The 60,948-nt window shown below is 38.3% G+C and overlaps 1 protein-coding gene and 1 non-coding gene across 3 annotated transcripts; both read left to right on the top strand.

The window, feature by feature from the left end:
- The first annotated feature begins 2,895 nt into the window (after positions 1 to 2,895).
- SLC2A2 (solute carrier family 2 member 2) lies at positions 2,896 to 41,508 on the top strand. 2 transcript variants are annotated; one of them, XM_033211710.1, is made up of 11 exons: positions 2,896 to 2,993; positions 10,898 to 10,990; positions 14,833 to 15,095; positions 19,476 to 19,600; positions 22,611 to 22,726; positions 23,711 to 23,873; positions 24,361 to 24,548; positions 27,435 to 27,539; positions 32,176 to 32,277; positions 39,516 to 39,719; positions 39,809 to 41,508. In XM_033211710.1, exons 1-11 carry the CDS (start codon positions 2,979 to 2,981, stop codon positions 40,007 to 40,009), a joined length of 1,575 nt encoding a protein of 524 aa, XP_033067601.1. In that variant the 5' UTR covers positions 2,896 to 2,978; the 3' UTR covers positions 40,010 to 41,508. The 2 variants fall into 2 exon arrangements, with proteins under 2 accessions (XP_033067601.1, XP_033067602.1); XM_033211711.1 differs by lacking the exon at positions 39,516 to 39,719 and having other exon boundaries at positions 39,809 to 40,031.
- A 1,367-nt stretch (positions 41,509 to 42,875) lies between these two features.
- On the top strand, positions 42,876 to 43,039 carry LOC117084751. The gene has a single exon (XR_004437650.1). It is a non-coding gene; the product is annotated as a U1 spliceosomal RNA (small nuclear RNA).
- Positions 43,040 to 60,948: the final 17,909 nt, after the last annotated feature.

The following is a 60,948-nucleotide window of genomic DNA, read 5'->3' as shown; positions in this document are numbered from 1 at the left end:
CATGGAAGGGGAGAAGGTCACAGAGCCACGCAGGGCCTATGTCAAGTCAACCTCTTGGGCTGTGGTGAGAAACATGGATTTCTTGCTGAGGGTGACTGGGAAGCCTTATGGAGACTTTTAAGCAGGAGTGTATTATGATCTAACTTTTAAAATATATCTTAGGTACTGTGTCAAGAAGGTACTGCAGGGTAAGATGGGAGCAGGGAAGCCGGGTAGGAGGCTGTGCAAACATACGTGGAAGAGATGCAGACCACAGAGATATCTATGGAGAGGGTGTGGAGAGGGCGAGAAGAGGATGTAAAGAGATGTAAAGGGTTTGCTCTCTTTTTTGGCAAACTACAATGGGGACAAATTTGGATGAAAAATCTTAAAATACACTGACTGTCCTTCAGGGACTGGGACCTTCCGATATTCTCTTGTACTCCTGGCTTGGCCAAGTTTGATCTCATTTAATTTGTTCCCAGGAGGTGCCTTTGCACTTAACCACACCTGACCCAGCTGGAGAGAAATGCAGCATGCTGGAATAGCTGGTTTTCCTCCCCACTCTCCCCTCCTCATTTATAGAAGAAGAAAAAAACAGAACTATTCTCATTGTACTGAAGGATAACAATGAAAAAAAAGGGGAGGGGGAGGGGGGGGCCTCTGCTCAGTCCTGTCACCACCTAGAACTTTTGGCATCCACTAAGATTACATTAATCTGCGAAGTAATCCGAATGGGAACTAGGGGGTTTAAAAGCATGAAGCCTACAGCTGGTTTTGCCCCGCCCAGTGGAAATCTCCGGGTAATTGCGGGCACTCGTGCACGTTATTGAATAGCGCCTACTCCAATGGCAAAGTGCAAAAAGCCTGACTTCACCACAGCCAGGAGCGCAACGACGCCAGTGAGGGGACATGCAGCTCCTCGGTGGGCGCCAAGACACGCTCTCCTGAAAGTCTGGAATCGGGTATCACTTCTCCGCAGGCAAAAGCAATCAGTGCAATCAATGTAACTGAATCGTACCCCTTCCCCGCACGGAGATAACGTTTTAGCACATCCCAGATGGTGCAGAGATTACTCATTCATTTCTGAGAAAGAGCAGAACCATAGAGGCCTTGGCTGAACCTGAGGAAACTGATCAGGGTGCCCCCGAAGGCTCGCTGGTGAATGGCGAGTCGCGCTCCCAATGGGAGAAGAGAATGGTTTCCTGCCGCCGCGCTCCGCGCCGGCTGAGGCTGAGCACATGATTAAAGGCTCACTGGCCGCCCGCGCGCACTCAAGGCAAATTTCGTTTCTGAAAAGCCAGGTCCAAAAGACAAAGGTTGGTAAACCGCAGCAGGTATCATTTACGACGCGGCACAGAGACGCTTTCCTGCAGAATGTCATGTCACTGGCAAATGCCATGGAACCGCTCCTGACTGTGGACCGCTCTGGCAACTGCGCGTGCCCATCACCAGCCAAAACTGATGCGGAAAGTCAGTGTGGCTACCTGGGCGCTTTAAAGTCTGACTTCAAAGCTGCTCCCCAAAGCTTGGCACTATGACACACAGCACCTCATGTTATGACTAAACGAGTTAATCCATGTCAAGTGCTGAGAGCAGCACCTGGTACCCAGCAAGACCTCAGTAAAGATTAACCATCGTTACTATTAATATTTGCTCATGCTTTTCCACTAAGAAATTATTGTATTGTGTCTGCATTACATATGTCTCATCTTATATGTTATAAACACCTAGCAAGAGGAGGCTGTGACTTATTTATCTCAGTCATCTTAGAGCACGGAACTGTGCAGGGCTCAGTAAAAGTGTGTGGTTTGAATTGAATTCTCTTCTCAAACCAAACATTTCAGGTGTGTCACCTTGCAGAGGTGACAGAAATGAAAACAGGGTGGCAAAATAAAAAGGTGAAATCTGAATCTCCTCTAATCCTTCATTTTCTCACCCTGTTTCTTCATAACACCCCTCATTTTGTTGCTGCTTGTTATATTTTTGTTCTGCTGGTGACTGGCTCCATTTGAGCCTCAGTGGACTCTGTGGCCCGAGTTGCCATGCACACTTAAAGCTCAATAAATTTGATATCTCCTGAACCCCCACGCGGTTTGGATATCATAAGGGATACTTAGAAAGGCCCAAGATCAAGCCATATGAGCAGATTTATTTGAGAACTCTGCATTAAAGCCTCCAGCAAGTGCTTCTTGACATACATGAAGCAATAATAACAGTAATAACAATAACAACCACCATTTGCTAAGTACTTACTATAAGTTAAGACTATGCCAAACACTTTCACATATTATCTCATTTAATCCACTCAACAAAACAAAACGTGTGTTATTTCTCTTCTGTCAGGCAAAAATTAAAAACTAATCAGAGAAAAGTCACAGCGAGCCACTTGCTTAAGGTTATACTCCCCAGTAAAATGTTGAGATTCAAACCCAAGTCCATAACTATCCAAAGCTCATCCAGGTAACCGTTCAAGTCAACAATGGTCTCGGGCCACACAGCCCAGCTCTAAACAGAAACACCACAGCACTAATTCTCTGTGGAGCAGAGTGCAGTGTGCCTCCCATGCTCCACAACACAGCACAGCAGCTCAACATATCTCATCTTCTACAAAAGCCTCCAAAGATTTCTCTTTTCACCTGCTCCCAATTACTGCCACATAACACATGCCTTGAAATGTGATTGCCTCTGGTTTGTAACTCATGCCTAAGGGATCTGCTCCCATTTTCTTTCCTAGTGGAACAAAGGCATTGAAGCCACAGGTTGCTAAAGCAAAGCACTTATTGATTAGATTTCCATCAATATTCAGCTGCTGCTGAGAAGATTAGACTTGGACTCTTAGGTCTGGGTAGCCCAACTCCTCCCTCTCCTTGCTCCTCCTCCTGCAATGCATAACTAGGCCTAGGCAGAGCTGCGAATAAACAGGCAGGAGTTAGTCAGGTGCATGTGCCACACTCACACAAGACCTGGAATTGACAGGAAGACTCCCACCTAGTACAATGACAGAAGATAAGGTAAAGCAGCATTATATTCATTTCAATTCTGGTTTTCAGGAGATAGGGGAATACATTCAAGTTATATAGAGGATTTGGGGGAGGTAGGGTATAGGTATACAGATCAAAATTAATTCTCTTTACTTTGCCAATTGAAAAACTGTTTCTTATTCAGTAATTGGGGTTTTAAGGATTTTTGCTCTGTTAACTGACTAGTCTGCATAAGTTTTTTCAAGTAATTGTGCATAACCATATTACTAAAGAAATATGTCCCCTCCTAACCAAAAAAAAAAAAAGGCAGATTAACCAAAATCTAATCATGAAAACACATCAGGAATCTTAAAAAATGTCAGTGCAGGAGAGATAAAAGAGGTAGAAGGGTTGTTCTAGATTAAAAGGGACTAAGAAAAACTGACAACGAAATGCAACAAATGATTTAGATTGTGGAAGGAAGAAAAAAACAGCAATAAGGGAACTTTGGAGACAGTTGGGAAATTTTAAATACGGGCTGCACCTTAAATGATATTACTGTATCAATGACACACTCTCGGTTATAATAATGGTATCTAATTATGTAGGAGGATGTCTTTGCTCTTTGTACATGCTAAAGTATTTAGGGGTGAAATGACACAAATGTCTACAGCTTATTTGTAAATGGTTCAGCCAAAACAACACACACACAAACACACACAGAGTGAGAGTTAAACAAATGTGGTGAATGTTAACCATTGGTGAATAAAGGCGAAAGTTATGGAACGATCACTGCACTACTGTTTCAACTTCTCTCTAGATATGATACTTTAAAAAAAAACTTAAAAATATAAAGGATATAGTGTCCTTGCTCCCTTATACATGGTTCCTAAATAAACTCACCCACCCCTGTACACACAATAATATAAGTTAATCAATCTGTGCCCTGTAGAGTCTCACCTTTAAGTTCTGATCTGGTGCAACTTACTCTGTTGAACATTCCTTTATGTCATTAGATGGCATGGTTAGCAGCACTGGCTTTGGAGTCAGCCAGACTTGGATCTGGGTTCTAGCAATGCCAGTAACCTGCTGTGAGGCCTGGGTTATGTTATTTAACTGAGCTTTGGGTTTTCTCTATTATGAGAAAACAAGAACATATTGGGATACAATATACCCTTTTTATAGGCAAAGAAACTTGGGCTCAGTGACGTAATATGGGATATTCAGGGATTATACTAGTACTTTAGAGTTTGGGAGTAATTAAATAAGATGATATTAGAGAGGCTTAGACAACAAATATTTTAATGTTAATAGTTATATAATTATTAATAGTGTTAAATATATATTATTTAAATAGTATGTATATTATAAATGATTATAATATAAATTATATTATAAATATATAAACACCTTAAATACATATTATATAAACACTATTTATATGTTTTATGTTTATATATAAAGTTAAATAAACACTATAAAAAACTATTTATATAGTGTTTATATAATGTGTATTTAAAGAATAATTAGCACATCATGATTTCATGAGTATTATAGCCCAGGATAAAGCTAAAGTAGTTACAACTTTAAGGTCACTATAAAGACAAATATTAAGTTAACAGCTACAGAGCTGGCATGTAGATTTGGCAAAATTCATGAAGGTAGTAATCAAATAACTAAAGTTTGAAAGATACTGCGAAAAGGAAGGTAATGTGCTTAACACAGTGTCCGGCACATAGCAGATGTTCAAGCTTCATTCAAAACTATCATTAATTTTTTCAGGGGCTTTTGAAATTGTGTTGTAGATCTTTTCTTGATAACTAAGGAACTGCCTAACAATGGAACCCAGAAAGAATGAGAACTGAGGTAAAGTGCAATGTTTTTCAGCTTTGTGAATCTATCCAGACTTTGAAAGAAGTAGGATAAGCAAGGAACTGGGGTTAAGAGACCTGAGTTGTCACTCTGAATATGCCCAAAATGTTCATAGAAATCAGACAAATAACATAAACAACTTGGCCTGTGAAACCTCAGTTTCTACAACTGAAGAACGGAGGAATCAGACAAGAATCCATTGCTCTCTAAGGTCTCTTTCAACTTAAAAATTCTGTGACTCGATGAGCCCCTGGCATTTTCCAAAGTTGCATGCAAGATCACCTTTGGTTTAGCTTTTGGAGACATGTAGTTTAAAGAAAAGGGTATAAGCTTCTCCTCCCTATCTAGTCAATCAGTAGGTGCTGGAAAAACCTGCTCTGGAGGTTAGCAGTGGGGTTTAAGATCATCAGCTCTGGGTTCCCACCCTAGAGTGTCTGTCACTAGCTGTGTGGTGTTAGGTATGCTCCTTAATCCTCTCTGATCCCTGGTTTCCTCATCTCTAAAACAGGAATGATTTCATGTACTTTGTGGTATTGCAAAGAGTACTGGTAAAGTATGAAAAGTTGACACATGATTGCTTGACAAAAGAAATGAATGTGATGATAAAGACATGATTAAAGATGCATTTGTCCTGTAGCCCTTTTACTGTTTACAGGAAGGCCATATTATTTATCTTAGTTTTTACAGTAATCACATTAACTATTTTTATACCCATTTCTAGGCAAAGAAACTTAGACTCAGTGATGTTAGGAGCCTAGCTGGGACTCTTTTGGAGCTTTTCTGACTCCCACATCTATTTGTTTTTTCTAATAGACCCTGTATGACTTATAAGCCACAATATAAACACTACATTCTGTTTTATGTTGAAGTTCAGCTATTTGCTTATTCTGCCCTTCCACATTTATCCAGCAGCATATTTTAAAATGGATATGGAATCTAGTTTCTCTAACTTAAAGTTATGAAGCTCCTAATGAAGGCAGCATTTTTTAAAGTGCAAGCTGAACACCTTGTAGCCAATGAAGAAGTTAAGAGAAAAGGCTTGAAGATCTTCTGTATTTCCTAGGTATGTGGCCTTTGGACAAATCATTTACTCTTTCCATGTGAGCTCCCCCATACATGAAACGATAATAATAATTCCTACCTACAGGGTTGCTGAGAAAACAGGCAAACCATTTAGAACCTCAGAACTTGGACAGGTTAAGATCCTCTCCAATTTCTTGTTATTTTCAGTGGCACTTATGTACTTTTTCTTATGTCAACTTCTTGGACATTAGAGTGGATGAATGAAGGTTGACAGGGCTTATTAAGACCTGGTCATTTTCGGAAATTTCCCCTCTTAGAAACAGAACCTCCTTTGACCAAGTCTAGAGCCAAGCCACACACAAGGCTGACTATAAACATTACTTCTTTTCATTTCACAACATTGGAGAAAGAAGAGGGGGAGGGAGCCATTTTAACATGGAGTTCAGAGAGGGGAATTAAACCTGAAAATAAAAGATAAAGAAAAAGAAAGCAAAAGGAAATGCCATCAAACAGTTTCAGAGATTTTGATATTTGGGATAATCACTTTTGTTGGAAATTCTCAGAAATTCAAGTGACCTGCTTAAAATGGATGAGATTGCTCCTTATCTGACCAACCTGGTGAAATTATCTTGGGGAGTTAAAGTAAGGAACTGCAGGCCCTGGGGTGGCAGGACCACAGCCAATCCTCAAAAAGAAACCAGGAAGGCGAGAGGACAAGGACTTTAATAACACGCTAAGATTTCTAAACGTTTAAAAACTCTCCTATATCTTTCATAGTTGCTATTTTTGTTATTCTAATAAAATGAGAAATTGATCTTAGAGGCAGCTCCAGAATTTCTATAGCAAGGACTTAGAACAATTTGATTGGAAAGGAATAGGATGGGAGATCCAGCATCTTTAAAAATTAGCTTTCATTTTTGTCAAAGTAATGTGGGACTTTGTGACTTAGGCTCCCTGTAAAGTGACAAGGGAGAACTAATGGAGATAATAGGGGAGTAAATCTGCTGCGGCTATCGCTATCACCCCAACTTCAATTTGTGTCGCCTCTGCTCACCATTAGCATGGCTGCCGATTGGACTCTTAAAATAAGGAGCAATAAATTATATGTTTGTATGGTAGAGGGACAGGGAGAGAACCCCCAGAGAGCAGAAACCCAGGGATGAAGTAGCAAGTGGCAGTCACTAAGAAACCAAGTGCCACAGAAGAAAAGAAAATGCAGGGATGACATTGGGGAAGTATATTGTGGTCTTAGGCTTGGTGGTGGGAAGACCTGAGGTTCCTCTTCAGCTCAGCTACAGACACGCAACTGAGTAGGCTTTGCCTTCTTGGACTTTTGTCTGGAGACCTCACCAAAAGTTTCTACTGGTAGGTAGGGGGAAAGGGATTTGTGTGGTAGGTGGTGGGAAAATGTGGTTGAGATTTCTGGGTGTTTGAAGCCAAACAGCTAAACACCCACAAGTGGTAAATTCTGTGGATATGTATGCTCCTAGTTTTTTAATTTATAAAGATTATGGTCCTAGATTTTTCAGATGTGCTTGACTTTTGAATGTCTGTATCTGACTAATGAGGGATGCAAAATAACCAAGAAGTTAAAAGCATAAGATCTGGAATCAAGTCATTGTTCTTTTATTTACTAGCTGTGAGATGTTAAACTAATCTAGTTATCTATAAAATGGGGACTTTAATGGTGCTGCCATGAAGAATGTGGTAGGCAGGATAATCATCCTCCAAAGATGTCCACAGCTTCATCGCCAGAACCTGGGAATATCTTGCTTTATGTGGCAAAAGACTTTACAGATGAGATTAAGGTAATATTGTCAGTGACAGAGAGATGTAACATGAGAAGGACTTGACGTTCTCATTACTGGCTATAAAGATGAAAGAAGGATACCAGTAGCCAAGGACATTTGGTGGCATCTAGAGCTGGGAATGGCCCCTAGTTTATAACCAGGGCAAAACAACAGACTTTAGACCTATAACCATAAGGAACTGAATTCCACCATCAACCCAAATTTTCTCCAACAGCCTCCAGAAAGGAACACAGCCTATCAACAACCTGATTTTAGTCCAGTGATACTTGTACCAGATTTCCATCTATAGATGTTTTTTGTTGTTGTAGAGATGGGCATCTCGCTATGCTGCCCAGGCTGGTCTTGAACTCCTGGCCTCAAACAATCCTCCAGCCTCAACCTCCCAAATGCTGGGATTATCGGCATGAGCTGCCGTGCCTGGCTAAACCTTAAGATAAATAAATTTGTGTTGTTTAAGCTGCTGCACTGGTGGTAATTTGTTATGGCAGCAATAGAAAACTAATATAAGAAGTAAATGAGATAATCCACATAGTGAACAGGTATGCAGTAAGCATAAGTAGTATTAGGCTTCGAATCTCTTTGCATTGCATCTCACATCAGATTGTCCTGATTTTAGTGGTGGAGAGTATGAAGGAGGTGGGTTAAAGCCCTCCCAGGGTACTCCTTATCCCGTCACTTCTGACAATGGTTACTACCTGTAAAAAGGATGAAAATCCCTATCCTTGGAAACAGCTTGAGGGGAAAAAGGATTTAAGAAGAAACCACCAACTAAGTAAATAAAACTCCATCTTAGCTTTGGCTATCTAAGCCACTCACTGAATTTTAGATGTCAAGTTACATTTTAGAGGATAATTCATAATTTTTCATAATCACATAGACCATATATCATATACTGTGTGTATGCATTTTATGTGTAATATATATAATTCATATGTAATAAACATAAAATGTTAAGCTATATCTATATATGATATAAATGATATATAAATATATACAAGTGATAAACATCAGATGTAAATGATATATAAATATGTAAAATAAATATACATATATATTTTGAGACAGGGTCTTGCTTTGTCACCCAGGTTGGAGTGCAGTGGTGCAACCATAGCTCACTGCGGCGTTGACCTCCTGGGCTCAAGCAATCCTCCCACCTCAGCCTCCCGAGTAGCTGGGACTACAGGCATACACCACCATGCCCTGCTAAGCTTTGTATTTTTTTTGTAGAGACGAGGTCTTGCTATGCTACCCAGGCTGGTCTCGAACTCTTGGGCTCAAGCCATCTGCCCACCTCAGTCCCTCAAAGTGCTGGGATTACAGGTGTGAGCCACTACGCCTGGCCAATTTATATCAAATAAACATATTATACAATATTATATATCACATATATATTATTCTTTTGGGCAATATATATGTATCATATAACCATATCTTTGGGGCCAACTTTGAAGTCCTTTCTTTCAGAGAAGGAAGTGTTAGGAGGGAAAGTCTGTATCGATACCCGCTATATTAGTGAAAGGAGTGGAAGCTTTGTAAATCTACAGATTCCTTATCCCCGTCCCAGAGATTCTAATCCAGTAGAAGGTCTGGGGCTGTCTCCAAGAAGCTACATGTGTAACAGGCTCTCCAAGTAGGGTCTGATTTTAGAACTACTGGACTAAATAATTTCATGGGCTCCCAGGGTGGTTCTGTGATAATACTTTGTAAAGTTTGTGATCTCCAGCTTTTCAGGGTAATGAGGGGTCCTGGCTAATTTGCTATTCTTTATACTGGGGCTTTATACCAGGATAGGGGGATTTAGTATCACCTTAAAATTTAGAGAAAAACTGAAGCTCCTATAAGGGAAGTGGCTTGGGTCATATACCCACTAAGAGAGTGAGAACTGGAATCCATGTTGATGTAACTCATTCATTTACACAACAAAGTTCCTACTATATCCCAAGCTTTTAAAAGAATTTAAATTATATAAATGTACATGAAATATTTTCCTTACGAAATGTCTAATCATATGAATACAAGAAAAAATTTCCTTCACTCTCCTTCTCCAACCTCACATTTCTCCTCAAGGACCATCAACTCATTTGTTCTTCAAGGAAACATTCTATGAATTATATACACCATACACAAATCAAATAACTGTTTGATTTTTTAAATCAAACAATTAAACTCATGTTTAAGGCTTTAAAAAAAGTTAGATTACATAACTTCCTTTGCCACTTAAAAATAAGTCAGTACACATGATCATATTATTCCTTTGAACTGCTGCAGAGCATATGATATGTATCTGATATATGTGTTATGATGTATCTGAATCTATTTGACTATTCCCCATTGAACAATATTTGGATTCTTTCTATAATTTTGCTATTACATGAGTTCATGGGGATGAATGTTCTGCCCCTTTCATAATCACATAGACCATATATCATAGTGTGTATTTATGTTCATGGGGATGAATGTTCTGCCCCTTTTCTACACAGTTTCATTGTAGCTACATGGAGTTGGGGAGAAAATAATGGCCCTTATCCTACAACTCTAGGCTGAACTAGATACAAATCCTGAAAAGTATCCTTCCCTGGATGTTGATGCAGAACATGATAAAGGCTAATGCCTCTTATATGAGTATTGAGGTGTTTTTGTCACCATGTCAACGTCCAAAAGAGCTCCCCATCTCTTTATTACTGGTGTCTTATTTTACTGCTCCCAATGATATAATGGCTCTATCTTGGTGGCTCCTTTCCGTCAGCAGCTATTCTAGTTCTCAGTCCTGATTCTGAATATATATATATGTATCTCAACATATATCAACATATATATATATATATATATATATAACAACAAAGTTTGGATTTTCTGCATGATGACTATTTGGGTGGATTTTTTTAATCAAGTAATTTCAATGATTTTTCTCATATATTTTATACATCCCTATTCTGGTATCCAGTGAATAGACAGGAGAGGTATGTTATTCTCATACACATATATGGAAAAGAATGTTTGTTTCCTCCCCTGGAAGAAGCTGTCCCAAACTTCTTTGAGTTGTAGCAGCATAGGGGAAATGATGAATGGCTCTCACATTCTTGTATGAACACCACCTGCCAGCCTGGAGCACAGGGCACACTGCAAATCGATACTGAGGGGAAAGAACCAGCCTATGGAGCCTGTAAGAAGTTCAAGCTGCAGCCTTGCAGAAAGATGGGAAACTAAAATTGCCTGGTGTTTCCCTGCCCTATGTCTCTCCCCCTGCAGGTCACTGGGACCCTGGTTTTCACTGTTATCACCGCTGTGCTGGGTTCCTTCCAGTTTGGATATGACATTGGTGTGATCAATGCACCTCAACAGGCAAGTGAAATATGTACAAGTTCTCTTTTTGGCAAGTTCTGTCAGTGATAGATATCATATGTTCCTCATACACAGAGATAAAGGGTGTCCACGTGGGAGACACAAGGTCATCCTGGCCTGTCAGGTACGATGTGCACTGTTCCAAAGCTGATAACTTGGCCTTGACTCCTCAATTAACAATCACGGGGGGTGGGGGAGGAGGCAATAAATAATTCTTAATCTCTGACTCTGCTGTTTGCTGAGCTCACAGAAAACTCCAGGCAGAATATCATGTGCTGAAGGAAACTTCAAAAAAAAAAAAAAAAAAAAAAAGAGCTCATTGCAACATTCATTCAGAGCTCTCAGCCATACATGAATGAAAAGTGCCAGGGAATAAGGATGTTTCACTCAGGGCACATTTTTTGAGCACCTGCTTATTTGCATCAGGTACTTTAACATATGATCTCCCCAACTGGATCCTCCCAACAACCTTATTATGCCCATTTCCAGTCTATATTAAAACCTTAAGAAGCCCTAAACTAAAAGAGATTATGGTCCTTCCCCCACCATTCCTGTCTTCCATAAGTGATCCAAAGTAATATAAAACTTTAGAATAATATTCAAGAAGTTCAACAAAGTTTGGATTTTCTCCATGATCACTCTTTGGGTGAATTTTTAATCAAGTTACTTCAACCACTTTTCCCATATATTTTGTACATCCTTATTCTGGTATTTAATGAATACACGGGAGAGGTATGTTATTCTCAGTTCCCAAAGCCCATAAGTCGGGGAACCAGGACTTCATTCCCCTCTGCTCTAACTAGACTGTGAGGTCATTGAGGGCAGGACTGATGAATTGTTCCTCTTCCTATCACTGGTGCCAAGCACAGTAGTTGGCACAAAGAAGGTACTCAATAAAGAGGAGTGAATTAATGAAAGAGAGAAGAGGAACTTGGGGAAGAGGGGGCATAAAGTGAAGGTACAAACATTTTTTGGATGCCTTCTATAAGTCCATTATATTTCCTCTGCTTCTTTTAGAACATCGGGCCCCAAGAAAAATGAAAGATACTGCAGGGTGTGGATATGTGAAATACGCGCTGACCATAATCCATCACCTGAAAAGGGCTGCTTCCTACTGAAAGATGTGCTCCAATTAGGCGCCACAATCATCAGGAGTGTGGCAGGCTAAGAGATCCAGGGCATAGTGCTGGGGATCAAGAGACAAGGGTCATATCTCTTTTGTGTGGGTGATGACACACATGCCAATTTAGCAGGTTTCCTGGAATTTAACATCATTTAACAATTTAACATTCAACATCACCATGACTTGATTAATAGGGCCCCTTCTCTTTTTGTGGAAGACCTTATCACATCATTAATTAAACCATCCCTGGCCGGGATCAATGGCTTACACCTGAAATCCCAGCTCTTTGGGAGGCTGAGGCGGGCGGATCACCGGAGGTTAGGAGTTCAAGACCAGCCTGACCAACATGGAGAAACCTCGGCTCTACTAAAAATACAAAATTAGCTGGGCGTGGTGGCACATGCCTGTAATCCCAGCTACTCGGGAAGCTGAGGCAGGAGAATCACTTGAACCTGGGAGGCAGAGGTTGCAATGAGCCGAGACTGTACCATTGCACTCCAGCCTGGGGAACAAGAGCAAAACTCCATCTCAAAATAATAATAATAATAAATAAAAATTTAAAAAATTTTTAAAAATTAAACCATTCCCTCCAGTCTTAAAGGGAAGCTTAGGCTACGGTTTCACATCCTTCAATTGAAGTCCCAGAGCCAGAGCTGAAAACAGCGATCCCCATGCTGGCGTCCAAGTTAGTGCTCTCTCTATATACAGGCCCTTCCTTTTGTGTTTAAATTGCTGCTGAAACACCATTAAATAAGAGATTTTTAAGCCCTTTTTTATCAGCTGAATGACTGATAAAAAAGGGTTTAGGATTATTTGAAAGGATTTTAAAATCACACTTTCGTATGGTTATGAAAATTACACATGCCTACTGAAGACAGTATTAGAAAAAAAATACCCATAATTATTCTACCAGAATGAGCAAACTGCTGAGAACATTTTGGATATTTCCTTCCAGCTTTTTTTTTTTCTATGCATATTATTCATATAAGGCAGCCTTCTAGTGAGGCAAATGTTTTTGTTTTAGTTTTTTGAGACAAAGTCTCGCTCTATCGTCCAGGCTGGAGATTTTCACCTCAACCTCTGCCTCCTGAGTTCAAGTGATTCTCCTGCCTCAGCCTCCTGAGCAGCTGAGATTATAGGCTCCAGCCACAATGCTTGGCTAATTTATTGTATTTTTAGTAGAGACAGGGTTTCACTACATTGGCCAGGCTGGTCTCGAACTCCTGACCTCAAATGATCCGCACACCTCAGCCTCCCAAAGTGCTAGATTACAGGCGTGAGCTACGGTACCCGGCCTGAGGCAAATGTCTTGATCAGAATTCTTTTATAAGAGGATGCTCAATTATTCCCCTCACTCAGCTGGCATTACCAAATAGGCCTTTGCCCATAACTAGTAACCCAGAGCAGCTGCATTCCAGGTCCTTTTCAGAGAGTACCCTCCCAGCTCACTGATGCTAAATAGTGACCAAATCATCATTGAGAAGAATGACATGGGAGGAAGATGGCCTCGTCTTCCTCCCATGTCCTATAATTCATCTGAATTATATGAAGCACATTACAAAATATGGCTCCATGAAATTTAGTTTTCAATGTTGTTCATTCTGTTACAAACTTAACTCTATGAGGACCCACAGGAGAAACTTCCTTCAGGTCTCAATGCCTTCTCAAGGGCCACTGTTATTGTTATCTTAGGAATTCATCAATAATATACCTGGTTGTTTTCCTCTCTTTGCCCTGGTGGCTAGGAAGTTTACTGGTAAATTTATAGCTCACTTCCAACAAAGATATACCACCTAGTGTTTGAATTCTGTACACTAACTTTATTATTGACCCTCATCTTAACTTTTGCAGTCTTTTTTCTTATATGCACTTTTATGATTTTGTTAAAATATGTATATGTCAATTTAAATCCTGCTGTGCAGAAGTAATACTAGCATGAAAATGTATCTTTTTAGCCTGCAGAATATATATATTTTTTGAAACCCAGGTCTTACTTTGTCACCCAGGCTGGAGTGCAGTGGCTCCATCTTGACTCACTGCAGCCTCAACCTCCCAGGCTCAAGCAATCTTCCCGCTTCAGCCTCCCAAGTAGCTGGGACTACAGGCGTGTGCCACCATGCCTGGGTAATTTTTAGTATTTTTCGTAGAGACGGGGTTTCACCATGTTGCCCAGCCTGGTCTCAAACTCCTGAGCTCAAGCAATCCACCCACCTCGGCCTCCCAAAGTGCTGGGATTATAGGTGTGAGCCACCATACCCAGCCTAGCCTGCAGAATAGTTTCAATTTCAATAGTTGCCAATATAAAAAACTTGAAAAATTTTACATAAAAACTCAGATTTCTGACTTTCTGTTAAAAAATTAAAGGTCATCCAGCACCAGTTTCACATTTGCAGCTTCCTCCTGCTCTCCAGTTCTACAATCCTGACCATTCTGTATTAGTCCCAAATGGTAGAAAATGTATTTTAGTCTCCCAGTCATCAAAGTATTACATGTTCCCTTCATTTATTTGTTCCTGCCTGGTTCTTGTTGGCAATGGAATTTATAACCTCTGTTTTATAGGATATGGCCAACTGTAAACAAATCTATCCATGTTTATATGTATATAAAACACATAATTGAGATGGTACTACTTAAACACATAACAAACACTTTAAAGACAAAACAAACAAAAACACATAGAATGTTTGAAATAATAAAGCTATTTTTCTTTATCTCCTAGATAATAATATCTCACTATAGACATGTTTTGGGTGTTCCAGTGGATGACCGAAAAACTGTCAACAACTATGTTACCAACACTACAGATGAACTGCCCACAATTGCATACTCAATGAACCCAAAACCAACCCCTTGGGCTGAGGAAGAGACTATGGCAGCTGCTCAACTAATCACTATGCTCTGGTCCCTGTCTGTATCCAGCTTTGCAGTTGGTGGAATGATTGCATCATTCTTTGGTGGGTGGCTTGGGGACACACTTGGAAGGTAGGCAAATTTCATAAATAAGCATAAACAGAAATTTGCGTATTTTCATTTTCTTAACATTTGTTTAGAAAAATATTATCTTTCTTCTTGCAGAACAGCGTTAGAGTTGTTTTTGCGACTCATGACCCTATGAGGCATATCAATGTTAGATCAAATCAATGAAAGTTTGATTAATTGTTCAGACATTTATACCAAACGTGATTTTTGTGTGTATTTCTAGATAATTGCTTTGATCCTCTAGCTTTGTAATTTATAAAATATACTAGGAGACCACTACACAAACGGTTAACTCAGGAACTCAGCAGAAGAGACTAGAGTTTTTAACCTGGGAGTCTACTGTTTGTTTCACCAAATCACACTGTTTCTCAAACATCCAGTTTTTCCTTTTTAAATTAGAATTTGGCATTTGGATCCGTCAAGTGCAAAGGTTCAGTCAATATCCCCAACTCCCAGTTGCCCAACGTACTTGGTATGCGGTTTCTGGCTGCTGGTCCTGCTTGCTATCTCAAAGCCCCAACCAGAGATGAGGCAAGAGATACCTCTATTTATCACTTGGGTGTCTGTTAGGTTTTTTGGATTAAAAATATCAGTGGAACTCGTTTACCCTCAAATTTTACTTATTCATGCAATGTACTACAGCTGTTGGAATTTCCCACCCTATATAGAGAGGAAATAAAACCAGAGTATCAAATGATTATTTTTTAGATTTATTTTTTCTCCCATTTGAGCCCACCTTTTGCACATTACTTTTTTTCTCATAAAAATAATATATGAAAAATTTAGAAAATGAAAATGGCTTTAAAGATGTAAATAACAATTTACGCAACTAGTCTAATAATTCTGAATTACAATTCACTTAGATTTTTAAATTCCTATTATAAATTATAATTTTTAGCTCTCTATTAAAATACTGATAACTCTTCCTCTTATACTGGAGTTTTTATATAATATGACTATAAGTTTTCTTAACTACAATATGGTAACCCAAGTTTTATTATTATTTTTATTTGAAATAGCGTTTTCTCCACCATAAAAGACAGTGGTCAGTTTCTTACCTTTTAATGAACTTGCTGATGTTCAGTTGAACTTTAAATAAGAATCTGTAAAACACAGATTAATAAACTGAATTTCATCATTTAAAAAAATTTTAAAATAATTTCAATGTGTATCAAGTTGGTTTAAGTAGTAAGTGGAGAATTCTCTAGATTAATTATTTATTTCTAAAGTAAATTATTCTCTAGCAAGTAGACTCAGACAAAAGGGAAAAGGAAAAATAATTTAAAAAAAAATTTTAAAGTAAATGAAATTACTTTAAAATTAAATTACGTTTTAAAATATGAACAAATCATTGTTTAAATATGAACAAATCATTTACTGATATTTTATACTACTTCTCATTCCTGAGGAAAAAATGTAAACCCTGGTTGCCCCTCATTTAGAGGTAAGATTCTGATAAGTTCAGTGACTTAACCTAAAACATTTAATTAGTGTTAACATTTAATTAACACTTAATGGAGCCAATACATAAACCTTCCGAAGTCTTAGGATTTGGCATCAACAATGGTTATACCCCAAAACAATATCAAATGACCATGTATCAAATGACCTATGATAAACAAAAAGGGAGGTTTCTTCTAGCTTTTAGTAGAAAAATGATCCTCCTTGAAAAGCAGCCCAAAAGTTCATAACTTCAACATCAAAATTAAGAAAAAAGTTATCAGTATCCCCATAAAATTATCTTTCTAGATTCATTGAGAAGTGACATGATTTTCATTATTACCAGTGTCATTTATCCATCAGTTAAAAGTAAATAAATAAAAATGTAACACTTCCATTATTGCCTTATAAAAAAAAGTGTTTCCTTGCAATTGTGTAATAGTCAATAGATGTCTGTGGCCACCATTTTCTAGTTCTGGGTTTGCAAGGCCAATTTTTTCAACCTGTGCATTTATCGTTTAATTACCAGGGTATGGTAGAGAAGACTATGGTCTGTGCAATCCACACTACCATGAGTAAAGGAAGCGATGCATAGCTTGCCTTTGAATGCATGCATTTTTTTCCATCAAAAATGGAACTCATTAAAATGAAGCATTACCCTTTGGTTTCACACAGATCAAGTCCAAGATCTGTCACTTAATAGCTGTATGAAAATGAGCAAGTTATTAGGTTCTCTAAGATGTTTTCCTCCCATCTGCAATGTGAAAACAAAAATAATACCTACCTCATGGCATTATTGTGAGGATTTAATGAGAACAAATATAAAAGGTTTAAAACAATGCCTGACATATATTAAGCAAGCAGCAAATGTGGCCTCATTTTGATGATGATGATGATGATGATGATGACCACAATGACCATGACCATGACAATAATGAAGCCTATACTATCTGAAGTATTTAGAGTCAGATTTTAAGAAATATACTTAGGTAGAATTAAGTTTCTTTTTCCCTGATTCAGCTATTTCATGTATTTTTAAAATTATTTATTTGTGGCCATTTCTCATATCTGAACGGACGTTAAAAGAATTTAAATTATATAAAGTGCTCCTGTATCCTTTGGTGATAGGGAAAGGGGACTTTTGGGCAATCTGGCATCCAAGATTCTTCCAGGCTATTTCTTGTATGACTTTTTATCTTTTTTCCCCTAATAAAACAGACTATTAGCTAGGTGATAACAACTTCTTAAGGTCAATTATTGAATTTGCCTGCCCTCTGTCCCTGTGTAGATAAAAAGCATTTCACAATAGTCTAAACTACTAACCACCCCTTAACTGTTTTTCTACGCTGTAGCTCTGGGGCTAGCCAGCTCTAAATCACTCTGTTTCCCTATACTCATTTCATATTCCTGCTGTAACGAATTATCCCCAATTTAGTGGCTTAAAACAACACAAATATGTTTTCTCATAGTCTTGGAAGTCAAAAGTCCAAACTCAGTTTTAGTTAGCTAAAGTCAAAAGGTCAATAAGGCTGTTCCTTCTGGAGGCTCTAAGGAAGAATGCATTCCTTGCCCTTTTCCAGCTTGCAGTGACCAACTATATTCTCTGGCTTGTGGCCCCTTCCTCCATCTTTGAAGCACAACATTCTAATCTCTACATCTGTCATCACGTCACCTGCTCCTCTTCTACCTTACTCTTATAAGGACACTTGTGATTACATCATTGGATTCACTCAAATAATTCAAGATAATCTCCCCATCTCAAGTTTCTCAATCACATCTGCAAAATCTCATTTGCCATGTGAGGTAACATTTACAGGGTCTGGGGGTTATGCTGTAGACTGCTGGGGGACATGATTTAGCCTATCACGTGGATGTTAGACAATCACTGCAGTATGTGACTTTATAGCTTTATGCTCCAGAAAAAAAAAATCTGTTCGTGTTAAAGACACTTGCATAGAAAAAGCCCACCTATCAAAGTTTGAAGCAGTGAAATAGAATATAACAAGGACGTTTACATTTCTTTTGGCACAAACATTTTCACACCTGTCTACTCAGACATTTATTGGCCTTACTATTATCTTTTTGACTGCAAAAAAAGGTTTTCTGTGTACCTTGCTTTCCCATTAATTAGAAATAAAAGGAACAGATATCTGCAAATGTTGTCAATTTTCATCTGATTAATTTTGAAAGTGTTTTTGTTGCTACTGTCAGCTCTATTATGTATTTTACACTGGTCACTATTAATTTATAGATTTTGGAAATACGCTGGCATATAATATTAAAATAAGGATAATTATAATTCTCTAGATAAGGCTTAAAGTAAGTTTTAAATTACTTCCAAATAATTTATACAAAAGGAAATTTAACTTTGAAAGTTCCTTTCCTATCTAGATCAATTAAAAACCTGTGCCACTGAAAGAAAAAAAAAAGTTGTAGGTTACAATTACAGAATTGAATTTAGCTATCACCAGGCAATTATTCTTTAAAACAATCAACTTAGAGAAAACTTAGTTAACTCTTTGAAAAACTGTCAGAAGTGTTATCTTAAGCTAGTCATCACCGTGATTGAATCATCTCTATCAAAATGTAGAGACTGCGCTTGAGTCTGGGAGGTCAAGGCTGCAAAGAACCATGATGGTGCCTTTGCACTCCAGCCTGAGTAACAGAGCAAGCGAGACCCTGACTCAAAATAAAAGAGAAACATGTAGAGATCAGGTGGATGCAACCTAGGTTCTTTCATCATAAATCTTGCTTATTACTAATACTTTAGTCCATAGATGAGTCAAATTAGCAGTCTTGGTTCAAGATTCCCCAACTAGCTTTTACAGCAAAATTAAAATAATTGCTCTTAAGTTAAAAAAAAAAACTCAACATGCTCTGAAAGCAAATAATTCTAGCAAGTTTTGATGCTGAATTTATACTCCTTGCTTTTTAAAATTTCAGAATCAAAGCCATGTTAATAGCAAACATTCTTTCATTAGTTGGAGCTCTCTTGATGGGGTTTTCAAAATTGGGACCATCTCATATACTTATAATTGCTGGAAGAAGCATCTCAGGACTATACTCTGGTAAGTCTCTCTCTCTCGCTCTCTTTCTCTCTCACACACACACACACACACACACACACACACACCCCTACCCTTGTCTGAAAGTAACTCTAAAGGCGGATGTGGTAGCATTCAGGGATATTTTTGAGTTTAGGGTGACATCACAGAGGGAAAGGCAATAGCATAAAGTTGAAATCCAGAGTCAGGGGGGTTTGGGACCAGTAAGTAGGAATTATGATGCTATCAAGGTCCTTGTCCATGGCAATGACATCATTTCCAGTTGTATGATCACAGACAAATTATTTAACTCTGATTCTCAGTTGCTTCACTATTAAATGAAGTGGATAATAATATCTACCTTATAGGGTGATTGTGAGAACACATGTAAAATGTTCCGCATAGAATCTGACATACAGTAAGCTACCAGTAAATGCTAGTTGTTGTTATTACTGCTGCGGTATAGCAGACAGTGGGAGACTGCTATACCACGACCCTTAATTCTGCCCTTATGGAATACCTGGCTGCCATGTCTCCATCTCTTCTATCTGATAAGACCTTAACACTCTGAACCCATCTCTTAGACCACATTCCCCAGCCCTGTATGATTCTAGACATGACCGAGTGAAGCATTATGGTGGTGGTGTCTATAGGGAGAGGGAATCAGACAGAAGCAGCTGATACTTAAAAGTTCAGAATAAAGGAAAGAGGTTCCTCCCATGAACTTTATTCTGAATAGTGGGAATCACTAGTTCTTAGAGACAGCTTTTCAAACATTCAGAAGCAATTAATTAGCAGACGTCTGAACAAAGGCAGAATCATTTAATCTCTCTCTAAAACAAATGGCTAAATCTTTAACTTCTGCCAATGAAGCTCTAATTTTGATGGTGCTAGGTTGAGATTTTAACCCATTTTCACAAATTATAGTTGCCTTTCAAGGCACTTCTATCCATGGGGATGGGGAAGGAGTTGTGAGGACATAGATTTGTATATAAAAGTATTTTTAACACTTTTACCTACAGAAAAGACTTGAATTCCATGTGTCTTCAATGATCAGTTGAAGCAAAAGTCTAAAATACCAAGTTAACAGCCTAATTAAATCTCTTTTTATTATTTTCAATGTTAATACACATAACTGAAGGTCAGTGTAGCTTTATCAAGGTAAAGAGTCAACCCCAAATTTGGAAAGAGCTTTGGATTCAGAGCAAATAAATTCTGGCACTGTCTCTGCTTGGCCTTAAACACTAAATCTGAGCCTCAGTTTCTTCTCCCATAAAATGCAGATAATAACACTATGAATGAAGTCCCAATTATGATTCTTCTTTCTTTTCTCTCCATTTAAAAAAAATACAGTGTGAAAAAATTATAAAATATTTTTGGTAAAATTGAAAATAAATGTTATAAACACATTGTAAAACAACCTATAACTAGCATAGTCAATCAACTTGTACTCCCCAACCATCTTCTAATATTATGTTTGGCCCTATTCTGAGCATTAAAGTTCCTAAAAATTATAGGAAACATAATTTGACTTCAAGTTCATGTGACTTCAGATCTGTGAGCTTATCTACATTATTGTTTTTCAGGTATAGTATTAGGTATTACAGAAAGATAGTACAACTTAGAATAGAGGCAAATAAATGATTTTTTTTATTTAAGATCAACAGGCTACACATTAAAAGTCACCTGTAAAATTCAGCTGAAATATAGATGCCATATCACACATATAAATGTTCATTTGAGATATTAAGAACAACTTGAAGCATTAAAAAATGTATTTTGAAAACAATTGTCAAAGCATCTTTTAAACAAAGATCATCCATTTCAATTTGATAGGCAGGTAGTTTCTAAGAAGAAGCTTCTGCAAATCCTATTTTTAAATATTTAAGAAAATGCCAAACATTTAATTCAGCCTTGCCTATCAATAGTCTCTGAACTTTTTTTTTTTTTTTTTTTTTTTGAGACGGAGTCTTGCTCTGTCGCCCAGGCTGGGAGTGCAGTGCAGTGGCCGGATCTCAGCTCACTGCAAGCTCCGCCTCCCGGGTTTACGCCATTCTCCTGCCTCAGCCTCCTGAGTAGCTGGGACTACAGGCGCCCGCCACCTCGCCCGGCCAGATTTTTGTATTTTTTAGTAGAGATGGGGTTTCACCGTGTTAGCCAGGATGGTCTTAATCTCCTGACCTCGTGATCCGCCCGTCTCGGCCTCCCAAAGTGCTGGGATTACAGGCTTGAGCCACCGCAACGGGCCAGTCTCTGAACTTTTTATGCAATCAGCAAATGGCTGGACATTCCATTTCCAGTACAACTGATTACATGTGCATTTAAGAAAGCTTCAGAAGACAGAATGACCTAGTGCTTTCAAATGCTCTGTATTCATTTAAGTACCAAAAGTCTTTCTTCAAATAAAATTTTTTCTGAAGCCTAATATTTGAATAGAATAAAGGAGCTGAATTTCTCTGGTTTCTAACTGGGGAAGACTCCTTAAGATCCTTAATCTCTTCTACCTCTCTGCACCTCCCCTTCCCCTTCATCACCAATCCCTCTACATTGTGGAAATTCAGATAGGGCATATTGTTCTCACACTAATGCTCTGTTGCTTGTGATCTTTGGCAAGCTGTTTCTCACATCTATCAAGAGGCTGGAGGAGATATGTTCTGATTTCCTTCAATCTCATGAGCCCTGATTAAGAATATTATTAAAACATTCTTCAATTTCTTTTCTGAAGACAACCTAAGGCATTTATGATGTAAATTAAAAATTAACATGAATTTTAATTAAATAAAATCATGTAATGAAGAACTGCCAAATACATGACTAAGCATTTCTTTCTATTCATATTTCCAACTACAACTGCATTTGGGGTCATATCAAATATCTCTTGCACAAACTATGCTATTACTAGGAACAAGCGTTCATCCTTCCAGTGAACTCAGGGAGGGGCTTTTATTCAAGATATATACTGTACTTAAACCAAATTGTTGTTATTGAGACAGTCCTGGTTGCACTTTAACATTTATGTTCATGTTTCATGCAGGGCTAATTTCAGGCCTGGTGCCTATGTATATTGGTGAAATTGCTCCAACCACTCTCAGGGGCGCACTTGGCACTTTTCATCAGCTGGCCATTGTCACGGGCATTCTTATTAGTCAGGTAAAAACTCCCCATCCTTACCCCCTACTACACCTATCTACTTCATCCTCTACGGTACCACTACTATTATTGCATCCCCTACTGTACTTCCTCCACTTCATCCATCTTCTCCCGCCCTGACTGTCCACTCTCACTATAGACCAGCACAGAAAGAGAAGCCAATTCTACCAGTGGTAGCGGAGGTGGTGTAGAGACATAGACTTTTTCATTCAAAGGTAAATTATTATCACTCCTCAGTTTTCCCCTTGGAATTGTTGGTGGGATAGTACTGAAGGTGACCTGGCAAGCCAGGTCTTAACTTCAGAACTATTCTAGAGTTAAACTATTCCATTTAGATTTCAAGAAATAGAAAACTTCAAGGATTGGATTGCCTGGGTTGCCTTTGTTTTAAACATCTTACTTGGGAATCTAATATGTAAGTCATTGCCACAGGAGCTCCTGTTCAGTTGAGTCTATCCTTCCCTTCTACCCTATGGTGTCAGAGGGAGTCTGGGACCCCACGCCTACGACAATCCAGAGGGTAGTCTATAAATTATTGCCATAGGAATCACCAAGATAGTTCTCATCACAGTAATTGTTCTATCTATGGAATCCCTTTCTATTTAAGTTCTGCGTAACATAAGAAGGAAATACCAAGCAAAGGTCCAAAGTCATGGCTGATTTTAGCACAACCAGTTTCTATCTGGTTGCCTGGAGAATACAGCTACGTGTTGCTTTAGATATCAAGTATGTATTTTTGTCTAAGCTTGGTTGATTCTCATCCTGACTATCCAACTGGAGTTGATGAAAACGAACCTAGGTTAATTCCTTATATAACAAATAGTTCCTAATTTAGTTAAAGTGAGACACGATAGTTAATAGTTAATAGTTTCCAAAGTAGTTAGAGACTACTATTAAATAGTCAAAGTACTTTTTCAACAAATTGGTGTAAACGGTAGATCCAAAGTATTATGTAGTTGATATGCTTCCTCCTTGCATTTTCAGATTGTTGGTCTTGAATTTATCTTGGGCAGTTATGATCTGTGGCACATCCTGCTTGGCCTGTCTGGTGTGCGAGCCATCCTTCAGTCTCTGCTACTCTTTTTCTGTCCAGAAAGTCCCAGGTACCTTTACATCAAGTTAGATGAGGAAGTCAAAGCAAAGCAAAGTAAGTCTGTGGATGGTTTTTCTTTCTTCCTACTGTTTGAGCGTTATCAGCTAATGTAAAACAGTGTATTATACAATGTAAAACAGTGCCTTCCACATGAAGTTGGTGATTAAATGTAAGAAGAATGTGCAAAATCGCTTTTGTATGACTGGCGCATGTCATTTGGCACCCATAGGCATTCAGTTAACCGAAACCAGAAATCCATATACAGGGTATTAGACTCAACCAGAGGTTTCTCAAAGATCCCTCCAGCATTATGCTTCTAACATAATGAGGATCTAGTTGTATTTGTCATAAGATGAAGCCAAATGTTCCGTTTTTCTTTTAAATCAAAGAGCAAGATTTAACAAAAAAAAAGAATTTCCAACACCCATGCTATTAAGTAATAGAACGGGGCATGCAGAAATGTAGCTGTTTCATTAACATAAAAATAAATTTCTTTTTGTTTTGACTTGAGTTGTTTCAACCTGATCATTTCCCGGCATAGGCTTGAAAAGACTCAGAGGATATGATGATGTCACCAAAGATATTAATGAAATGAGAAAAGAAAGAGAAGAAGCATCAAGTGAGCAGAAAGTCTCTATAATTCAGCTCTTCACCAATTCCAGCTACCGACAGCCTATTCTAGTGGCACTGATGCTGCACATGGCTCAGCAATTTTCTGGAATCAATGGGGTAAGTTTAAGAACACCCACTAACTCTTTTTTTTTTTTTTTTTTTTTTTTTTGAGACGGAGTCTCGCTCTGCCGCCCAGGCTGGAGTGCAGTGGCCGGATCTCAGCTCACTGCAAGCTCCGCCTCCCGGGTTTACGCCATTCTCTCGCCTCAGCCTCCCGAGTAGCTGGGACTACAGGCGCCCGCCATCTCGCCCGGCTAATTTTTTGTATTTTTTTAGTAGAGACGGGGTTTCACCGTGTTAGCCAGGATGGTCTCGATCTCCTGACCTCGTGATCCGCCCGTCTCGGCCTCCCAAAGTGCTGGGATTACAGGCTTGAGCCACCGCGCCCGGCCAAGAACACCCACTAACTCTTAAGAGCACAGTGAATTAAAACAGGGAAGACAAGGGGTACAAGTTTAAATAGCTAAAAGATATTTTAAGGTATTGGCATCATGGGTCTTGCTACAACAAACATACATTGGGCATTAATTTTCATTTTGCTTCAAAAGTTTTCTAAAATTACTTAACAATTTTTTAAAATGTCAACAGTCAATGGTACTGTATATCTATTAAGGTGAAGGCAAAAAGCAAAAATCTTAATACATCCAAAGAGAGAAAGGGAGAATAATTATACAACCCTCCCCCAAAAAACTGCAAGGAGCTTCTACAGTTGAGTATTGAATTTAGGATTTCTGATAGCCCAAGCCAAACGGAATCCATGGTTCCCTTCATCTATTTAAATGAAGTATACCAGATAGCCAGGTGCAAAGAGCAGTTTCCTGCCATCCAAGAAACTTTTACTCCATTTGAGGAGATAGCACACAAAATAAATAATACAGCAAACTGGCATGCTATTGGTGACTAAGGGTAGTAGATAATACATGATTGAAAAACATACTGAGCATTAAACTAGCTAGCTTTTAGGTCTTACATTGAAACCCCTGCATCATGCAGACTAAGATGGTTCTACTGGCAATTAACTACTAGAGGAAAAAATTAAGCATTTATCAAGAAACTAGATAAAAAACAAAACTAACAAAAAACACTTCTCCTCTTTTGTTGCTGTTAAAAATGTAAATTGGACATTTGCTGTAGTGAGCCAATGCCAAATCCACATGGGACACTTTGTGGGTGACTGAGATATGGGCAAACACCTGGGGGAGGCAAAGGAAGTAATTCCCATCCATTGAAACAAAATGAGACCTGAACTTCACTCCACAAACTCAACTGCGGTCTCCGTCCTCCTTTAAGAGGTCCTTGATGTTTATTTTTATTAATAGTCTGTATAACTTTGAGGCTCAGAGACCAAAATCATATCTCCTATCTCAGTTCTGTCTGTATATTCAATGGCACAAAATTTAATTTCTCTGAACCTTACTGTTTCAGCTTCCATCCCAGTGCCTGACTTAAAGAGGAATCCAGGAAATGTTGAACCTGAGGCCTTGGGCAGCCTAAAAATGGTGGGATAGTGTGAAGTGTGCTGTAGGCCTCTATGCACTGAACACAGTTGGCACAGTCCTCTACCTCAGTCCTGTCTGCGGGAAGAGGTACCAGCAACAGGACATGTTAGGTGGGGAAGGAATGACAAAGGATAATGGATAACAGAATGACCTAAAAGACATAAATACATAAACATAACTAAATTTTAAAAGGCTATTAGAAAAGTTGTGAACAAAATTTCTCCACGTCTACTGAGACTAGTGAAATTTTCTGGATTAAATGCAATAGCAACTAGATCTCTTATACATGCTGGTGAGACTGTAAAACTGTCATAACTTCTTTCAAAAACTATTTGGCAATATCTATCAAAGTTGAGTATATGCCTATACCATGGTCCAGCAATTCTATTCCTAGTTATAAACGCATACATATTCCACCACAAGGATTGTACTAGAATGTTCCTAGCAGCACTATTCATAATCACTATTCATAATCAATAGCTAAAAGACATTTAAAAATGTTGACATCATGTGTCTTGCTACAACAAACATATATTGAGTAAGCATTAACTTTCGTTTTGCTTCAAAAGTTTTCTAAACTAAATGTCTATTTAATATTAAGGTGAAGGCAAAAGGCAAAAATCACAATAAATACAAGGAGGGAAAAAGAATAATCACACCTGAACCCCCTGTCCACCCCCCCCAAAAAAAAACTAAATTGCAAGTGGCTTCTAGAGTTGAGTATTGAATTTAGGATTTCTGATAGCCTAATGAATAGTAAATTATTCATTTAGGAATGGCAGCTACCTAAACACTCATCAATAGAATAGTAGTAAATCATGGTATATTAATACAATAAAATACTACATAGTAATGATCATGAACTGTCTACAATGTACAATAAGGATGATTCTCACAAAGGTAATGTTGAATAAAAGAAGCCAGGCACAAAATGATACATATTATGTGGTTCCATTCACATCAAGTACAAAAGTAGGCAAAATTTATCTATGATGTCAGGAGTTGGAAGAGTGGTTTCCTTGAGATAAATGATAAAGGGAGATTTAAGATGCTTCCGGAGGGGTGGAATTATTTATCTCTTGATCTGGATGCTAGTTACATAGGTGTGTTCAGTTTGTGAAAATTAATTAAGCTGCATATTTATGTGTACTTTTCTATGTATATTATACTTTAACAAAATGTTTCAATTTATTTACAAAAATAAAGAAAATGCAGTAGCAGAATTCTCAGCTAAATATAAGGAGGACATTTAAGCAATCAGAAGCTTTAAACACTAAAGGAAGACTGAGGGTTCTCTTCCTTGGAAGGAGAAAATCTGTAGGAAGTTCTAGGGAGCATGGCGCCATAGAAACAACTAAAAATACACAATCTAAAATATTTCTTGCTTTAAAGACATCAGTGCCAGACTTCTTAAGATTAAGGCTAAACTGTTTTTACTTTGCAGATTTTTTACTACTCAACCAGCATTTTTCAGACGGCTGGTATCAGCAAACCTGTTTATGCAACCATTGGAGTTGGTGCTGTAAACATGGTTTTCACTGCTGTCTCTGTAAGTCAATGCCCTAGATAAATACTCCGCTTGTTCCTTAGTCCAGAAGTTGCGTGTGTGTGGCGGGGGGAGCTTGGGCTCTAAAAGCAATCAATGACATTGTACACATGCTCTAAGTGTGTAAACCCAAGTGAGTCATGAGAAGAGTCCTGTTTGAATAAGCCAACCACTGCAGTGAGATTAGACATAACTGAGAGGGTGAATCACTGGTTCTCTGCACTGCTGGGATGCCATTTAGTCACTCATTTGTGAATTTGTAACTCACTTGGGGGCACAGAGAACTTCCTCCTTGTGCAGATTCCTAGATTCCTTCTTTTCTCTGTACATAAACCCCTTGGGAGTAGCTGACAGTTTGTCATTTCTCTTGATATTGGATGGTCTACTTAGGTTCCTCTTTTTACATAGTTCAAATTCTTTTTTTACCACGTGTCTTGGGGGAAACATATAAAAATAAACAAACAAGGCCCTCTCTAACAGACATTTAACCCTTTAAGCAAAGTTAAGCAGACTCAGTAAATGGTATTAAGTCATTGGGCAGAGAGCTTCCAAGTAGTTCACAAAGTTGTGGCTTCTGGTGATGCATGAGAGTATGTGTGATATTATGAGGGAAGTGACAATGTAACTAGAAATGTTATTGCTTTCTTCCAACAACAACAAAAGGTCATATACTCTTCTTCAAACCAAATAACTTTCTATAAGAAGTGATGGTTCTTATATATTGAGAATATATAGCAAATGGTTTCTATATATTAAGAATATATAGGAAGTGATGGTTCTTATATATTAAGAATACATAGGAAGTGATGGTTCTTATATATTAATATATGATATATATGTCTATATATATATTCTTATGTAAGAATATGTAAGATATATTCTTAATATATAAGAACCTGACAAGAATATCTAACATAATAATCTAAGAAGTAAACAAGCAACGACAAAGACAAAAACTCCCCAACTAATATAATTCACTGTAGAATGAGAGTCACTGAGCTTATTTTTATCTTTGTTCAACAAGATAAAAATAGCAAAAAGTTTATTCTTTTCAATTTTGATCACAATACTATACTCAATATAATTTAGTCACTTGTTTTTCATTCTCTGCACATGAACTCTTAACTATTACCTTAGGGTGATCAATAAATTACAGCCTGGCTACGCAGATCAAAAGGCAGGTTTGTCCAGACCACATTAAACAGTGCTGGACCTTGGAAAGAGCAGGAAAAACAGATAATAATGAAATGCCAATGGTTCTGTAGACATACCGTTAGAGATAAGGCCTGTTCAAACCAAAAGGTCACTGTAAATCAATCAAGACCTGTTTCTGAAGTGCAATCCAAGGGACTATTCACCCTTTTGTCTCCTGGAATATTTTTTACAAATTATTCAACATATTTTTTATAACAGATTATTATTAAAACATTTTGTGTATAATAGGATTTTCTGTGTAAAGCATCAAATTGTCAAGATTGGGTAGCCTAAATTCTGAAAAAATCTAAAGGGGAAACTTCTGTAAAGTTTCATTTTTGCACCCTGCTCCCAACCCCACTCATGTGGGAGGAGTTGTTTAAGACAGTGTCCTAATTATTTTGAATATACCTTTTTAGAGTTCATCCTTTGATTCTGTGAAAGGTTTTGAACAGGGTAGTGACATAATCTTTAAAAATCACTCCTGGCCGGGCGCGGTGGCTCAAGCCTGTAATCCCAGCACTTTGGGAGGCCGAGACAGGCGGATCACGAGGTCAGGAGATCGAGACCATCCTGGCTAACACTGTGAAACCCCGTCTCTACTAAAAAATACAAAAAACTAGCCAGGCGAGGTGGCGGGCGCCTGTAGTCCCAGCTACCTGGGAGGCTGAGGCAGGAGAATGGCATAAACCTGGGAGGCGGAGCTTGCAGTGAGCTGAGATCCGGCCACTGCACTCCAGCCCCGGCGACAGAGTGAGACTCCGTCTCAAAAAAAAAAAAAAAAATCACTCCTAATCATTAATTAAGCCTCCAGCACTACAGATCACATTTAAAATTTTTAACTATATTAATTTTTGAAATGTTCTAAAGTTCATAAAGTATAAAAAGGATAGTCCCTCAGTCATCCAGTTTCTCTCCCCAAAGTTAACCAATGTTACCAAATTGTGTGTGTACTTTCAAATAAAAATACGCAAATAGAAATATGCACCGAATATGTTAATGTTTCACCAAACTGGAAGAACATCAATTTGTTTTTGGGAAGAGAGACTTTCCCAACTCCACACTAATTGTGTTCCACATCCTATATTTTCTTCCACACTAACGGGAGGCTAGAAGAGGGCCTGTAATCTTGACAGAAAAAAAAAACAGAAAGAAAAATGGAGGGATCTAGAAGGCAGGATGACACTGACAGAGAAGCGGTGACTACCAAATTGCAACTAAGCGCCCAGGATTTGTGTTAGGCACTGCGGGAAAGATGAGGGTTCTGATTGGGCAGATATCTCCAGCCACTGACCATGTCTCCCCTTGTCACACTCATCCTGAGTGCACACTAGGCCTCAGGGACAGAGGCCAACTCAATTTTCAAGACGTGCAGTTTTAGAGTTTATAGTAAAGGAGCTTATTCACAAAGAAATGCTTCTATTTTCTTGGTAGCTTGACATGGTGGCACCAAGTCAGTTTTTTTTTTTTTTTTTTTTTGAGACGGAGTCTCGCTCTGTCACCCAGGCTGGAGTGCTGTGGCCAGATCTCAGCTCACTGCAAGCTCCGCCTCCCGGGTTCACGCCATTCTCCTGCCTCAGCCTCCGAGTAGCTGGGACTACAGGCGCCCGCCACCTCGCCCGGCTAGCTTTTTGTAGTTTTTATTAGAGACGGGGTTTCACCGTGTTAGCCAGGATGGTCTCGATCTCCTGACCTCATGATCCGCCCGTCTCGGCATCCCCAAGTGCTGGGATTACAGGCTTGAGCCACCACGCCCGGCACACCAAGTCAGTTTTGAACATCATAATAAAAGAGTTAAAACATAAAGAGATATTTTATGAACTTAAGAAAAATCTAGGCCGGGCGCGGTGGCTCAAGCCTGTAATCCCAGCACTTTGGGAGGCCGAGGCGGGCGGATCATGAGGTCAGGAGATCGAGACCCTCCTGGCTAACACGGTGAAACCCCGTCTCTACTAAAAATACAAAAAACTAGCCGGGCGCGGTGGCGGGCGCCTGTAGTCCCAGCTACTCGGAGGCTGAGGCAGGAGAATGGCTGGAACCCGGGAGGCGGAGCTTGCAGTGAGCCGAGATCGCGCCACTGCACTCCAGCCTGGGCGACACAGTGAGACTCCGTCTCAAAAAAAAAAAAAAAAAAGAAAAATCTGTTTTTTTCCAACTTCCGTCTCGATAATTAAATATGTGATCTTTGCTTATCATCCTATCTGAAGTGATTTAAAACTCTGATATGAGTGTGCCTCTGAGAAACGGGCTTTCACTGTAGGTGAAATGTTTCTAAGATATCTTCAGAACCACAGCTCACTATACTAAAGACATTGGATTGTTATTGATTTACTGATAGGCTGATGAGCCAGCCAATTTGCTCACCAGGCGCCAAAGTGAGAAATTATGACAGGAAGTTTTGTGGGGGGTGAGAGCGAGAGTGACTCACCAGCCTTGGTAATATTCCAAGGATCAGGCAAGAGTATAACAAACTCTAGTCTTGGCTGATTGTAAATCTTAACCATTAATGCAAAGGTCCACAAAACTAAAGGAATCAATGACGTATCTCCTCAGTTAAGATAAGAAGGCATTTTTTTTTTTTTTTTTATACTTTAAGTTCTAGGGTACATGTGCATAACGTGCAGGTTTGTTAACCCTTTGCTTTGCGGGCGCCTGTAGTCTCAGCTACTCGGGAGGCTGAGGCAGGAGAATGGCCTAAACCCGCGAGGCGGAGCTTGCAGTGAGCTGAGATCCGGCCACTGCACTCCAGACCGGGCTACAGAGCGAGACTCCGTCTCAAAAAAAAAAAAAAAAAAAAGTCCTAACTTTTAAGATGAATAGTTCACTCCTGGCAAAAGATACAATTAAGCATACACAGAAAAATGCAGGCCTATTTTGGTACAATTATCAAATTCCATATGTTGCCAGGTGAGTGGTCACAATAGGACTTTATTAAGCAGTGAGAAAATTGGAAGAGACTAGTTGACACCTGAACAGCTGTACTGTTTCCGGTGTCAGTAGTGGACAGACCCTTGTAATTATAACTTAGGATAATTATCAGACAACAAGTTAATGTCACGTTTAAATGTGGAACCTTCACATTTTAAATGTACAGGACATCTACTGGGAGAGACCCCAGCTGTACAGTCTCTGAATATTGTACCCAAAGTGATAATCCTGGAGTAGTGGTAACACTATGTTTCTATCTCTATAATGGCCTATTCAAACCAATGTGACTAAATTAAGCAGATATTTGATCATTACCCGCTGTCCACTGAGACTAGCTCTGCCACCTGGGGCAGTCACTTCCCACCTCGATCTCACTCCTGTAAAATGGAAGGGTGGAATTGCCTCCTATCTGTTATATAAATTAAAATGACCTCTTTGGCAGTAAAAATGATTGAAGTAAACAGTCAATATTTTATGACTCATAAAACTGAGATAATCTTCTTTAAAACTGTCCTAGGTATTCCTTGTGGAGAAGGCAGGGCGACGTTCTCTCTTTCTAATTGGAATGACTGGGATGTTTGTTTGTGCCATCTTCATGTCAGTGGGACTTGTGCTGCTGGTAAGTTTGGTGCCCACACTGAGGCTTTTCATTAACATATGATGGTACCTGGCACCTCTGTGGTCCAGGTAAAAGTGCTTTGTATTCAAAAATATTTGAGACTGACGAAATAAAGCCAGAGCAACAGCATAAAATCAAAGGAGATATATAAAAAAAAGATGAACTAGTTTCTTGGGTTTAAGGCTGAATATCAGCATGTAAATTCTGGTTGACATCCAGGGAGGCCATGTACCCATGGTTAGAGCATAGGCTCTGGATTCACCATCAACTGGGTTTTTTTTTTTTTTTTTCTGCTGTCCACTTTGTAATTTCTTTTTTTTTTTCCTTTTTTTTTTTTTTATTATACTTTAAGTTCTAGGGTACACGTGCATAACGTGCAGGTTTGTTACATATGTATACGTGTGCCATGTTGGTGTGCTGCACCCATCAACTCGTGAGCACCCATCAATTCATCATTTATATCATGTATAACTCCCAGTGCAATCCCTCCCCCCTCCCCCCTCCTCATGATAGGCCCCGGTGTGTGATGTTCCCCTTCCCGAGTCCAAGTGATCTCATTGTTCAGTTCCCACCTATGAGTGAGAACATGCGGTGTTTGGTTTTCTGTTCCTGTGATAGTTTGCTAAGAATGATGGTTTCCAGCTGCATCCATGTCCCTACAAAGGACGCAAACTCATCCTTTTTTATGGCTGCATAGTATTCCATGGTGTATAGGTGCCACATTTTCTTTTTTTTTTTTTTTTTTTTTTTTTTTTTTTTTGAGACAGAGTCTCGCTCTGTCGCCCAGGCTGGAGTGCAGTGGCGTGATCTCGGCTCACTGCAAGCTCCGCCTCCCGGGTTTACGCCATTCTCCTGCCTCAGCCTCCCGAGTAGCTGGGACTACAGGCGCCCGCCACCTCGCCCGGCTAGTTTTTTGTATTTTTTAGTAGAGACGGGGTTTCACCGTGTAGACCAGGATGGTCTCAATCTCCTGACCTCGTGATCCACCTGTCTCGGCCTCCCAAAGTGCTGGGATTACAGGCTTGAGCCACCGCGCCCGGCCAGGTGCCACATTTTCTTAATCCAGTCTGTCACAGATGGACATTTAGGTTGATTCCAAGTCTTTGCTATTGTGAATAGTGTCGCAATAAACATACGTGTGCATGTGTCTTTGTAGTAGAATAATTTATAATCCTTTGGGTATATACCCAGTAGTGGGATGGCTGGGTCATATGGTACATCTAGTTCTAGATCTTTGAGGAATTGCCATACTGTTTTCCATAATGGTTGAACTAGTTTACAATCCCACCAACAGTGTAAAAGTGTTCCTATTTCTCCACATCCTCTCCAACACCTGTTGTTACCTGACTTTTTAATGATTGCCATTCTAACTAGTGTGAGATGGTATCTCATTGTGGTTTTGATTTGCATTTCTCTGATGGCCAGTGATGATGAGCATTTTTTCATGTGTCTGTTGGCTGTATGAATGTCTTCTTTTGAGAAATGTCTGTTCATATCCTTTGCCCACTTTTTGATGGGGTTGTTTGTTTTTTTCTTGTATATTTGTTTGAGTTCTTTGTAGATTCTGGATATTAGCCCTTTGTCAGATGAGTAGATTGCAAAAATTTTCTCCCATTCTGTAGGTTGCCTGTTCACTCTGATGGTAGTTTCTTTTGCTGTGCAGAAGCTCTTTAGTTTAATTAGATCCCATTTGTCAATTTTGGCTTTTGCCACCGTTGCTTTTGGTGTTTTAGACATGAAGTCCTTGCCCATGCCTATGTCCTGAATGGTACTACCTAGATTTTCTTCTAGGGTTTTTATGGTATTAGGTCTAACATTTAAGTCTCTAATCCACCTTGAATTAATCTTCGTATAAGGAGTAAGGAAAGGATCCAGTTTCAGCTTTCCACTTACGGCTAGCCAATTCTCCCAGCACCATTTATTAAATAGGGAATCCTTTCCCCATTTCTTGTTTCTCTCAGGTTTGTCAAAGATCAGATGGCTGTAGGTGTGTGGTATTATTTCTGAGGACTCTGTTCTGTTCCATTGGTCTATATCTCTGTTGTGGTACCAGTACCATGCTGTTTTGGTTACTGTAGCCTTGTAGTATAGTTTGAAGTCAGGTAGCGTGACGCCTCCAGCTTTGTCCTTTTGACTTAGGATTGTCTTGGCAATGCGGGCTCTTTTTTGGTTCCATATGAACTTTAAAGCCGTTTTTTCCAATTCTGTGAAGAAAGTCATTGGTAGCTTGATGGGGATGGCATTGAATCTATAAATCACCTTGGGCAGTATGGCCATTTTCACGATATTGATTCTTCCTATCCATGAGCATGGTATGTTCTTCCATTTGTTTGTGTCCTCTTTGATTTCATTGAGCAGTGGTTTGTAGTTCTCCTTGAAGAGGTCCTTTACATCCCTTGTAAGTTGGATTCCTAGGTATTTTATTCTCTTTGAAGCAATTGTGAATGGAAGTTCATTCATGATTTGGCTCTCTGTTACTGGTGTATAAGAATGCTTGTGATTTTTGCACGTTGATTTTGTATCCTGAGACTTTGCTGAAGTTGCTTATCAGCTTAAGGAGATTTTGGGCTGAGACAATGGGGTTTTCTAAATATACAATCATGTCATCTGCAAACAGGGACAATTTCACTTCTTCTTTTCCTAACTGAATACCCTTGATTTCTTTCTCTTGCCCGATTGCCCTAGCCAGAACTGCCAACACTATGTTGAACAGAAGTGGTGAGAGAGGGCATCCCTGTCTTGTGCCAGTTTTCAAAGGGAATTTTTCCAGTTTCTGCCCATTCAGTATGATATTAGCTGTGGGTTTGTCATAAATAGCTCTTATTATTTTGAGGTACGTTCCATCAATACCGAATTTATTGAGCGTTTTTAGCATGAAGGGCTGTTGAATTTTGTCACAAGCCTTTTCTGCATCTATTGAGATAATCATGTGGTTCTTGTCTTTGATTCTGTTTATATGCTGGATTATGTTTATTGATTTGCGAATGTTGAACCAGCCTTGCATCCCAGGGATGAAGCCCACTTGATCATGGTGGATAAGCTTTTTGATGTGCTGCTGAATCCGGTTTGCCAGTATTTTATTGAGGATTTTTGCGTCGATGTTCATCAGGGATATTGGTCTAAAATTCTCTTTTTTTGTTGTGTCTCTGCCAGGCTTTGGTATCAGGATGATGTTGGCCTCATAAAATGAGTTAGGGAGGATTCCCTCTTTTTCTATTGATTGGAATAGTTTCAGAAGGAATGGTACCAGCTCCTCCTTGTACCTCTGGTAGAATTCAGCTGTGAATCCATCTGGTCCTGGACTTTTTTTGGTGGGTAGGCTATTAATTATTGCCTCAATTTCAGAGCCTACTATTGGTCTATTCAGGGATTCAACTTCTTCCTGGTTTAGTCTTGGGAGAGTGTAAGTGTCCAGGAAATTATCCATTTCTTCTAGATTTTCTAGTTGATTTGCGTAGAGGTGTTTATAGTATTCTCTGATGGTAGTTTGTATTTCTGTGGGGTCGGTGGTGATATCTCCTTTATCATTTTTTATTGCGTCTATTTGATTCCTCTCTCTTTTCTTCTTTATTAGTCTTGCTAGTGGTCTGTCAATTTTGTTGATCTTTTCAAAAAACCAACTTCTGGATTCATTGATGTTTTGGAGGGTTTTTTGTGTCTCTATTTCCTTCAGTTCTGCTCTGATCTTAGTTATTTCTTGCCTTCTGCTAGATTTTGAATGTGTTTGCTCTTGCCTCTCTAGTTCTTTTAATTATGATGTTAGAGTGTCAATTTTAGATCTTTCCAGCTTTCTCTTGTGGGCATTTAGTGCTATAAATTTCCTTCTACACACTGCTTTAAATGTGTCCCAGAGATTCTGGTATGTTGTATCTTTGTTCTCATTGGTTTCAAAGAACATCTTTATTTCTGCTTTCATTTCGTTATGTACCCAGTAGTCATTCAGGAGCAGGTTGTTCAGTTTCCATGTAGTTGAGTGGTTTTGATTGAGTTTCTTAGTCCTGAGGTCTAGTCTGATTGCACTGTGGTCTGAGAGACAGTTTGTTATAATTTCTGTTCTTTGACATTTGCTGAGGAGTGCTTTACTTCCAATTATGTGGTCAATTTTGGAATAAGTGCGATGTGGTGCTGAGAAGAATGTATATTCTGTTGATTTGGGGTGGAGAGTTCTATAGATGTCTCTTAGGTCCGCTTGGTGCAGAGATGAGTTCAATTCCTGGATATCCTTGTTAACTTTCTGTCTGGTTGATCTGTCTAATGTTGACAGTGGAGTGTTGAAATCTCCCATTATTATTGTATAGGAGTCTAAGTCTCTTTGTAAGTCTCTAAGGACTTGCTTTATGAATCTGGGTGCTCCTGTATTGGGTGCATATATATTTAGGATAGTTAGCTCTTCCTGTTGAATTGATCCCTTTACCATTATGTAATGGCTTCTTTGTCTCTTTTGATCTTTGATGGTTTAAAGTCTGTTTTATCAGAGACTAGGATTGCAACCCCTGCTTTTTTTTGTTCTCCATTTGCTTGGTAGATCTTCCTCCATCTCTTTATTTTGAGCCTATGTATGTCTCTGCATGTGAGATGGGTCTCCTGAATACAGCAGACTGATGGGTCTTGACTCTTGATCCAGTTTGCCAGTCCGTGTCTTTTAATTGGAGCATTTAGTCCATTTACATTTAAGGTTAATATTGTTATGTGTGAACTTGATCCTGCCATTATGATATTAACTGGTTATTTTGCTCGTTAGTTGATGCAGTTTCTTCCTAGCCTCGATGGTCTTTACATTTTGGCATGTTTTTGCAATGGCTGGTACCGGTTGTTCCTTTCCATGTTTAGGGCTTCCTTCAGGGTCTCTTGTAAGGCAGGCCTGGTGGTGACAAAATCTCTAAGCATTTGCTTATCTGTAAAGGATTTTATTTCTCCTTCACTGATGAAACTTAGTTTGGCTGGATATGAAATTCTGGGTTGAAAATTCTTTTCTTTAAGAACGTTGAATATTGGCCCCCACTCTCTTCTAGCTTGTAGAGTTTCTGCCGAGAGATCTGCTGTTAGTCTGATGGGCTTCCCTTTGTGGGTAACCCAACCTTTCTCTCTGGCTGCCCTTAACTAAATTTTTTCCTTCATTTCAACTTTGGTGAATCTGGCAATTATGTGTCTTGGAGTTGCTCTTCTGGAGGAGTATCTTTGTGGTGTTCTCTGTATTTCCTGAATTTGAATGTTGGCCTGCCCTACTAGGTTGGGGAAGTTCTCCTGGATGATATCCTGAAGAGTGTTTTCCAACTTGCTTCCATTTTTCCCCTCACTTTCAGGCACCCCAATCAGACGTTGATTTGGTCTTTTTACATAATCCCATACTTCTTGCAGGCTTTGTTCATTTCTTTTTCTTCTTTTTTCTTTTGGTTTCTCTTCTCGCTTCATTTCATTCATTTGCTCCTCAATCGCTGATACTCTTTCTTCCAGTTGATCGAGTTGGTTACTGAAGCTTGTGCATTTGTCACGTATTTCTCGTGTCATGGTTTTCATCTCTGTCATTTCGTTTATGACCTTCTCTGCATTAATTAGTCTAGCTGTCAATTCTTCCACTCTTTTTTCAAGATTTTTAGTTTCTTTGCGCTGGGTACATAATTCCTTCTTTAGCTCTGAGAAGTTTGATGGACTGAAGCCTTCTTCTCTCATCTCGTCAAAGTCATTCTCTGACCAGCTTTGATCCGTTGCTGGCGATGGGCTGCGCTCCTTTGCAGGGGGAGATGCGCTCTTATTTTTTGAATTTCCAGCTTTTCTGCCCTGCTTTTTCCCCATCTTTGTGGTTTTATCTGTCTCTGGTCTTTGATGATGGTGACGTACTGATGGGGTTTTGGTATAGGTGTCCTTCCTGTTTGATAGTTTTCCTTCTGACAGTCAGGACCCTCTGCTGTAGGTCTGTTGGAGATTGCTTGAGGTCCACTCCAGACCCTGTTTGCCTGGGTATCAGCAGCAGAGGTTGCAGAAGATAGAATATTGCTGAACAGCGAGTGTACCTGTCTGATTCTTACTTTGGAAGCTTCCTCTCAGGGGTGTACTCCACCCTGTGAGGTGTGGGGTGTCAGACTGCTCCTAGTGGGGGATGTCTCCCAGTTAGGCTACTCAGGGGTCAGGGACCCATTTGAGCAGGCAGTCTGTCCGTTCTCAGATCTCAACCTCCGTGTTGGGAGATCCACTGCTCTCTTCAAAGCTGTCAGACAGAGATGTTTGCGTCTGCAGAGGTTCTGCTGCCTTTTTGTTGTTGTTTTTTTTTTTAGCTGTGTCCCGTCCCCAGAGGTGGAGTCTACAGAGACAGGCAGGTTTCCTTGAGCTGCTGTGAGCTCCACCCAGTTCGAGCTTCCCAGCAGCTTTGTTTACCTACTTAAGCCTCAGCAATGGCGGGTGCCCCTCCCCCAGCCTCGCTGCTGCCTTGCGGTTAGATCGCAGACTGCTGTGTTAGCAATGAGGGAGGCTCCGTGGCCGTGGGACCCTCCCGGCCAGGTGTGGGATATATTCTCCTGGTGTGCCCGTTTGTTTAAAGTGCAATATTGGGGTGGGAGTTACCCGATTTTCCAGGTGTTGTGTGTCTCAGTTCCCCTGGCTAGGAAAAGGGATTCCCTTCCCCCTTGCACTTCCCAGGTGAGGCGATGCCTCGCCCTGCTTCAGCTCTCGCTGGTCGGGCTGCAGCAGCTGACCAGCACCGATTGTCCGGCACTCCCTAGTGAGATGACCCCAGTACCTCAGTTGAAAATGCAGAAATCACCGGTCTTCTGTGTCGCTTGCGCAGGGAGTTGGAGACTGGAGCTGTTCCTATTCGGCCATCTTGCTCCGCCCCCCCCCCCAACTGGGTTTTAATGCTGACTCTGCACATGGCTTCCTGTGTGACTTTGGGCATGTACCTGAACCTCTGCCCTCCTGGCATTCTCATCTACTACTTCACAGGAAGCTATACATCTTGTCTGGAAACCTTGTATGAGTAGGAGCAAAGGTCACTGGATCCTTGCCCTGCCTCCTTCACAGGAAAATCCTAATCCAGAGGATTTCCTGATAAGAAATCTAAGTCTAAAAGGTTAAGCATGATTCAGACTAGAACAATTTCTCTCAGACTAGAATAACTTAGACTTGCTTTAACAAAATACATTAGAAAAAGATGTATGCCTGCCTCTGAACTCAGAGGCTACTTAGCTAAAGGAAAAAGCAGCTAATGATCTCAGTCCCACTATTGTGTTCGTTTTTTTCCTCAGAATAAGTTCTCTTGGATGAGTTATGTGAGCATGATAGCCATCTTCCTCTTTGTCAGCTTCTTTGAAATTGGGCCAGGCCCGATCCCCTGGTTCATGGTGGCTGAGTTTTTTAGTCAAGGACCACGTCCTGCTGCTTTAGCAATAGCTGCATTCAGCAACTGGACCTGCAATTTCATTGTAGCTCTGTGTTTCCAGTATATTGCGGTAAGCAGCCTAATATTTCACAGATTTACTAAACAGAAGAGAGGGTCAAACAACTGCTAACTGGAAGTCTGTGTTTGCTTTCTATCCAGGACTTCTGTGGACCTTACGTGTTTTTCCTCTTTGCTGGAGTGCTCCTGGCCTTTACCCTGTTTACATTTTTTAAAGTTCCAGAAACCAAAGGAAAGTCTTTTGAGGAAATTGCTGCAGAATTCCAAAAGAAGAGTGGCTCAGCCCACAGGCCAAAAGCTGCCGTAGAAATGAAATTCCTAGGAGCTACGGAGACTGTGTGAAAAAAAAAAAAAAAAAAAAAAACCCTGCTTCTTGACATGAAAAGAAACAGTAAGGGAACCGTCTGTTTTTAAATGATGATTCTTGAGCATTTTATGTACACGTCTTTAAGTATTGTTTTATTTTTATGTGCTCTCATCAGAAATGTCATCAAATATTACCAAAAAAGTATTTTTTTAAGTTAGAGAATATATTTTTGATGGTAAGACTATAATTAAGTAAACCAAAAAGGCTAGTTTATTTTGTTACACTAAAGGGCAGGTGGTTCTAACATTTTTAGCTCTGTTCTTTATAACAAGGTTCTTCTATAATTGAAGAGGTTTCAACATATCATGTTATTTTTTTAACACATAACTAGAAACCTGAGGATGCAACTAATATTTATATATTTGAATATCATTAAATTGGAATTTTCTTACCCATAGATCTTATATTAAAGGAGATAGGGCTAGTGGCAATAAGTTCCATGTTAAAATAGACAACCCTTCCATTTATCTCACTCAGCTTTTTTCTTGAGTACTAGAATTTGTATTTTGTTTAAAATTTTACCTTTGTTCTGTATTTTCATTTGGAATGGATTACAGAGTATATTAAAATATGTCTATAGAGAAAAACTTTCATTTCTGGTAGGCTTATCAAAATATTTCAGCACTCATAAAAGAAAACCATTTTAGTTCCTTTATTTAATGGACAAATCTTTTGCAAGATGTAACGCTAAAAGGATTTCACCTGATCATATAGCCTGGGCCATCAGTTAACATTAACATCTATTATAAAACCATGTTGATTCCTTTCTGGTACAATCCTTTGAGTTATAGTTTGTTTTACTTTTTAATTGAGCACAGCCTGGTTTTCACATGCACTCAAACAATCATGAGTCAGACATTTGGTATATTACCTCAAACTCCTAATAAGTTTGATCAAATCTAATGTAAGAAAATTTGAAGTAAAGGATTGATCGGTTTGTTAAAAATATTTTCTGAATTATTATGTCTCAAAATAAGTTGAAAAGGTAGGGTTGGAGGATTCCTCAGTGTGGGCTTCTGAAACTTCATAAATGTTCAGCTTCAGACTTTATAAAAATCCCTGTTTAATTTTCCTGGAAAGACTAATTGTTTTATGGTATGATCCTAACATAAAATAATCGTCTCCTTTGACATTTCCTTCTTTGTCTTAGGTGTATACAGATTCTAGTCAAACTATTCTATGGCCATTACTAACATGCATTGTACACTATCAATCTGCCTTTACCTACATAGGCAAATTGGAAATACACAGATGATTAAAGAGACTTGAGCTTACAGTCAATTTTACAATTACGGAAATACAGTTCTGATGGGTCCCAAAAGCTTAGCAGGGAGCTAACGTATCTCTAGGCTGTTTTCTCCACCAACTGGAGCACTGATCAATCCTTCTTATGTTTGCTTTAATGTGTACTGAAGAAAAGCACTTTTTAAAAAGTACTCTTTTAAGAGTGAAATAATTAAAAACCCTGAACATTTGCCTTGTTTCCTAAAGTTGTTCACATATATGTAATTTAGCAGTCCAAACAACAAGAAATTGTTTCTTTTCAGTGTGATTTGTTTTTCTTTTGGGCCAATTTGGGATAAACTATTTTCACTTGGGATTTCAGGATACAGTCAAAATGAGCGTAAATAACTTGGGACATCTTTGTGCTAAACTGTGAACTCTGGACAAAAATATAGGGTCTCTAAATAGGGCAGGAGCAGGAAAATGGCTCCTGGTTGGCTCTTGTATGCTTCCTCAGGATGCCAATGGCCTTTGGGAAGCCCAATGTTAACAATGATAAAGGAGTTTAACACTTTTATAGGCGATATATGTGATTTAATCAAATCACTATTCCTGATCTCATTTACTAACAGAATAAAGTGGTAAACATTTAAATTAAAAATTCCAAAGACCACTTTTAAGTGCTTATTCACTGTTTTGGCCCACAAACATCAGAAATTCAGATCCTGAAGTTTTCTGCCTCAGAGAAATTTAAGTATCTTATATTGTTCCCCCTTCTACAACTTTTTCCTTGCAGAGATACATATGAGTTGAAAAGAAACATTAAAGGGAAACAAGAAGCTGATAAAGCTTTATAGGAGGACCAAATAACTAGCTTACTATAGTAAAAAGTTATAGGTCTTCAATGGTATATATCATAATAAAAAATAAAATTGACACTACTTAATTAGATTTAATCCCAGGGAAATTAGATGTGAATTTGAACACCTAACTTTCCAGGTACTCTCTCATTTTTGTGGAAGTGTTTGTATACTCTAATGTCTTTATAAATGTGATTTTTCTCTTAGCTTGTTTGAAGTATGAGAATTAGAGTTTTTGGTCTGGCATTCACCTGCTACATCTAGGATTGCCCACTGTCATGACTCCCAGGAAAAGGTCCTATCTTAGCTTCCTCCTCCCTACTTTCCTCTACATGGTCAGCACTGTAATGCAACTAAGATGTAGTAAGGCATTGCTCCCTCCCCCTACACTTCAAGGAGTTCACAGTCTAATGGGGAAATCAGGAAGGCCAGAGTATTAACATCTCCATTTGTGTCTTTAGCCTTCCATGAACCTGGGTTTCGAGCCCTCTCTTGTAAAATGGGCACAGTAATATTACCTACCTCAGAGAGTTGTGAGGATTAAACATGAAGTGCTAACTGCTACAAAGAGAGTACTCAATAAATGCTACCTAGAACTAGTATTCATAGCAATACTGTTAGGATAAAGAATTATCATATGTGAGATAGTTCCCAATTTTTTTTTTAAAAAAAGGAGTTTTATAAGTTCAAGATAATATTTTCTTGCTTCAAAGAAACAATCTCACAACCTTGAGGGAATGAGAAGAATCAGGAGAGATTGCTTACCTGGCAGGGGAGCTATCACAATCACAAAGGTGGTTTTCCCAGGGCAAGGCTCATCCATTACACTCCGGATGTGCTGACCCCTGCCATTTCCCCAAATATGGGAAACCCAACTGCATAGTTTGTAGTAGTGGGGGACTGTGTTCATGCTCTCCCCTGAAAAACAACAACAACAACAAATCAGAAGAGATACTAGGCTATCTAATTCCTAAATCCAAACCTGATATTTCTTAAGTAAGATTATAAGAGTTTTTATTGTATTTTTTGAATTTGCTTTTGCATAAGTTATGTTATTTTTACAGGATCTACATGTACTATTATTTCTTAGAATAATACTAACTATAAAACAAAATTCTGTATATCACATTTAAATGTAATGTAATAGAATTATAATCACAAGACAAGACCAAACTTTGTTGATAATCCTCATTAATTGCCCAAGAGGTATATACATGTAAGCCAGCATACATGCATAAACTACTTCTTACTGCTAGTTTAATTGTTCCATATGTAGTAAATACAGCAGTTCAGCAATATCTTGTGCTGAGCTGACCCTGTAGAGTCCTAAGCAGAGGTGATGAGTCAAGTGTAAATACATATATATGGTTTTTTTTTTTCATGGCAATTATGTATTAGTGACCTGGGGAGAAAAGGTTTATCGACAACCACTCTGATCCATCTGCTGCTATTTTTACTGCTAATTTGGTGCATGATCATGAAAAGAAACTACTTTGAGTTAAAAGTATATATATATACAATAGTTTGATATCAATAAATACATTTCTGAATGCTTAGTGTTGCTTCATTTATATAGAAAAAAACACACTTCAAAAACTGATATTGGTTTATGTATACTCATTTCCTTCCGACAGTACTTTCCCATTCTCATTTTAGAAATAAAATGTGAATGACTTTTTAAGGCCAAATTTTATTCCCATCTGGCAGTTGTTTTAATTATAAGTAGTAGAAAAACTAACCTGAAGATTAAATAAAACAGTAGAAGAGAAATGAATGACTCCATTTGATGTAAATAATTTAATTCAGCAAATATTTAGTTGAGTTCCTTTTATGAACAAGATACTTTGTTAAAGTTCTGTGACACATACAAAGCTTAGAAAACATAGTCCCTACCCTCAGTCACTTGCATTCTCATAAAAGAGCTAAGATTTGAAAACAACTAGTTACAGTACTATAAGGAGTGTCGTAAGAGTACAGAAAGTACACATAAGTGGTTTTCAAATTTTTAAGTTGACACCTTAAATTTTTTGTCAAATATTTGAAAATCTGCAAAAGATGCAATTTTTCAGAATATAGTATATATTGGCATTTTTAAAAATTACTGTGCTGTTTATTTATTCAACTGAATTTTAAAACTATAGTAATTTGTTACTATCCGCCATCAAAAAATAAAGATATTATGTATAAGCTTTTCATATATATATATATATATATATATATATATATATATAACACACACACACGCATATGCCTCCAGCTACAAAGGACATGATTTTTTTTTGGCTGCATAGTATTCCATGGTGTATATATATATCACACTTTCTTTATCCAGTCAGCTACTGGTGGACACTTTGATTCTATGATTTTGCTGTTGTGAATAGGGCTGCATTAAACATACAAGCTCATGTGTCTTTTAGACATAATATTTTTTTTTCCTTTTGGTAGATGCATAGTAGTGGGATTGCTGGGTTGAATGGTAGTTCTATTTTTAATTCTTTGAAGGTTCTCCATACTGTTTTATTAATACATAGATGTACTAATTTACATTCCCACCAACAGTGTATATAAGCATTCCCTTTTCTCTGTGTCCACGCCAACATATGTTGTTTTTTGACTTCATAGTAGCCATTCTGACTGAAGTGAGATGGTATTTCATTGTAGTTTTAATTTGCATCTCTCTGATGATTAGAGATGTTGAGAATTTTTCATATGTATGTTGGCCACTTGTATGTCTTCTTTCGAGGACATGTCTGTTCATGTCCTTTGCCCACTTTTTAATGGATTGTTTTTTCTTGCTGTTTGTGTTCCTTGTAGACTCTGGATATCAGTCCTTTGACAGATCCATAGTTTGCAAATATTTTCTCCCATTTTGCAAGTTGTCTGTTGACTCTATTGCTTATTATTTTGTTGTGCAGAAGCTTTTTAGTTTAATTAAGCCTCATTTATCTACTTTTGTTTTTGTTGCATTTGCTTTTGAGGTCTTAGTCATAAATACATTGCCTAGCCCAGTGTCCAGAAGAGTTTTTCCTAGGTTTTCTTCTAGGGCTTTTATAGTTTCAGGTATTACATTTAGGCCTTTAATCCATTTTGAGTTAATTTTTATAAATAGTAAGAGTAAGGGGTCCCATTTCATTCTCCTGCATATGGCTAGCCTATTTTCCCAGCACCATTTATTGAATAGGGTATCCTTTTCCTGTTGTTTATATTTGTTGAAGATAAGTTGGTTGCAGGCACGTGGATTTATTTCTGCGTTCTCTATTCTGTTCCACTGATCTATGTATCTATTTTTGTGCCAGTACCATGCTTCTTTAGTTACTATAAGCTTGCAGTATAGTTTGAAGTCAGATAATGTGATGCCTCTGACTTTGTTCTTCTTGCTTAGCATTGTTTTGACTATTCAGGCTATTTTCTGGTTCCATATAAACTTCAGGATTGTTTTTTCTATATCTGTGAAGAATGACGTTATTAATTCTATAGGAATTGTGTTGAATCTGTATATTGCTTTGGCAACTTGATCATTTTAATGATATTGATTCTTCCAATCCATGAGCAAGAGATGTTTTTCCATTTGTTTGTGTCATCTACTATTTTTTTCATCAGTGTTTTGTATATTTCTCCTTGTAGAGGTCTTTCACCTCCTTGTTTAAATGTATAATCCTAGTTACTTTCTGTGTGTACATGACTATTGTAAATGGGATGGAGTTCTTCATTTGGCTCTCAGCTTGAGCATCGGTGTATAGATATGCAACTGATTTTTGTATATTAATACTATGTCCTGAAACTTTACTGAATTGTTTATAAGGTTTAGCAGTCTTTTGAAGGAATCTTCAGGGTTTTCTAGGTATAAAATTATGTCATCAGCAAACAGAGGTAATTTGACTTCCTCTTTTCCAATTTGGGTGCCTTTTATTTTTTTCTCTTGCCTGACTTTTCTGGCTACGACTTCCAGTACCATGTTGAATAGAAGTGGTAAGAGTGGACATTCTTGTCTTGTTCCAGTTCTTATGGGAAATGCTTTCAACTCTTCCCATTCAGTATGATGTTGACTGTGAGTTTGTTATATATGGCTCTTATTATTTTGAAGTATGTTCCTTCAATGCCTAGAGTCTTGAGGGTTTTTATCACAAAGGGATGTTGGATTTTGCTGAATGCTTTTCCTGCATCTATTGTTATGATCATATGGTTTATGTTTTTGCTTTCATTTTGTTTTTATCATCCATTCTTCATATTCAATTTTGGGGTTTTTTTAATTTTTATTTTTAATTTTGCTTATGTGGTTAATCATATTTATTGATTTGCATATGTTGAATCATCCTTGCATTCCATGAAATAAAACCTACTTGATCATGATGAATTATCTTTTTGATGTACTCTTGGATTTGGTTTGCTAGTATTCTGTTAAGGATCTTTGCATTTATGTTCATCAGGGCTACTGGTCTGCAGTTTTTTGTTGTTCTTGTGTCCCTGCCTGATTTTGGTATCAGGGATACTGATTTTGTAAAATGAGTTATGGAGAAATCCCTCTTTCTCAATTTTTTGGAATAGTTTCAGTAAGATTAGTATCAGCTCTTCTTTGTATACCTGGTAAAATTTGGCTGTGAATCTGTCTCGTCCTGGGCTTTTTTTGTTGGAAGATTTTTATTATTGTGTCAATTTTATTAACTGTTATTGGTCTGATCCAGATTTCTGTATCTTTCTCATTCAGTCTTGGGAGGTTGTATGTTTTCAGGAATTTATCCATTCCCTCTAGGTTTTCTAGTTTGTGTGCATAGAGGTACTTATAGTAACCTTTGATGATCTTTTATATTTCTTTGGTATCAGTCATAGTGTTACTTGTATCATTTATGAGTGTGCTTATTTGGTTTTGTTTTTTGAGACAGGGTCTTTCTCTGTTGCCCAGCTGGAGTGCAGTGGCACAATCATAGCTCACTGCAGCCTCAGCCTTCTTGGCACAAGCAATTCTCCCACCTTACTCTCCCAAGTAGTTAGGGCCACAGGTGTGCACCACTGCACCCAAGTAATTTTTTAAAAGTTCTTTTGGGAAGCCAGGATCCCACTATATTGCCAGGCTGGTCTTGAACTTCTGGGCTCAAGCTATCTTCCCACCTCAGCCTCCCAAAGTGCTGGATCACAGGTGTGAGCCACCATGCCCAGCCTGTGCTTATTTGAATATTCTTTTTTTGTGGTTAAAGTAGCTAGCAGTCTATCAATTTTGTTTATCCCTTCAAAAAACCAACTTTTTGTTTTGTTGATACTTTATGTCATTGTTGTTGAGTTTTGTGTTTTTTTGTCTCAGTCTCATTTAGTTCCACTCTGATCTTTGTTACTTGTTTTCTTCTGCTAGCTTTGGGGGGGTTTTTTGTTTGTTTGTTTTGTTTTCCTATTTTTTTCCAAGTGTCTTACTTTTTCTTCTTCTCCCTCAGGAATTGTTTTCCTGATTTCTTTGTGTAGGTTTTCATCTTTCTCTTGGATCTCACTGAACTTTCTTACAATCCAAATATTAAATTCTCTATCTGTCATTTCAAAGTTTTCATTTGGGTTAGAATCCATTGCTAGAGAGCTAGTGTGGTCCTTGGGGGATGTCATAATATTCTGTTTCTTCGTAGTGCTGAAGTTCTTGTACTGGCTCCTTCTCATCTGTCGAAGCTGTAACTTCTTATTTCTGAACTTACTTTCATTTGGGTGGATTTTTTCTTCCCTCCTTGAGAGTGTGACTAATACATATATTGGGTAGGGTCCTTTGCTTTGCTTCTGTATTTTTTCAGTAGGCCAACAGTCTGAATTTAATGGTTATAGATAGCCTTAGTGTAGTGGTTTCCTCAAATGCTAGTTGTAAGTTGTAGTAGCAGTGTGATGTGTGTGTGGGGTGGGGAGGGGGCAGACACACTGTCTACTACAGACAGGGGGAGGTGGACATCTCAGGAGGTTTATCTCATTCCCCAGTCAGCAGGAATTATATAAAGTTGTGCAGTTCACCCTAGCTGCTATCAGATAGCACTTGTGGGTAAAAGCTGGTTGAGCACTGTACAATAATGTCAGCAGAAATTGTGATGAGTTGTACAGTTTGATCTCCCAGCCAGTAGGTGGTACTTGGAGGGGAGAGGCAGTTGCAGTGGTAGCAGTAAAATTTTTACTTGACCTTTGTTGATTGGGGAAAGTACTGGGGTGTCTCTGGCACTGGGCAGGGTATAGGGTTCCCAGGGTTCCCTTCCCAAGCTCTGCTGCTAAGGTAGCTGCATCAGGCAAAACTGGGCTGGTCCAAGCACCAACCTTGGTGGGGGCCTGAGGAAGCTCTCAGGCCATGGGGTCACTCCTTCAGGGAGGAATGGAAGTGCCTCTACTGTGCCACAGAGCCCACTCAGGGGAAAGGGGGCAGCCCTGGGTTTTCAACCCAGCAGGAGGCTAGGGCACACCCAGCAACAAGTCCAAATGGTTGGGCTAGTCACAAGTCTTCTGTGCCCAGATTTTCAAGGTATTCCAGGTGTTCCAGACCATGAGACTCTCTGTGTAGAAGCTGTAGCTATCAGGTCATACTTTTCGCCATCCAGTCTCACGAAGGGAAGGATGCCCAGCTCCCCACACCTCCACATGAACCCACACCATACTTTTCTCTGTGTTTTGACAGTGGGGTCTCTGCTCCTGCTCAAAATCAGGCCACAGATCTAATCTCCAAACCTCTGCATAGTGAGTTCAAGTCCTGAGGACCTGGGACAAGAGCAGTGAATTTGTCCTCTTGCCCCTGAAGGTCAAGTACTGGTTGTGATAGGGGGATGAACTGCTCCCAAGCCACCAACAAACCACTCAGGGGGAGCAATGGAGGATATACTCTGACCCTCCACCCCTACCCCCTGCTGGAGGCCAGGCAAGTAGTCTTGAAAAGGACCATCAGACATAGGGGTATATAATTCAAATGTAACCCCATCCTGTGGTAATGGTGACGAGGCCTATCTTGGGCATGTGAGCATGCCCTTGCCCTGCTCTCTCTCAGTCAGCAAAGAGCAGGAACTGTAGCCACTTAGATCAAGACACAGATACTTTGGGGTGGGTAGGTGACCAGAGTCACATTTTGCTTCAGTTGCCTAGCACACTGATGCTTTTTGGGCTTCATGCAGATTCAAGCAGTGCCTCTGTATGTTCTTCAGGCAGTTCCCTCTACCAGGCCAAAGGTCTGTTGGTGTCAATGGGAACTCCTGTAGCTAGTATCTCAGAGGTCCACAGCAGGAACATGGTGCCCTGAGGTTCCTTTACTCACTCCTTCTTTGGGTCTGGTCCAGGTCTAGGAGCAGGGTCCTGATGCCCAGTGATGCTGAGCAGCCAGCCCCACTTCCTTCCTCTTTAACTATGGTGTCTTCTGTCACCTCTCTGTTAAATTTTGTTTTTTTCTCTTAAAACATCTGTTCAAAGTGTGAAGCATTACTCAATATTTTGGTTCTTCTCCATGAGAGAAGGCACAATCCAGCTGCATCTAGTCAGCCATCTTTTAATCTCTCTACAAATCTTGATAAAATCTATTTTACCAAACTGTAAAAGTACTTATTTTAGAAATACATCTCAATGAGAAATGTGCGGTTATTTTCAATTAATTTATTTATTAATAAATGGATACACCTTATTGCTAAGGTAAAGTAGTATTTAGCATAAATTCTATTATTACTTTTTGCTAATATAGAAGCTTTGAAAATCTTGTTTTTGTTAATAAGTAGATGGGACTGGAAGGACCAATGTCATTCAATTGCATAAATCATTTCCAAGTTATAGCCAATAAGCTTATAAAAATTAATCATAAAAATAACTTTTAATAATCTATCAGCTAATAACTCAGTTGGGCTCTTCTTCAGTTTTTTTTGGAAGAACATACATTGCAAAAGAAACTGTTAGTCTGTTGTTACAGTCGTTCCCTCACTTATTTTCTGGGCAAAAGGGCTTTACTAAGACTTAACAAAATATTAATTATATTGTCGAATCATTTACTTAGAGGCACTCTGATTAACCTGATATACTCAGAAAGAGTTGGGAGAACTGAAATATTATTAATTTTATTTATTTTCACATATACAAAATAAAACTCTTCTATTCTATCACATGCTGTATTTCCATTAAATTATTAGAACTTGGATTTCACTTGTTAGCTTGTTCAGTTTATGGAAAATATCTGTCATAACCTAACGAGCAAATTCAGTCCTTATTGTCAAACTAATTTTCCACATCAGACTTACTTTCTATCTGACTTCATTTTTCAATTCCAGTAAGTACCTTAATACTTACCTATAACAACTATCTCCTATCTGAATCCCCACGCTTACATAGGTAAACACTGATGAGGCATGGATACTTGCCATAAGCCTGTCTCCTGCATTTCTTACAGTTATTTTGTTTTCTTTACCTTTACTGATCTTTCCCTCAGGAGCAATGTACTATAAAAATTAGGTAAGGCCTGCTAAACAAAAGTGGACATTATCCAGTTCTACAATGCCTGAATTCAAAATATCCTAACCCAGGCCAAAATATACAATTTCTTATGGCACTTTAATTGAGGTAGGCAGCATAGGTAAAATGATTTCCAATTACTCTTTATTTGGCCCTCTAAAGGTTTAATACTCTGAGTGCACCATGGTGAGAGTCAGGATCCAATGAGGATTATGACTTCGTTTTGCAAAGTGGGAGGATAATTATGAAAGGGGTATTGGAAAGAACTAGCCTAATACCCAACTGCTGCCATATTATTGAGCATGAAAGCAAACATTTTTGCCCACCAACAAGGGATAACATTTTCAATTTTGAAAGCAGTTACACAACTTATTCACCAACTAAACACTATTGGAGGTGGGATTGAAGGTAGGGAAAAAACATAACAAAGGATCAGCCCAGAGGAACCACCACCCAAACAACGGGGTTTTGAAAGAGGAAAAACAAAATGGAGGGCAAGAATCTACAAAGAACTCAAACAAATATACAAGAAAAAAACAAACAACCCCATCAAAAAGTGGGGAAAGGATATGAACAGACATTTCTCAAAAGAAGACATCCACACCGCCAACAGACACATGAAAAAATGCTCATCATCACTGGCCATCAGAGAAATGCAAATCAAAACCACAATGAGATACCATCTCACACCAGTTCGAATGGCAATCATTAAGAAGTCAGGAAACAACAGGTGTTGGAGAGGATGTGGAGAAATAGGAACACTTTTACACTGTTGGTGGGATTGTAAACTAGTTCAACCATTATGGAAAACAGTATGGCAATTCCTCAAGGATCTAGAACTAGATGTACCATATGACCCAGCCATCCCACTACTGGGTATATACCCAAAGGATTATAAATTACTCTACTACAAAGACACATGCACACGTATGTTTATTGCGGCACTATTCACAATAGCAAAGACTTGGAATCAACCCAAATGTCCATCTGTGACAGACTGGATTAAGAAAATGTGGCACATATACACCATGGAATACTATGCAGCCATCAAAAAGGATGAGTTTGCGTCCTTTGTAGGGACATGGATGCAGCTGGAAACCATCATTCTTAGCAAACTATCACAAGAAGAGAAAACCAAACACCGCATGTTCTCACTCATAGGTGGGAACTGAACAATAAGATCACTTGGACTCGGGAAGGGGAACATCACACTCTGGGGCCTATCATGGGGGCGGGGGGAGGGAGGGATTGCATTGGGGAGTTATACATGATATAAACGTCATGCACATGTACCCTAGAACTTAAAGTATAATAAAAAAAAAAAAAAAAAAAAAAATGGAGGGAAGGAAATTATCAAAGATACATTATATTGACATTTTGCTGAACTGAAGAAACAAGACTTGAGATTGAAAGTTAATTGTATGACAAACACAATAAACAAACAAACCCCAAAATTTCATCATGAAATTTCCAAACAGCTGAGATTAAGAAAATATAATAGCACATAAACACATCTAGAAAGGAAAGCCAGATCACATACAAAGGAACAAAATCATAAAAACATATAATAGCTGATCAGCAACTACGGAAGCTAAAAAGCTGAAGAGAAATGCCTTCTGAAGAAACTCTGAAGAAAACCCATTTTCAATCTAGAATTCTATCTCTGGACATACTGATAATTGAGTGCAAAAGTAGAATAAAGATACCTGTAGACATGCATGGACTCAAAATTTTACCTCTTTCAGACATTTTCTCATGAAACTTGTAGAAGGTATATCCTACCAAAACAAAGTGGGGGGAAAGGAAGACACGGGATTCAGAAAAAGCAGAGTTATGAAGTTCCAAAGAAGAAGTCATAGATAGACAGTCAGCATTAGGGCCTAGAAAGCAACCAATTCAAATTGAAGCAAGGAAAATAAAGTTCTAGGGAAAAACAAAACTTAAGGATTATCTGACGTGTGTGGCTATATGAAGAATAATTTGGAGCATTTAGAAAAAAATAGTGACAAATACATAGAAAGCTAAACAAATGAAAATACAACATAATTATTAGGTCCTGCGAAGACAGTGGCATAGGAAAGAAAACATTGTAATACCCTACTTGGCTTGGCAGTGAATGATTATTTACATAATTATGATTATTTACATATTTATCCATAATTGTTTACATAATTAAAGACATTGTTACAATCCTTGTTTTGGAATAAAATTTATAGTAGGACTATATTATGAGATATGAGGAGAAGAAGAATGAGAAGGTATGGAAAAGAAAGCTCAATTATTGTTTATCACAACAACTTGTCAACACAAAACAACCCAAATCAATAAAGCAAGAAATACCAGCAAATATACTGGTATATGTGCTGGTAATTTTTCCTTTGCCTCTCCAAATCTATTTCTGTCCTTTCCAATGGGAAAGTGTGAGAAAGTGTGTGTAGACAGAGGGAATAAAACAAATTGAGAAATAATTTTAGGGTGAGTGAGAGGAGAATAAGTGGACCATGAGAAACTTTGATATAAAAAAATCACAGGTAGCTATATTAGGAAGGAGACAGAAACGTGACAGGAGAATCAATAAAGATGTAGAGACATTTTTAGACACAGTAGGAAAGTTGAGGTTGCTTATATTAGGTGGACTAGCTCTTTTCAGCAGAGAAAGTATTACGTAAGCTCATACCCTGAGCAGGTATGGGCTCCTATAAACCAGCCGCACTATAAACTTGAGGCCTGATTACGGAGTTATCAGCTGAGTCATCTTGGGTGGATCAAATAATCTTCTAAAATTTCAATCATTTACTACCACATAAAATGAAAATAAACGTAGCATGCTTGACTTGTAGGATTTTGTGAGAGAGAAATAATTGTTAAATTTTAAAAATTGAGATGCGCTATGCAACATTTAGTCTTCAAATGGTACATTTGTCTGCTTGGGCTGCCATAACAAAACACTATAGGCTGGATGGCTTAAACAACAGTAATTTATGTCTCACAATTCTAGAGAGTGGAAAGTCCAACATGAAAGTACCAGCCTATTTGGTTTCTGGTAAGGGTTCTCCTTCGGGCTTTTAGGTGGCCCGCTTCTCCCGGTGTACTCACATGGTAGAGAGGAAGACAGCTCTGGTGTCCCTTCCTTTTCTTATAAAAGCATCAGTCCTACTGATAAGCCTGATTCTTATGACCTCATTTAACCTCCTTATAGGCTGTACCTCCAGATACAGTCACATTGGAGGTCAGAGCTTCAACATATGAATTTTGGGGAGATACATAATATTCAATTCATACCAAATGGTTAAGAGCTTTTATCTCCAGGAGAGAAAAAGAAAAGACACACTGTGGGAGGGTAGGGGTAAAGGGTCAATCTGCTTTCAAGAAATTAGCATGTTTTGATATTAATCTATTTTGAAGAATGAAAATGTAACCCATTTTTGTTTTCTTTTGATGTTGTAGCCATTAAATAATATTGAAATACTTTCCAAAAAAAAATACCCCTCAGTTTTCAAAGGATTCTTAAAAAAACAACAACAACAAAAAAGATATTTTGGAAAACAAACAAGACTGGAGACAACTTGTATGGCAGATACTGGAATTTTAGGCTTGCCAGATAAAATACAAGACACCCTATTATATTTAAATTTCAGAATCTCAGTATGGAACCACAAAAGACCCTGAATAGCCAAAGCAATCTTGATCAAAAAGAACAAAATTGACATCAATTCACTAATAGATTTCAAAATATATTAAAAAGCTATAGTAATCAAAATAGCATGGTACTGCCATAAAACCAGACACACTGGGCAATGAAATAGAATACAGAACCCAGAAATAAACTCACATATCTATAGTCAATTGATTTTCAACAGAGGTACCAAAAACATACAATGGTGAAAGGATAGTCTTGTCAATAAATAAATGCTGGGGCCAAATACAGTGGCTCATGTCAGTAATTCTAGCACTTTGAGAAGCCAAAGTGAAAGGATTACTTGAGTTCAAGACCAGCCTAGACAACACAGTAAGACCTTGTCTCCACAAAAAATAAAAAATAATTAGCCGGGCATGGCGACACACACATGTAGTCCCAACTACTTGGGAGGTTGAGACAGAAAGATCACTTCAGCCCCGCAGTTTGAAGCTGCAGTGAGCTATGAACATGCCACTGCACTCCAGCCTGGGTGACAGAATGAGATCTTGTCTCTAAAAGAAACCAAAAAACAATGAATGAATGAATGAACGAATGAATGAATGAAGTTGGAAAAACTTGATATCCACCTGCAGAAGAATAAAATTGGACCCTTATTCCATCCCTTATACAAGAATCAACTCAAAGTGAATTAAAGATATAAACACTAGATCTGAAACTATAAAACTACTGGAAGAAAACATAGGGGAAAAGTTGCAACACATTGGTCTAGACAGTGATTTCTTGGATATGACCCCAAAAGCACAGGCAACAAAAGCAAAAATTGATCACAGGATTTCATCAAACTAAAAAGCTTCTACACAGCTAAGGAAATTAACAGAGTAAAGAGACAACCTACAGATGAGGAGAAAATATTTGCAAATCACACATTGGATAAAAGGCTGATATACAAAATATACAAGGAACTCAATCTACTCCATAACAAGAAAACAAATAACTCAATTTAAAAATGGACAAAGGACCTAAATAGAAATTTCTCAAAAGAAAGCATACAAATGGCCAAAAGATATATGAAAAATGCTCAGTATCCCTAATCATCAAAGAATTGCAAATTAAAATGACAATAAGATATCACCCCATACCTGTTAGACTGGCTGTTATCAAAAAGAGGACAGATAAGAAGAGTTAGTGAGGATGTGGAGAAAAAGAAATGCTTGTACACTGTTGGTGGGAAAGTAAATTAATATAAACATTTTGGAAAACGACATGAAGGTTCCTTTAAAAACTAAAACTAAAATTACCATATGATCCAGCAATCCCCCTTCTTGATACCCAAGGGAGTTGAAATCAGTATGTCAAAGAGATGTTTGCATTCCCATGTTCATCACAGCATTATGCACAATAGTCAAGGCTTGAAAACAACCATGACGCCCATCAAGAGATGAATGTTTAAAATGTAGTGTATATACAAAATGGAATACTATTCAGTTTTTAGAAAGCATGAAATTCCATCATTTGTGACAACATGGATGAACCTAGAAGATATGATGCGAACTGATGTAAGCCAGGCACAAAAAGACAAAATTCTGCATGATCTCACTTACATGTGGAACCTAAAACCATCAAACTCATAGAAGCAGAGAGTAGAACAGTGGTCACCAGAGCCTGTAGGTGGGTTCAAGTAAATCACTGATCAAAGAATACAAAGTTTCAGTTACACAGGAGGAGTCGGTTTTGGTGACCTATTGCACATAATAACTATAAATAATAATAATGTATTTAATGTATTGTAATATTTAAAAATAGCTAAAACAGTGAATTTTGAATGTACTAATTACAGAGAAATTACAGATATTTGAGGTGATTATGTTAATTAGCCTGATTTGATCATTCTATAATTTATACATGTATCAAAGCATCATATTGTACTTCATAAATATATACGATTATTACTTGTCAATTAAAAATAAAATTTATAAAAAATAAATAAAATTTCAGAATCTTTTTTTCTTTTGAGACAGGGTCTCACTCTGTCATTCAGGCTGTAGTACAGTAGCACAATCTCAGTTCACTGCAACCTCTGCCTCCTGGGCTCAAGTGATCCTCCCACCTCAGTCTCCCAAGTAGCTGGGACCACAAATGCCTGCCACTACCACGCCTGACTAATTTTTTGTATTTTTGGTAGACATGGGTTTCACCATGTTGCCCAGGTGGGTCTTGAACTCCTGAGCTCAAGTGATCCTCCCACCTCAGCCTCCCAACGTGTTGGGATTACAAGTGTAAGTCACTGTGCCTGGCCAAATTTCAGAACCGCATGCAACATCTGGAACATACACTAAAAAAAAATTGGTATATATATGAAATTCAAATGTAATTGGGTGTTCTGTTTTTTCATTTGCTAAATCTGGTAACACTAAAAAGTTTTCATTATAAAACTGTGGCATGGTAAAATATACACAGGCACAATACTAAAAACTCAGAAACAGGCACAACTATACAAAAGTAATTAATACTTAACCAAGTGTGGTAGCACAAGCCTGCAGTCCCAGCTAGGAACTCAGGAGCCTGAGGTGGAGGGATCAATTGTGTCCAAGAGTTCGAGTCCAGCCTGGTCAGCATAATAAGACCCTGGCTCTAAAATAAATAATAATAGCAATTAATACTTGATAATGTAGGTATTTTAAACAAGGAAAAAGTATATATAAGTTAATGTTGCTGCATATGTATTTGCTAGTTAGGAAAATAAACTTAAATGCCTACCTTATGCTAACCAAAACAATTAGTGGCACATGGAGAAAAATGCCAAATTTATTTTTTTAAGAGCCAAAAGAAAATGTTGATAAATATTTATCTGACCTTGGGGTGCAAATGATCTTTCTAAATAAAAGCAAAAAAGAAAACAACTGTAAGAGGGGGAAAAAATGAGTTTTTCCTACCTACGAATTAAACATTTGTATAAGTTTTGTAAAAATAAAAAATAAATAACAAAGTGAAAAAAATTCACCATGTATAACAAAAGGAAGATACTCCTTTTTTGGCGGGGGTGGCGTGGGGAACAGAGTCTTGCTCTGTTGCCCAGGCTGGCGCAATCTTGGCTCACTGCAACCTCCAAGGCAGACATTTTTCATGCCTAAAGAATGAGATGCCATTGTTTTCCCTGTCAAATTGGCAAAGCTAAAAATGGTAAGGTTGGGTATCCCTAATCTGAAAATCCAAAATCTGAAATGCTCCAAAGTCCAAAACATTTTGAGCATCAACATGATGCTCAAAAGAAATGCTCATTGCAGCATTTTGGATTTTCAGATTAGACATACTCAACTAGTAAGTATAATGCAAATAATCCAAAACATGAAATAATATGAAATCTGAAACACTCCGGTCTCAAGCATTTCAGATAAGGAATATTCAACCTATATTACTGAGGTTGGCAAAAGTGCTAAGAAAACAGGACCCTCATACACTGATGGAAGCATAAATTGGTATATGTAGCAAAAATATATTTCTGTAATGAAGAGTAAGAAAATATATTTTCAGATGAAGAAAAGTCAGGGGCCGGGCACGGTGGCTCAAGCCTGTAATCCCAGCACTTTGGGAGGCCGAGGCGGGCGGATCACGAGGTCAGGAGATCGAGACCATCCTGGCTAACACGGTGAAACCCCGTCTCTACTAAAAAATACAAAAAACTAGCCGGGCGAGGTGGCGGGCGCGTGTAGTCCCAGCTACTGGGGAGGCTGAGGCAGGAGAATGGCGTGAACCCGGGAGGTGGAGCTTGCAGTGAGCTGAGATCCGGCCACTGCATTCCAGCCTGGGCGACAGAACGAGACTCCGTCTCAAAAAAAAAAAAAAAAAAAAAAAAAAAAAAAAAAAAAAAAGAAAAGTCAGGAGATTTTTGTTGCCTGCAGACCTGTTCTAACGGCTTAAAAGAAACGATATTTAAAAAAACAAAACAACAACAAAAACAAAAAAACAAAAAAAACTGGGAACTTCAGGAATGAAGGAAAAGCAAAACCAAAACAAATAGCAACATCCAGATAAAATACTTTTAAAAACTATTTTCATCTTAAGTTCTTTAAAACACATATATGTTTTGCTGTTGAAAGCAAAAATTATAATATTATCTAGTAAGATTTTCAGTGCATATAGATATATTACATATGACCACTATGACATAAGGGCAGAGAGACAAAGTAACCTGTATGGTTTTAAGGCTTCTACATTTTACTTAAGTTAGTAATATATTAACCTTAAGTAGACTGTGAATGGTTAAACATGTTGTAATTCTTACAGCCACCATTAGAAAAATAATACGAAGACATATGACAAAAAGCCAATACATAAAATAAAATGGAATACTTAAAATCAATAAAATGGTAGACATAAATCCAACTATAGCAATAATAAGTATAAATGGTCTAAATGATTAAAAGACAGAGATTGTACAAGTGGGCATTACAATAAGACTCAACTATATTCTATCTACAAGATATCCACTGTAAATATAAAGACATAGGTGGATTCAAAACAAAAGAATAAAAAAAAAAAAAGAAGGAAGCTGGAGTGGCTATATTAACACCAGATAAAGTAAACTTCAGAACAACAAATACAATGGAAGATAAAGAGAGATCTTATATAATAAAAGGTCAATTCACCAAGAAGATATAACAATCCTAAATATGCATGCACCTAACAAGAGTTTCAAAATACATGAAGAAAAACTGCTATCAATGAAAGGGGAAAACATAGACAAATCTATACTGTAGGTGAAGACTTTGATACCCCTTCTCAGCAACTGATAAAACAAGTAGACAAAAAATCAGGAAGTATGTACAAGACCTGACCAGCAAACAAATTAAGCTACTGATATTTTAAAAACACTTTCCCCTTTAGCAGCAGAATACACATTCTTTTCAAATGTACATGAAGCATTCACCAAAATAGATCATATTCTGGACCACAGAATATATCTTAACAAATGTAAAAGAATTGAAATCATACAAACTATATTTTCTAACCATTAAAATTAAATTAGAAATCAATAAGAGAAAGATACCCGACAATACCAAATGCTATTAAGGATAGAAAGTACCTGGAATTCTCATTCACTGCTGGTGGGAATGCACAATGGTAGAGCCATTTTGGAAAACAGTTTGGCAGTGTCATAAAGTTAAATATGCACTTAACGTAAGACCCAGCAATCTCACACCTAGATATTCACCCAAGAGAAAAGAAAATTTATGTTCCCATAAAAACTGGTGTGGAAATGCTTACAGTGGCTTTTTTCATAAACATCAGCAATAGAAACGCCCATATGTCATTCAATTGATAAATGGATAAATTATAAGAACACTTCTCAATAAAAAAGAATAAACAACTGACACATGTAACAACATGCATGAATCTCAAATGTGTTAGGCTAAGTGAAGGAAGCCAGACTCAAAAGGCTACATAATCTGATTCCATTGATATGACACCTATAAAGCATATAAGTATAGGACTAGATAACTGAGTAGTACATGCAAGGAATTGGGGTTGACATATCAAGCAGCAGCAATTATGGAGAGTGATGGAACTGTTCCTTATCTTGATTGTGGTGATAGTTTACTGAACCGTATATTTGTCCAAACTCATAAAATGAAATACCAAAAAGTGTGAATTTTAATGCATGTAGATTTTTTAAATTAAATTTAAACGTTTGAAAACATTTGGATAAAATGAAAAGCAATGAACTTCTTCTCAAGTCACTTGAGGAGAGGTTTTTTCCCCATGTTTTCTGCTTGTGGTGAGTCATCAAAACACGGATCAAACCAAACCAATTAAGCCTGTTTGTTCTGTTACGTCTGGGTGATTTGTGGCAGAAGAAGAATATGCCAATCATCAAAATCCAGAGATAATCCTAAAGCACAATTTGAGCTTCTCTTCATAGCCTCTGCACTGACACTCAAAACCTCTTTCCAGAACTGCCAAGGAGGCGTGATTGAGTTTCAGCATCATTTCCAGGCCTCCCCAGGTGGAGCCATTAATAATCAGTGAAATGACCCAAAAAAAGAAAGCACTGAAAAGGAACACGAGTTTCAAAAATTTGCCTACACTGCAAATTTGTGAATGATTGAGAACTGAATATAAAGCCCATGGTACCATCTTCCCTGCCTCACATCCTACCGCAGCTCCAAAGCAAAAATCAAACCCATAACAATGATGTTAGGATATTGTGTAACCCTGAAGAGGTCGGGGTGAGGCTGGCTAGGTCTAGATCTCCCATCAGTCTACACAGTCAAGAACATTTGTACTCAGAACCTCTGAAAAACAGTTTCAGTTTAGACCTGTTCCCAAGCAACAACGATGATTACTTTTATCTCTTAACGTTATAGTTTAACTAATTCACTAATGATTAAGACAATTTTAAAGACCAAGTAGGCCCCACTAGCTAAATGGTTGTTGCACTTTAGTTAACGTGCAAAGGATGTCCACTGCCTGCAGTTAGCTAATAACGCATTATAATTAATAGTACTTGGGAAAAGTGTCCTGTCAGCAGGAGCCCTGAGGCTGTTTTCCTAATGCACCAAGATGATCTCCATCAGGCTTCTTCTGTTTCATCAAATAAGCAACTGGTGCTGTCCCTACCCTCATTCTTTTAATTCTAAGAATAATTTGGGTTCTAATTCCAGAAACTCACAGCACGTTCTTCATTAGAATTTCCTTGAACCGGCATGTGGGGTACTGTGATGATAAAAGTGAATAACCCCCTTCTTATTTACTCACCTCCAAT

The sequence above is a fragment of the Trachypithecus francoisi genome, unplaced genomic scaffold (assembly GCF_009764315.1).
Source record: "Trachypithecus francoisi isolate TF-2019V2 unplaced genomic scaffold, Tfra_2.0 Lachesis_group0, whole genome shotgun sequence".
NCBI lineage: Eukaryota > Metazoa > Chordata > Mammalia > Primates > Cercopithecidae > Trachypithecus > Trachypithecus francoisi.
The sequence above is the reverse complement of the archived record's forward strand: the minus strand, read 5'-3'. Positions and strand labels throughout refer to the sequence as shown.

What these genes read in the sequence shown, in the direction of transcription:
- SLC2A2 (XM_033211710.1), top strand. An exon ending in CATCTCAGGACTATACTCTG is followed by an intron (nt 19,601 to 22,610) that starts GTAAGTCTCTCT and finishes TGTTTCATGCAG; the next exon opens with GGCTAATTTCAGGCCTGGTG. An exon ending in TGTGTTTCCAGTATATTGCG is followed by an intron (nt 39,720 to 39,808) that starts GTAAGCAGCCTA and finishes CTTTCTATCCAG; the next exon opens with GACTTCTGTGGACCTTACGT.